The sequence below is a fragment of the Solanum lycopersicum genome, chromosome 1 (assembly GCF_036512215.1).
Source record: "Solanum lycopersicum chromosome 1, SLM_r2.1".
Lineage (NCBI taxonomy): Eukaryota > Viridiplantae > Streptophyta > Magnoliopsida > Solanales > Solanaceae > Solanum > Solanum lycopersicum.
This window is the reverse complement of record NC_090800.1, coordinates 15,360,263-15,432,351: the sequence shown is the minus strand read 5'-3', so window position 1 is coordinate 15,432,351 and position 72,089 is coordinate 15,360,263. Positions and strand designations below refer to the sequence as shown.

The window sequence follows — 72,089 nt, the reverse complement described above, 5'->3', positions numbered from 1 at the left end:
ACGACGGACCGTCATGGGCACGACGGACCGTCGAGGGTGTCTCGTTTCAAAACACTTAGAAATTCTGAAAAATGGGTACTGAAATCGACTCTCTGAACTTCATAATGGAATGGCAGGATGGACCGTCAAAGGCGTGATGGACCGTCACAGACTCTTCAGAGAATTGAGTCTCTGAACTCTATGACGGAGCAGCAGGACGGACCGTCGCAGGCATGACGGCCCGTCACAGGCTACGTAATCCCAGGCGGGATCGGATTTCTGTAATTATTTTAAAGGGCATTTTGGACTATTCCGGCTTATAATTATAAAGTTAGTGGTTTAATATTAATAATTCAATTACTTGGGGGTTAAAAGAGGTAACTTTGAGTTAATTAGTGGATTAAGTCCTCATCTCTTATACTTAATTATATGCTAATTAGGGTAAAAGAAAGAGGGTTGGAATAAGAAAAACAGAAAGAACAGAGAGAGGGAGAAACGTACGATCAAGAGAAATAAGAGAACAAAGCTTTGGGAAATTGCTTGCTTGATCAAATTCTTCGGTGGAGGTAGGTTATGGTTTTTACACTATTCGTTGTAAACTCTTAATAGCAAATGATATGTATTGGGTAGTGTTGTAAACCCTTCTATATGCTTAATTATGTGTTTGCATGTTGTGATTATATAATTGTGATGAGATAAGCATGATGAAGCTATTGAATTCTGAATCTTGAAAAAGAAACCCTAATCTACTTTGTTAATGATGATGCCTTAGTATAAAAGAAGGCTTGATGAACGAAAGTAGTGAGATTAGGGGATCGGGTACCACGTTCCAGTACCAGGATAGTATATGAGGATCGGAGTGTCACGTTCCGACACCAGGATAGAATATGGATCGGGTGCCACGTTTCGGTACCAGGATAGTATATGAGGATCGGAGTGTCACGTCCCGACACCAGGATAGAATATGTATCGGGTGCCACGTTCCGGTACCAGGATAGTATATGAGGATAGGAGTGTCACGTTCTGACACCAGGATAGAATATGGATCGGGTGCCACATTCCGGTACCAGGATAGTATATGAGGATCGGAGTGTCACGTTCCGACACCAGGATAGAATATGGATCGGGTGCCACGTTCTGGTACCAGGATAGTATATATATATGGATCGGGTGTCACATTCCGACACTAGGATTAGTAAAGAGAATGAATCTTGAAATATGTTAATATACTCAATTTAATGAACCTAATTCCTAAATGAGTATGATGGGGAGGCGTTAGTCCTCATTGATGAGCTTGGTGTTGTGACCAAGGGTTATGGTAATTGTAAATGCCGCATGTTGAGTATTGTAGTTGATTTTATGATGTTATCTGATATATACTGTTTTCTATTTTGAGTTGGCCGATGATACCTACTCAGTACTTGTATTTGTACTGACCCCTACTTGTATTTGTTTTCTTTGTAAATTGTGGAGTGCAGCAAACGTACCGTCGTCTTCAACTCAACCGCAACTCTAGCCAGTCTTCATTACTCCGGATATCAGGGTGAGCTAATGCTTCTAGCTTGGACTGGATCCTCCTCTTCATGTCTTGATGCCTTGAAGTTCTGGCATGGACTAGCTATTTATGTATTTTAGCTTCTTAGATACTCTTAGATTTAGTAATTTGAAGTAGATGTTCTTGTGATGATGACTTCCAGATTTTGGGGATAATGATAGTTGTTGAGTTTTTAGAAGTTATTGAATTGGGTTTTATTAATGAGTTTAAGTCTTCCGCATTACTTTCTGCTGATATTATATTGAAATGTTAAGGTTTAGATTGGTTGGTTCGCTCACATAGGAGGGTAAGTGTGGGTGCCAGTCACGACCTGATTTGGGTCGTGACAAACTTGGTATCAGAGCATTAGGTTCGTTTGTCTCATCACACAAGAACGAGTCTAGTAAAGTCTTAAGGAACGGTAGGGGGACGCCTTTACTTTTCTTTGAGAGGCTATAAGACTTTAGGAAAATTCCATTCTTTCTTTCTTTCTTTCGTGCTATTACTTGGATCCAATTGGTATCTAGGTGATACAAATTGGTATCTGACCATCTTCACTCTATTTCGCAGATGGTTAGAACTAGAGCAACAACCGCGCCAATATCTACATCGGCAAGACAAGATGCATCTGAGCCAGCCACTGAGACTGTAGCTCAAAGAGGAGTAGTGGCAGGAAGCCGCGGTAGAGGTCGCGGAAGGACGTCCTCTAGAGGAAGAGGACGAACGCCTGGCCCATTTGGTACTAGGGCGGTGACTCCTCCACCGACTGAGGATATAGTAAGAGAAGGGGAGGATAGGGAGAATGAACAAGTGCAGAATGAGGAATTGCCACCCCAACCTACCCCAGAAATGATCAATCAGGTTCTTGCTTATCTTAGCGGGTTATCTGATCAAGGCCAGACACCTCCAGTGTTTTCTGCACCAGCACCTCAGGCTCCGGAGGTACAACATGCGACTACTATGGCTCCCCGCATGGATGCCTCATTGGAAATATGCACGTTTCCTCGTCTGACTACAGGGCCGATAATGACAAATGATCAGCATGAACTTTTCAGTAAGTTCTTGATATTGAAACCTCCAGTCTTCAAGGGTGCTGAATCTGAGGATGCTTATGATTTTCTGGTTGACTGTCATGAGCTACTACACAAGATGGGTATAGTAGAACAGTTTGGTGTTGAGTTTATGACTTATCAGTTTCAAAGGAACGCCAAAATGTGGTGGCGGTCACATGTTGAGTGTCAACCAACAGAGGCCCTACCTATGACTTGGGCATCATTCTCTAGCTTGTGTATGGAGAAGTATATCCCCCGGACTTTGAGGGATAGGAAAAGAGATGAATTTTTGAGCCTTGAGCAAGGTAGGATGTCGGATACTGCATATGAGGCTAAGTTTCGTGCATTATCCCGGTATGCCACCCAACTATGTTTCAGTCCACAAGAGCGGATTCGCCGTTTTGTGAAGGGGTTGAGATCAGAGTTGCGGATTTCAGCCTTACAGGTAGCGGCTACAGCGAAATCTTTTCAAGAAGTGGTAGACTTCGTGATAGAGGTAGAGGGAGTGAAGCCAGATGACTTCACCATGGCAACTACATCAAAAAGGTTTTGAAAGGGAGGTGAGTTTAATGGTTCTTACTCTAGAGGACAGGGTTCAGGAGGTTACTCAGTTCGACCAATTCAGTCTTCACTACAGACTGTGGTTGGGGGTCCACCTCAGACCGGTCAACACTTCTCTGAGAGACCTATGCTTGAATCCAGAGAGTGTTATGGATGTGGGGAGACTGGACACATTAAGAGGTATTGTCCAAAACAGAGTTACAGACCTCCAAATGTTAGAGGTAGAGGTGGTTATGGAAGAGGTCGTCATTCTGGAGGACGCGGTGGTCGAGGTAATGGTGGTCACCAAAACGGTCGGGGTGATGGGCAAACTGGAGCCATTACATCACAACATGGTAGGGTCAACGAACAGACAGGTGAGAGGGCCCATTGTTATGCTTTCCCTGGGAGATCTGAAGCGGAGACATCTGATGCTGTCATCACAGGTAATCTTTCGATTTGTGATTGCATGGCTTCTGTATTGTTTGATCCTGGATCCACGTTTTCTTATGTATCTTCTTCATTTGCTACTGGTCTTAATTTACCTTGTGAATTACTTGACATGCCTATTCGTGTTTCTACTCCGGTGGGTGAGTCTGTAATAGTTGAAAGGATATATAGGTCTTGTTTGGTGAATTTTGTGGGAAACAATACTTATGTAGACTTGGTTATCTTAGAAATGGTTGATTTTGATGTAATTCTTGGTATGACTTGGCTTTCTCCGAATTTTGCGATCTTGGATTGTAATGCTAAAACAGTAATGTTAGCCAAGCCTGGGACAGATCCGTTAGTGTGGGAGGGCGACTACACTTCCAATCCGGTTCGTATCATCTCCTTTCTTCGTGCTAAGAAAATGGTTAGTAAGGTTTGTTTAGCGTTCTTGGCACATCTCAGGGATGATACTACCCAAGTACCTCCAATTGAGTCGGTTTCGATAGTTCGCGAGTTTTTAGATGTGTTTCCTACATACTTTCCTGGTATGCCACCGGATAGAGATATTGACTTCTGCATTGATCTTGAACCGGGTACTCGCCCCATTTCTATACCCTCTTATGGAATGGCTCCCGCAGAGTTAAGAGAGTTAAAGGCCCAACTTTAAGAATTGTTGAGCAAAGGCTTCATTAGACCAAGTGCATCTCCTTGGGGTGCTCCGGCGTTATTTGTGAAGAAGAAGGATGGGAGTTTTCGGATGTGCATAGACTACCGGCAGTTGAACAAGGTAACTATTAAGAACAAATATCCCATTCCTCGCATTGATGACTTGTTCGATCAGTTACAAGGTGCTTGTGTCTTCTCTAAGATTGACTTGAGATCCGGTTATCATCAATTGAAAATACGGGCAGCGGATGTGCCAAAGACTTCTTTTTGGACCAGGTATGGGCATTACGAATTTGTAGTGATGTCTTTTGGTCTTACGAATGCCCCTGCTGCTTTCATGAGCTTGATGAACGGGATTTTTAAGCCATTTCTGGATCTCTTTGTGATCGTAATCATTGATGATATATTGGTATACTCAAAGAGCAAGAAGGAACATGAAGAGCATTTGAGAATGGTATTGGAAATGTTGAGGGAGAAAAAGCTTTATGCCAAATTCTCCAAGTGTGAGTTTTGGCTAGATGCAGTGTCCTTCTTGGGGCATGTGGTTTCGAAGGATGGGGTGATGGTAGACCCTTCTAAGATTGAGACAGTGAAGAATTGGGTAAGACCTACTAATGTGTCAGAAATAAGGAGCTTTGTTGGTCTAGCTAGCTATTACCGTCGATTTGTCAAGGGATTCTCTTCCATTTCTTCCCAATTGACGAACTTGACTAAACAGAATGTTCCATTTGTATGGTCGGACGAGTGTGAAGAAAGCTTTCAGAAGCTCAAGACTTTGTTGAATACCGCACCAATCCTTACCTTGCCAGTGGAAGGTAAGAATTTCATTGTCTATTGTGATGCATCCTATTCGGGTTTGGGTGCAGTGCTAATGCAAGAGAAGAACGTAATTGCTTATGCTTCAAGGCAATTAAAGGTGCACGAACGTAATTATCCGACCCATGATTTGGAATTGGCTGCGGTAGTGTTTGCCTTAAATCAATGGTTACTATCTATATGGAGTTAAGTGTGAAGTATACACGGATCATCGTAGCCTACAGTATGTCTTTACTCAAGAAGATTTGAATTTGAGACAGAGGAGATGGATGGAACTACTGAAGGACTATGATATCACTATCTCGTATCATCCGGGAAAGGCTAATGTTGTGGCAGACGCCTTAAATAGAAAGGCAGGGAGCATGGGAAGTCTAGCTCACTTACAAGTTTCTAGACGCCCATTGGCTAGAGAGGTTCAGACTCTGGCTAACGACTTTATGAGGTTAGAAGTAAATGAGAAGGGAGGATTGTTGGCTTGTGTGGAGGCGAGATCTTCTTTTCTTGACAAGATCAAGGGAAAACAGTTTGATGATGAGAAGCTAAGCCGAATCAAAGATAAAGTATTGCGAGGAGAGGATAAGGAAGCACAAATCGATGAGGAAGGTGTTTTGAGAATCAAGGGAAGGGTATGTGTACCCCGCGTTGATGATTTGATCAACACTATTCTGACAGAGGCTCATAGTTCAAGGTACTCTATACATCCTAGTGCAACCAAGATGTACCGTGACCTAAAGCAACACTTTTGGTGGAGTAGAATGAAGCGCGACATTGTTTATTTTGTTGTCAAATGTCCAAATTGTCAGCAAGTAAAGTATGAACACCAGAGGCCCGGAGGAACACTTCAGAGAATGCCCATTCCTGAATGGAAGTGGAGAGAATTGCAATAGACTTCGTGGTTGGTCTTCCAAAGATAATGGGTAAGTATGACTCTATTTTGGTGGTTGTTGATAGGTTAACTAAGTCTGCTCACTTCATTTCGGTCAAGGTGACTTACAATGCAGAGAAGTTAGCCAAAATCTATATCTCAGAAATTGTTCGGCTGCATGGGGTTCCACTCTCCATCATATCAGATAGAGGTACGCAGTTTACTTCTAAGTTTTGGAAAACATTGCATGCGGAATTGGGTACTAGGTTGGACCTTAGTACTGCGTTCCATCCTCAGACCGATGGTCAGTCTGAGCGAACGATTCAAGTGTTGGAGGATATGCTTCGTGCATGTGTGATAGAATTTGGTGGTCATTGGGATAGCTTCTTACCCTTAGCAGAGTTCTCCTACAACAATAGCTATCGCTCAAGCATTGATATGGCCCCATTTGAGGCACTATATGGGAGAAGATGTAGGTCTCCCATTGGGTGGTTTGATGCATTTGAGGTAAGACCTTGGGGTACTGACCTTCTGAGAGAATCGTTAGATAAAGTGAAATCTATTCAAGAAAAGTTGTTAGCGGCGCAAAGTAGGCAAAAGGAATATGCAGATCGAAAGGTTAGAGACTTGGAGTTCATGGAGGGTGAACAAGTCTTGCTGAAGGTTTCACCCATGAAAGGGGTGATGCGTTTTGGTAAAAGGGGTAAATTAAGCCCAAGGTATATTGGTCCCTTTGAAGTACTTAAGCGAGTAGGGGAGGTGTCTTATGAGTTAGCCTTGCCTCCAGGGCTGTCCGGAGTGCATCCGGTGTTTCATGTGTCTATGTTGAAAAGATACCATGGGGATGGAAACTACATTATCCGTTGGGATTCAGTTTTGCTTGATGAGAATATGTCCTATGAGGAGGAACTTGTTGCTATTCTAGATAGAGAAGTTTGCAAGTTGAGGTCAAGGGAGATTGCATCCATCAAAGTTCAATAGAAGAATCGACCCGTTGAAGAAGCCACTTGGGAGAAAGAGGCTGACATGCAAGAAAGATACCCACACCTGTTTACAGATTCAGGTACTCCTTTTCGCCCTTGTTTTTCTTCTTGTGATCGTTTGGGGACGAACGATTGGTAAATTGGTATCTATTGTAACGACCTGTTAGTCGTTTTGAGCAGCAGATTTTATTTCTGGAAAAACTAGCTGGGACGACGGAACCCACGATAGACCGTCATGGGCAAGACGGACCGTCGAGGGTGTCTCGTTTCAAAACACTTAGAAATTCTGAAAAATGGGTACTGAAATTGACTCTCTGAACTTCGTAACGGAATGGCAGGACGGACCGTCATAGGCGTGACGGACCGTCACAGACTCTTCAGAGAATTGAGTCTCTGAACTTCTGTAATGGAGCAGCAGGACGGACCGTTGCAGGCACGACGGCCCGTCACAGGCTGCGTAATCCCAGGCGGGATCGGATTTCTGTGATTATTTTAAAGGGCGTTTTGGACTATTCCAGCTTATAATTATAAAGTTAGTGGTTTAATATTAATAACTCAATTACTTGGGGGTTAAAAGAGGTAACTTTGAGTTAATTAGTGGGTTAAGTCCTCATCTTTTATACTTAATTATATGCTAATTAGGGTAAAAGAAAGAGGGTTGGAATAAGAAAAAGAGAAAGAACAGAGAGAGGGAGAAACGTACGATCAAGAGAAAGAAGAGAACAAAGCTTTGGGAAATTGCTTGATTAATCAAATTCTTCGGTGGAGGTAGGTTATGGTTTTTACACTATTCGTAGTAAACTCTTAATAGCGAATGATATGTATTGGGTAGTGTTGTAAACCCTTCTATATGCTTAATTGTGTGTTTGCATGTTGTGATTATATAATTGTGATGAGATAAGCATGATGAAGCTATTGAATTCAAAATCTTGAAAAAGAAACCCTAATTTACTTTGTTAATGATGATGCCTTAGTATAAAAGAAGGCTTGATGAACGAAAGTAGTGAGATTAGGGGATCGGGTGCCACGTTCCGGTACCAGGATAGTATATGAGGATCGGAGTGTCACGTTCCGACACCAGGATAGAATATGGATCGGGTGCCACGTTCCGGTACTAGGATAGTATATGAGGATCGGAATGTCACGTTCCGACACCAGGATAGAATATGGATCGGGTCCCACGTTCTGGTACCAGGATAGTATATGAGGATCGGAGTGTCACGTTCCAACACCAGGATAGAATATGGATCGGGTGCCACGTTCCGGTACCAGGTTAGTATATGAGGATCGGAGTGTCACGTTCCGACACCAGGATAGAATATGGATCGGGTGTCTTGTTTCGGTATCAGGATAGTAGATATATATGGATCGGGTGTCACGTTCCGACACCAGGATTAGTAAAGAGAATGAATCTTGAAATATGTTAATATACTCAATTTAATGAACCTAATTCCCAAATGAGTATGATGGGGAGGCGTGAGTCCTCATTGATGAGCTTGGTGTTGTGACCAAGGGTTATGGTAATTGTAAATGCCGCATGTTGAGTATTGTAGTTGATTTTATGATGTTATCTGATATATACTGTTTTCTATTTTAAGTTGGCCGATGATACCCACTCAGTACTTGTGTTTGTACTGACCCCTACTTGTATTTGTTTTCTTTGTAAATTGTGGAGTGCAGCAAACGTACCGTCGTCTTCAACTCAACCGCAACTCTAGCCAGTCTTCATTACTCCGGATATCAGTGTGAGCTAATGCTTCTAGCTTGGACTGGATCCTCCTCTTCATGTCTTGATGCCTTGAAGTTCCGGCATGGACTAGCTGTTTATGTATTTTAGCTTCTTAGATACTCTTAGATTTAGTAATTTGAAGTAGATGTTCTTGTGATGATGACTTCCAGATTTTGGGGATAATGATAGTTGTTGAGTTTTTAGAAGTTATTGAATTGGGTTTTATTAATGAGTTTAAGTCTTCCGCATTACTTTCTGCTGATATTATATTGAAATGTTAAGGTTTAGATTGGTTGGTTCGCTCACATAGGAGGGTAAGTGTGGGTGCCAGTCGCGACCCGATTTGGGTCGTGACAAAGATGCACTCCAAATGTCTTACTACGTGAAACGTACGAGCATGTAAGAGAAATTCCAAAGCATAAACATAAGTTTGAACTGATAAAAAGGAAATATACTTACCTAATCTCAACTCAACTCAAAAGAATAAGATAACTCAACTCAATGATTCGATACTCAACCCAAAGATTAGATATTCAACTCAAAGATATGGTTCTCGATTATGGGCACTTAACTCTGGATACTAAACTCAATATAAAGAAACAATGCACATGCAATATATGAAAGCTTTTAAAATAGTAAAAGCAACTTAGTTTGTTACAAAAAATGTTATAACAAACTCAACTTTACTTATATAATAAAGTAATATAGCTAAGATTCTTAAGTGTCTTACCCGAGGCTTATTACCATTCCAAGCTTCAAGAGGTGTTGTGTTCCAAAAAACTTTTGTTCACAAGATATTCAAAATATATTCAACAGTTGCAACAACTTCTCCCCAAAAATAATCTGGCAGACCCTTTGCTTTTAGTGAACCTTGAGTCAATTCAACCACTGTCCTATTCTTCTGCTCGGCCACACCATTTTGTTTTGGTGTATATGGCGTTGTAAGTTCCCTGTGAATTCCATTCTCATCACATAACAAATTAGAATCATTAGAGAAGAATTCACCCGGTACAAAGTGATTTTATCTTGTTGCCACTTGATTCTCGGCAAATGCATTAAATTTATTAAAATTCTTAAAGGTTTTAGATTTGAATTTCAAAAAAATAAACCCAACTAAATTAAACTATTCATTCTCCGTCATCCTTGATCCCCCTTGGATTACTGAAACATAAAGATAAAAGAGATCTTATAGTTGTTCCTGAAAAAAGAAGTCGAGTTTGTCTATTTTTCATTAATTTTCTTCTCAAGTTTAGTCGAAGCTTTTTCAATCTACATGTCAAATCTTTTTCAATCTTCTGATCTTGATATAAGTTTAATCATATTGTATATTTTCTTTTTAGCCTATTTAATTTTTATATTGTGATACTGTCGTGAAGTTTAGATGTTTGCTTAAACATTATAGTCGAGTTTTAATTCATACTTTTTCTATTTCGAATCTTGAGGGACGTTTTGTTTTGGACAATGCATAGAAAATTTTGATTTTTTACGTTTATCTGGCCCAACGGGCTAAATGTTTTACTGTATATTGAGAATTCCTTGTATATTGGTCGACAATATTGGAGTTTAGGTCAATGACATTGTCGAGTTTGTTGGAACTGATACTTTTTTTCATATTATTTTTAGTATTACTATGTTTGTATTAATAGACTAGTAATCAATTTTTAATATTTAAAATAAGTTTTTGTATATAATATAGTAGGACTCCTAAAACTAGAGGCAGAATTGTGTAAAAATCTATTTCTAAACCTTCTAAAAACAAGAAAATAAAGACTGAAGAAGTTTCAAGAGGATCTTCAAAAAAAAGTTGTAGTTGAAAAGCCTAAGTCTAACTCGGATTCGGATATAATGGCTGAGATCGATAACTATGAGGACAGTAGTGCCCAGGCTACTGACGAAGTTGATGGGGAGAGTAGCAGATGATACTGGATATGAGGAAGATCCCCCGTCTTTGCCAATCTGTGTAAGAGACATCTGTTGTAAGCCCTATAATCTAACTATATGGAGGGATGAGTTAGGATCTTTTCCATCAAAAATTATGTGAAGCAAGAATGACTCTTTATCGTGATTTTAGAACTGTGTTAGTTCAACAAAAAATCTATAAAGACTTTAAAACTACTTGTTTTGGATATTTAAGACATTCCAGAGTAGTACAAGTTAAATGGATAATTGGTCCATTATATATTATTGTGTCTTGTAAAACATGATAAAAAAATTGCTTGAGATGTGATTTTGTGTGAATGATAAGCTTGTTTGTTTTGGCTTAAAAGAGTTTGCATTGATTATGGGCTGAATTTCTCAGCATAACCCCGTGAATCAAAAATTTAAAAAAAAGTACTTGAGGAAGGTGGAAAATTCTACTATAAAGTGACAAAGAATAAGAATATCAATGGTACAAAGTTGATGAGTTCGATTAAGGGTACAAGATTGAACCCAGAGTAGAAGTTGAAGTGCTCTTTAGTTTGGTTCATCCATTCGATTAAGGGTACAAGATGGTTATTTCAGGTTTTTAGACTTTCATTTTCTGTTTGTGTTGTTAGGCGTTTTAACTTTTTGTCAAAATTTAGACTTGATCAATGTTTTAGGTAAACGTGCAAAAAATTAATTTTTTTGATATAATGATATGTGTCATATTGAGATTAATTTAACTTGTTATCATAGATTTTGCATTATTAAATATGATCTATAAATTGATTAATATTTATGAATTTATATTCGTGTTTTTAGATTTTTAAATGCAATACATTAAAAAATATTTTACTATTGAATAACCATTCAGTTAATAATATTTTTGAACATATCGTCAATCAATAACTAAGCTAACATTGAACTTGAATCATATATTACATATGAACAATCAATTAGTAAATTTATTAGAAAATAAATAATCATACTAAAATATTTTGAAATTTATTACAAACAAGGGTTATGGTTAGTAGTAAGTACTCCTGCATCTTTACCCAAAAGATTTCAAATTCGATTCATGTTGTGTACATAATCATCTTTGTTAGGGAGTGCTTTATCACCCAATGTGGGATTTTCCTACGTGAATTCAGATTTAGTCGGACTCCAATTTGGGTATCGAACACCCGATGGAAAATAAAAAATAAATAAAAAAAAAAGTATGTAAAATTTATTGGCAAATTACCAACAAAAATTTTTTGTTACTAAAATTATCAACAAATTACTAATGTATGAAACGAAAAATGAAGAAAAATATTTACCAACTCCTTTTCAATTCGTTGTAAAGATAGTAATGATACACTATTCAAAAATTAGTTGATAAATTTACCAACGGAAATTTCAGGCTCATACTGTTTAAAATTTTATAACAACATCTTTGGGTGTTTACCAACTCATTTTTAGTTGGTAAGTTTACCAAAAATTAAAATCAGTTGATAATATTTACCGATGAGCTTTTTAGCAACAGATTAATATAAGTTGGCATTTGGTTGGTAACTAATTTGCCAATCGATTTGATCAACTTACAACGAATTTTTTTGTTGGGTAATTGAGGTTCCTTTTGTAGTGGATGAGTTACTCGTTGATGGATCATTTTCAAGCCACTTAAAAAAAAAGCATGCACCAATTACACAATTAAAGAATTATCAACCTGGATTCGTATCGGTATGTGAAGTCCTCAAAATAGCTAAATTATCAAAACGACGAACGTAAGATTTTTTTTGCTTTAGATGTTTGAGATGCTTGAGACATTATTAAAAAAGTTGTTTAAGTTTTTAAAATGGAATAAGATGGAGGATTTCATGAATCCTTCTTTTTTATACACTAAAAAAGTTTATGTTACCATTGAAAAAGTAGCATTTTGTATTCGTTTACCATTGTAAAATTTGGATTATTGAGCATAGTAACCGTTGATCAAAATATATAGATAATTAAAACGGTCGATACTTGTTCATGTGTTTGGTGTATATTATAACAACGACATCTACACTTCAAATGATCTATATTGCACCTACTAGAACATGACGCTTAAATATTGACCATAGCTACTATAATTTAAAAGGAAGAATGATTAACTAATAATAAACTATATTATTAAAATTTATTCAATTAAATAAGTTTAAACAAGTCATTTAAGGGTACACATACATTGGGGTGGAAATAAATAATGTATGAGAAAGAGTTATAGTTCAGTCAACATCTTCGACGTAATGTGTGAGAGAGCACAAGATGTTGAGAGAATGTTGGTTTTTCAATCAACATCTTCTTATTTAACATAAACAGGACTTTCATACATGCAAATATATGGGATATTGCCCGAAGGAGTTTTCCACCTTTCCACCTTGGAAACTCTTAATTTATCATCCAATCCCTAGCTCACTATTAGGTTTCCCACATCCAAGTGGAATAGCAGTGCATCACTTATGGAGTTAGTTTTCAGTAGTGTGAATGCTACGGGCAAGATAACAGGGTCATTTGTGTTGGAAAATAGCATACACAGCGGAAGCATTCCAGAATCATACATCTTGCATGAATATAAACAACAACCACAAATAGTCATCACATACAAAGTATGCTGAAAATTAACTCAGGATTACCTCTTGAAACGTGTGCAGATATCTTGAAGTAAATCCAACTCCAGCTATATAGTCTTTTACAGTGATCCCAATCAACAATTGAACATCTCAATACTTGGGTGGGCAAGTATTGTATAGAATACCCTCTCCAATATAGGTTAGAAGATCCCTATTTATAGAGATGTCTTCCTAGTCCAAAGAGGAGAAGAAGAGCAAATCCTTTTTCATCAAGAATTTGAAACACACGTTTCTTCCTTCAAAAGAAAAACACACGCTACTTTTGCATCTTCTACTAGAAAATAGGATTCTGAGTTCTAGTTAAATTGGGCACTGGAGGGACCACAAAATTTATTACTGAGGCTTCCTATTATGGAAATAATTCTAAATAATTAATTTGAATTATTCTTACCATAATAAATTACAAATTATTCCACTAAAAATTCGTAATTGAACTCCCACTATTATAATGCAATGGTATGTTAACTCTAACATGTGGGGTTTGAATTTGGTTTTCATTTTTTTCAGTAGATTGATTTGTTTTCTCTTTGCTCAATTCCTGTAAAACTAGTTTTACTTCTAGGAATATGGTTTGCTAAAAAATCCATTTTCAGAAACTTGGTATTGGTAGACACAATGACCTTCTTTTCTTTAGGATTATAAAACATACCACCTTTCGTTCCTTTAGGGTATACAATAAAAACACATACTTCTGTTTTAGGTTCCAATTTTTCTGCCTTCCCTTTTAGTACATGTGTTGGACATCCTCAAACCCGAATATGTCTCAAACTAGGTTTGTGCCCAGTTCACAGTTCAATGGGTGTCAAAGGAACAGATTTAGAAGGAACTAAGTTCAGAATGTAATTTGCAGTTTCTATGGCATATCCCCAAAATGAATGCGGCAAATCAGAGTAACTCATCATTGATCTTACCATTTCTAAAAGAGTTCTATTTCTATTTTCCGCTACACCATTTTGTTGTGGCGTTGTAGGTGTAGACATTTGGGATGTAATTCCTTGTTCTGATAAGTAACTAATAAAATCATTAGAGAGGTATTCGCCACCACGATCAGATTGCAATGACTTGATATAAATTCCATGTCGTTTCTCTGTTTCAGCCTTAAACTCTTTGAATTTCTCAAAGCATTCAGACTTACGGTGCAACAAATATATATATCCATATTTTGAGTAGTCATCAATGAAGGTCACGATGTACTCATACCCACCTCTTGCTTGAATGTTCATTGGGCCACACAAATCAGAATGAATTAACTCTAGTTTATCATTGACTCTATTTCCTTTTGAGGGAAAAGGTCTCTTAGTCATTTTTCCTTCTAAACAAGATTCACATGTTGGTAGTGCCTCCACTTTTAATGAACCTAAAGGTCCATCTCGAACCAACCTTGAAATCCTATCTAGATTTATATGACATAGACGCAAGTGCCATAGATAAGTCCCATTAAAATCAGAAGAACGTTTTCTTTTGCTTGAAAGGTTAACATTATTCAATTCTACAATTTGTTGCAGTTCTGGAGAGACATTAATAATAAAAAGACCATCAATCAATGTACCAGCAGAGACAAGATGTTTATTATAACTAAAACACAAGCGTTATCAGAAAAACTAACATCATAACCATCTCTCAAAACTTTAGAAACTGAAATCAAATTTCTTCTAACAGCAGGTGCATATAGAACGTCTTTTAAAATTAAAACTCTACCACTATCAAACGAAAAAGTAATATTTCCTAATGCTAAAACTGGAGCTGTAGAGCCATCTGCTTAAAAAACGCTAACTTCACCTCTAATCAGATTGCGCGTTTCTTGAAACCCCTGCATAGTAGTGCAGATATGATCAGTGGCTCCTGAATCTACACACCATGAAGTGGTAGAAACAGCCGCTAAAAATATTTCAACGACAAGTGAAAGTGAGTTACCTGGTTTATTTTTCTTCTTCGCTAAGAAAACTGGACAATGTGCCTTCCAATGACCTGACATCTTGCAATGAAAACACTTACCCTTAGACTTTTTCACTCCCCCAGTTAGAGGTGCAGTTGTCTTAGCTTTGTGAGACTTTTTCTTCTTCTGTCCACCTTGCGGTTTAGAAGTAGAACCTTTCTCAACATTAAGTGCCACTGATGGTGCATGTTTTTTGACAAGGGTCTCTGCTGCCTGTAGCTCATTCAACAATTATGCCAAAGATAGACTCATCTTATTCATATTATAATTTAGGCAAAATTGTTGAAAACTATCAGGCAGAGACTGCAATATCATCTCAACTTGGGAGTCATTGTCAATTTCAGCCCCCAAAACCTCTAGTTCATTCAAAAGACCTATCATCTTCAGAACATGGTCTCTTACATGAGTTCCTTCAACCATCTTAGTGTTCATGAGTGTTCTCATTGCAGTCTGCTTAGCTGATCGACCCTGGTCTCCAAACATTTGTTTGAGATTCTCCAGAATTTCAAAAGCAGAAAACATAGCTTGATGTTGATGTTGCAAAACATTTGACATTGAAGCCATAATGTAACATCGCGCCTTCTCATCAGCTTTGCGCCATTTCTGTTAAGCTAACTTATCCTCATCACTCGATTGATCATTTGGTTTCAATGGACATTCCTCATGAAGCATAAACTTATATTCTTCAGCAGTTAATACAATGTCAAGATTTCTCCTCCAGTCAACATAGTTAGAACCCTCTAGTTTGTTTTGACCCAAAATAGTACTAATGGGATTAAAAGGAGACATGTTGAATCTGAGATTAAAGAAATAGTTACAATAGATCAATAACATGTCATATAACATTGAATATTTACATTCAAACTCATGATATACATATACATTCATGCATCTTAAATAGCCAATCGTTGGGATTGGAGAACTATTCATACAATATACATATATAATGACCGATTATTTACTTTATAAACTTATACAGACCTAACTCAGTTGGAGAGTCTACTGTTACTTTAAGTTAAGTGAAAATCCTCTAGTTGCATTGATCCAATCATATATTACTCAGTTTAGGAGAGTTAATACAAACTATCAAACTAGCGATTAAATACGTAATGACTTGTATTAAATTCATTCGATGGGGAGGAAGGTCTAAGCCAACACATAAACTTAATACTTCATTAATATTTAATCTTGGTAAAAAATTTACTCATCACCATTTATTTTCTTCCAAATTTTATACAAAAAAAATTTTCAGGAAGAAAATATGCGCACACCAAATCTTCGTACATTCCATGTACCATCTCATATATATTCAATAATACACCTCTTGATTAAAACAATTATGGCTGCCAATAATATGAACAAGAAAACTACAGCCATACTATTTTGTTTTATTTGTACAAAATCAAAAGTTTCTTTCTATATTAAAACATGTGAGCCAAAAAAAATTTAATTTAATAATTTTTTTATATCAAAAACAGCCAGCCACATAATTTTATTTTTTTTATTATATCAAAACAGCCAGCCACATAAATTACGGAAGATGAATATACAATTGAACATAAGCGCTGCCACAAGACAACCAAAAAAAAATTGATCGGTGCAGCTATCAAAATTTCTTTTGAAATTATCCATCGAAGGAACACCGTGCGTGACAATATGAAAATATTATCAAATCTTACAAATCAATTTTCATAAGTAACTATTACCGTATGCATTTAACAAAAACAAATCAAATCAAGTTTTTATCTGTTCTGTCCTTTTCATGATAAAACAAAATTCACAATCACGAATCATACATATAATTTCACATATGCATATTTTAGGTTATGTATAAAGATGCAAGTATGGCTCTGATACCAGTTGTTGGAAAAAAAACATACACAGCGGAAGCACTCCAGAATCATACATCTTGCATGAATATAAACAACAACCACAAATAGTCATCACATACAAAGTATGCTGAAAATTAACTCAGGATTACCTCTTGAAGCGTGTGCAGATATCTTGAAGTAAATCCAACTCCAGCTCTATAGTCTTCTACAGTGATCCCAATCAACAATTGAACTCTCTCAATACTTGGGTGGGCAAGTACTGTATAGAATACCCTCCCAAATATAGATTAGAAGATCCCTATTTATAGAGATGTATTCCTAGTCCAAAGAGGAGAAGAAAAGCAAATCCTTTTTCTTCAAGAATTTGAAACACACGTTTCTTCCTTTAAAAGAAAAACACACGCTACTTTTGCATCTTCTACTAGAAAATAGGATTCTGAGTTCTAGTTAAATTGGCACTGGAGGGACCACAAAATTTATTACTGAGGCTTCCTATTATGGAAATAATTCTAAATAATTAATTTGAATTATTCTTACCATAATAAATTACAAATCATTCCACTAAAAATTCGTAATTGAACTCCTCTATTTATTTCGAAATTCACCACTAAACACTTATTTGATTCCCCATGTTAAGATTACCGATACTAATCAATAAATTAAATTACTGAAGAATTTAATTCAATGATTAACTTCTTTTAGAGCAATACTTAACATATTTCATGTGCCAGATTCATAAATCTACCGGCCGGGTTTACACATGAAAACTTGCAAGCTTCTCATAAAAGGTGTATCATCAATCTCTATACTGAGACATGGATTCCATCAACTAACTAATTATTTCACCAATATATATTATTATCATATAATCTACCAGGCATATTGACCCATCTCAGAATCTCACCTTTTAATAAATCAAAATGATAAATAATATATACAGATCATAATCGTTATATCAAGATTAAGAATATAAGTACATTAATAGTTTAGAGAATATGTTTTTAACAGTCAGTCTAAAACAACTATCTCTGCTTGGTCCCGTTCAATACATACCAAATGCACTAGCACGAGAAGTTAGAACTATGCCATTCTCATAATCAAGATAAATTACATTTAATCTCGTGCTACAATCTTTCTGATGATTTTGTCCAAATTTCCATCTATGATTGTGAACTATAAATTTTAACTTATAAGAACTGATGATTTAATCTTCTGTGTATAAGCTTAAACTCTACACACCAAATCATCTACTATATAAGTTAAGGACACATATATGACAATTGATCTATTTAATGTAACACTTTATTGAATTGAATAAATAAATAAACAATTGTCCAATATTAATACTATATCAAAACGCATGGTTAATAGTATATCCTAACAATTTGGTCATCTAACTTCACTGCGTACATTGAGACTAGCTTCGTGTAATCTCTAAGGCTCAATTCCTAAATCTCTATGGAATCTCACCAGCATAGAGGAATTGAACCTTGGTTATAACCATCTTATTGAGATTATGTCTCAGGATATTGCAGAAATAAATTAGTTAGCAATTTTTAGTATTTTTAAATTATGTGATTAGAGTCCTATTTGACTTATATTAGAAGTTAGTTCTTTTGTTTATTATTTAAATTTTACTGATATATTTTTCTATTTTTAGTTAGAAATTATATCTATAAATTTAGAATCCTTTAATAGGATTTTCCTTCATTGTAAATAAGATTTGTGAATTTCTAAATATCCCTCAAGACGAATAAGAAGTATTCTCTCTTCTTTTTACTTTATTCTCATTGTTTATATTATTTCATAACACGTTATCAACATGAGACTCTGCCATCTCGATCAAATAGTAAAAAATCTGAAAAATAATTCAAAAGTCTCGAATATATGCGTGCACTATCCCAAAGCCATACATTTGATGTGTTGTTTTGATGGAATCAACACCATTCCCTCTATTGTAAGAAATATAAATTAATAGAGAAAAGGTAACATTATTTAATTTCTTATATGTGAGTGCAGTAACCATACAAAACATCAAAAATACATGAGAAGTAATAATTGAATGATGCGATAATTAGTAAGGTTTACAATCTGTTGTTACTCATTGTTTTTTGCCTACAATTTTATAACTTGAGAATTGGGTTAGCAGTCATACGACATCATGTTAAATGTATTTTTGAAATTAAATAATTGTTGATTGGTTAATATTTATAAAGATTCAAGGGTAAGTTCTATTGTTTTTTGTCCCATTATGTTATTGATTGAGGGAAATACGATGTTTTTAAGTCTCATCGATTTATGGCCTAAGGTATTTTCATATAAATAAGATTATTGATTCATGTCTAATCGCATCAAGGGGGTAAGATATGAGGTTCGAGCCTTGGTGTACCGTGATATATTAGAGATGTTGAGTTCAAGTCTCATGATTTATGACCTAAAATTTCTTTATATGGATAAAACATTGAATTTGAACTTGATGCAACATATTGATAATATAATGATGACTAAAGAAAAACTAATGTATTTTTTATGAGAAGTCATGAAATTTACTGAATTTACTGTATTACTTAAAGTAAATTTGGTAGTAGTGCATAATGTTTATGAAAGAAGACAAGTGATTGAATAATGCAAATAAATATGAAATGAGGTACTAAAGCTATCATTATTTTATATGCTCACATGTTTGTATTCCATTCATGAAGAATGAGAATTTTTTATAAATGCTAAAAATATAGATCCATTCTCTAAAGTGAATGAGGTATAAGTCACCATGCTAGGCGTGGAAAAGATCGCAACCTTTGGTTGTAGATGTAGTATCTTTAAAAATGTCATTGGGCAGATATGTGTTATTTTTATTGGACAAGGATTGATGACACATTCTATAGTAAATCAAAAATTTCCTACTTTCAATACTTTTGTAATTTTGACATCATTGTCTTGGACATCATGGTTCTATAATGATGAGATGAATTATAGATAACTAAAATAGACGTCTATCAAAGAACCTAAAGATTCAATGATGGAATCGCGATTCACCTCTAAAAAGGGTAGAATAATTGAGAAGATTTAAATTTGAAAATTACTCTCGGAGTAATAAAATTGATATTTACTCATATAATAGTAAATTAGAAATCTACTAAAGCAAAAGACACATGGTATAGTAAACTTAGAGTTTAAAAGTATTAGTATTTTTATTAGTCGGCATGAATAATTTGTAATCTCAAAGATGTGCATACATGACAATAGACATACATTGAAGAATTAGAAGCTTCTTCAAGAATTAGTTAGGTTGCTTGTTCTCGTGATAAGTAGATTGGATCAAATAATGTTGGGACTAAATCCATAAATTCAGAAAAGTATAAAAGATGAATGTAGGCCCGTTCACCTATCATGTGATACGATAAAGCGATGCATCTATAAGATATTCACAGGTGCATTTGTTATCAAATTGCAGTTTAACATTTGCAAAATTGTTTGTGCAATATAATTGAGATAAGAACACAACTTTCAGATATGTAATCAAGACAATTCATTTTGATAATATTGATAAATATCCAAGTTGATGTGACATTCAATTTCTCAGACAGATAAATAGTCAATCATTGCATATGAGAGCAAAGTTATTGGGTTTTATTTGCCCTAAATTTCTTACCATAAATAGGTTTTCCTTGTAGGAAAAGGTTTTGGATTGACTAATCCTTTTTCTGGTAGGAAAAGGTTTAGGACTCTATAAATAGAGGCATGTTCTTCTAACTTAATCAGCATTCACAATGTAGTCTTAAGAGCTTTGAGTGTTTGCTTAGGGGGAGAATTTATGGGTCACAATTTGGATATGTTATCACTTGTGTGAACCTCCCGTGTATTTCGAGTGAATTTGTTATCTTCTTTGTGGACGTAGGTCAATTGACCGAATCACGTTAAATTTTTGTGTCTTTTGGTATATTTCTCGTTGTCTTCTTACTCGTAATCTTCTGAGGTTTGCTTTACTAGCTTCCGCGTTTACACCTGCTTATATCCGGTCCTAACAAGTGGTATCAGAGCCAGATTCAATGATGGAGTCAGGTTCAGTGGTTCGATAATTGATAATTGAACCAGGTTAGAAAGATGTGTTCATCTTGGCGGTGTAGTTCTAGCAATAACCTTTTTGACAGTAATGAAGATTTTGTTGGAGAAATTATTTCAGAGAGATTCTTTGTGTTGAGACATAAATTTTGCAAAGGAGATTATGGAGAGGAGAAGCAAGTTGTTGAAGATTAAGTCAAGAAAGTGGACAAATTTATTTTGTCAGAAATTCAGGCCAAGGGGAGATTTGTTGGGTTTTATTTGCCCTAAATTTCTTACCATAAATAGGTTTTCCTTTTAGGAAAAGGTTTTGGATTGACTAATCCTTAATCTAGTAGGAAAAGGTTTAGGACTCTATAAATAGAGGCATGTTCCTTCTAACTTAATCAGCATTCACAATGTAGTCTTAAGGGTTTTGAGAGTTTTGGTTAGAGGGGGAATTTGTGGATCACAAGCTTGATACGTTATCACTTGTGTGAACCTCCCATGTATTCCGAGTGAATTAAATGAGGTTGTTCCCCTCTGTATTTTGTACTCTCATATTTATAGTGGAATGCTCATCTCTTTTATAGACGTTGTTCGATTGACCAAACCACGTTAAATCTTTGTATCTTTTGGTATATTTCTCGTTGTCTTCTTACTCGTTGCCTTTTGAGATTTGCTTTGCTAGATTCCGCATTTACACCTGTTGATTTTCGGCCTTAACAAGTGGTATCAGAGCCAGATTCAATGACGGAGTCAGGTTCAGTGGCTCGATAATCGATGATTGAACCGGGTTAGAAAGATGTGTTCATCTTGGTGGTGTAGTTCTAGCAGCAACCTTTTTGACAGTAATGAAGATTTTGTTGGAGAAATTGTTTCAGAGAGATTCTTTGTGTTGAGACATAAATTTTGCAAAGGAGATTATGGAGAGGAGAACCAAGTTGTTGAAGATTAAGTCAAGAAGGTGGACAAATTTATTTTGTCAGAAATTCAGGCCAAGGGGGAGATTCGTTGGGTTTTATTTGCCCTAAATTTCTTACCATAAATAGGTTTTTCTTATAGGAAAAAGTTTTGGATTGACTAATCCTTTTTCTTGTAGGAAAAGGTTTAGGACTCTATAAATAGAGGCATGTTCCTTCTAACTTAATCAACATTCACAATGTAGTCTTAAGAGCTTTGAGAGTTTGGTTAGGGGGGGAATTTATGGGTCACAAGTTGGATATGTTATCACTTGTGTGAACCTCCCATGTATTCCGAGTGAATTAGTTGAGGTTGTTTCTCTCTGTATTTTGTACTCTCATATTTATAGTGGATTGCTCATCTCTTTTGTGGATGTAGGTCAATTGATCGAACCACGTTAAATCTTTGTGTCTTTTGGTATATTTCTCGTTGTCTTCTTACTCGTGGTCTTTTGTGGTTTGCTTTGCTAGCTTTCGCGTTTACACCTGCTGATTTTCAGTCCTAACAAGTGGTATTAGAGCCAAATTCAATGATGAAGTCAAGTTCAGTGGTTCGATAATCGATGATTGAACCAGGTTAGAAAGAGGTGTTCATCTTGGCGGGTGTAGTTCTAGCCGCAACCTTTTTTGACAGTAATGAAGATTTTGTTGGAGAAATTGTTTCAGAGAGTTTCTCTGTATTGAGACATAAATTTTGCAAAGGAGATTATGGAGAGGAGAAGCAAGTTGTTGAAGATTAAGTAAAGAAGGTGAAAAATTTACTTTGTTAGAAATTCAGGCCAAGGGGGAGATTTGTTGGGTTTTATTTTCCCTGATTTCTTACCATAAATAGGTTTTCCTTTTAGGAAAAGGTTTTGGATTGACTAATCCTTTTCTTGCAGGAAAAGGTTTAGGACTCTATAAATAGAGGCATGTTCCTTCTAACTTAATCAGCATTCACAATGTAGTCTTAAGGACTTTGAGAGTTTTGGTTAGAGGGAGAATTTGTGGGTCACAAGCTTGATACGTTATCACTTGTGTGAACCTCCCATGTATTCCGAGTGAATTGGTTGAGGTTGTTTCCCTCTGTATTTTGTACTCTCATGTTTATTGTGGATTGCTCATCTCCTTTGTAGACGTAGGTCGATTGACCGAACAACGTTAAATCTTTGTGTCTTTTGGTATATTTCTCGTTGTCTTCTTACTCGTTGTCTTTTGAGGTTTGCATTGCTAGCTTCCGCGTATACACCTGCTTATTTCCTGTCCTAACAAAAGTTTCATGATCTAAAATAGGGATAATGCACAACTACTCCCTCAGCCTATGCCCAAAATCTCAAAGACACACTTATACTATACTAAGATCCTATTATCCGCCCCCCCCCCCCCCTGAACTTATTTTATTAATAATTTTCTAACCCTTTTTGGCCTACGTGACACAATCTTGTGGGTCTGATGCTGGTTGACTTTTTTTCAAGTTAGTGCCACGTACGCCGAAAAGGAGTAGATAATTACTTATAAAATAAGTTCAGAGGGGTAATAGGACCTTAATATAGTAAAAATGTGTCTCTGAGATTTCGGGCATAGGTTGAGGAGGTACTTGAGCATTTTTCCGTGTAAAATATAATGTATTACATACTAAAATAGTTGTATGCATCCCACCAATATATTATGATCAAATTTTCTTTAATTGATTTATGGTCATGTACCAGATATTTTTCATATAATTATTTTGATATGTAATATATAATCAATGAATACACAATGATGCACAAAGATAGTTTCTCCAAAAGATTGAGATATATATTAGTTTATCTAACATAAAGAGGAGTTTAGAAGCAACACAAGAGTTGTAAATACTCCTATTTAATGCTTTTAAGGATAATAGTCCACGACATGCATAAAACATGATAGACTAATTAATTCTAAATAAAATAATCCTTGAAAAGGCGGGAGGATCAAAGAATCAAAATGATCATAATAAGGATACAATGTGCTCTTGAAGAGCTTATGACATAACACTTTTTGAAACCTCATGAGAGGGATAGCTACCTTAAAATAATGAAGTCGTGAGATCTCAATAAGTTATGTCGTGTGGTAAATCGATACGAAATGATATATCATTGACGATATCTTTGATACAATAGCACGCAATATTATAAAAGATTATGATGATATAGATTTTATGAATATTAAAGCATGTTGGTGTAGATAATTATCAAGTGAAAAGTGAAATGATGCATCTTGGTAAGCTTAAAGTTTATTTGACTGCAATCTAGGCACTAGAAGATGTCATACTTTAATATCAAATATTGTCACTTGACAAAATTGGTATGAAAATATTCGATGAATTCAAAATCTAAAAAATATACAAGTGTTTGGGAAACTTGTTTATAGTCCTCGTATATAGATTAATGCAATCAAGAATTTGTTTTATTGTTATGCAAGTTAATGGTTGAATTGAATCTCTTGAAGAGTTTTCGAAAGACAATAGATTATTTGCTTAAATAAGTTGAAGTGAGGAATTTGAAGAATTTTTTTATCTTGAAGGAGGATCCATAAAAGGATATAGAAAGAAACATATTTTGTCAAATCTTTTCTACAAACAAGAGCTCCCAAGAACGGTGACATCAACCTACATCAACTTTGTTTAAGTAATGCTATAGTTGATTTATTCACCAAGTCTCCACCAATTACAACTTTCAAGAAGATGGCGCACAAGCTTGGAAAACAAAGCTCTGGATTGATGTTCTCATTATGGGAAATTGATACGTGATATACTCATTTTTCCTCACAAAATTTTGTCCCATTGGATTGTCCTTGTAAGGTTTTTAATGAGGCATCCATAATGTGTACTATTAGATATGTGTACTCGTTTTTCTTCACTAGATTTTTTTCCCAATGAATTTTATCTAGTAAGGTTTTAACGAGGCACATAATCTACCGACATTCGAGGGAAGGGGGTGTTATAAACATATTTGTATTATAGTGAATGTCTAATTATGTGAATTACTTTTAAGTAGGGGCGGATTTGTATATATATAAGGTCTGTCCTGTCACACGGCTTCGTTGAAATTTTTTACTACATATATAAAATATTAAAAAACAGTATTGAAGGATTAGAATAACTAGAAGGGTATCCCTTACATAAGATTGCTCCTAGCGCAAATGGCAGGGGCGCTACATTACATGCGTTGCGACCCGGTTTTGACCCCTTGTTAGGTTAATTTTTGGCCTTTTTTCAGCTTTTGTTTTCTTCTATCTTAATATTTGCTTCCCCCCCCCCCCCCCCCAAAGTTTTATAATATTTTACTTTTTATAATTTTTTGTTTTAAATTTTTCAGCTTTTTTTTTCCTTCTCTCTAATTTTTGCTTTTTTTTCCAGTCTTATAATATTTTTCTTTTTATATTTTTTTGTTTTAATTCAAAATAATAGGAAGGTCCTTTCGTAAAAAATCTACCGATCTACTCTATTCATTCAAAATTTAATTACTTTTTAAATTTTTTCTTTTAAATACTATACAAAATCTTTGAGTCTTTTACGAATTAGAATTATAGTTAAATAAAAATAAGGTTACTCCTTAAATCCTTATATTTGTATATTTACTTCTAAGTTGTTTATTTTTCTTTCCTTTCATGTTCATACATTTTTGTTATTTGGCATCTTGAATCTCCATATCGTGTTAGTATTTTCTTTGCTATATTATTTATTTATTTATTATGTCTTAAATTTTTACTTTTACTTGTTCATAATAATTATTTTATTTTTTTCTCGTTGCAATCCTCTACTATTTCATCCTCAATAACTAATTGTGCAGATTACATCATATGCACGAAGAGCTATTATTCTAAAACAAACTACAAACGTCAATAAATATAATTTAATCAAAAAAAATTATTTTTAAGAAAAATATATTTTCACAAAGTTCACTTTCAATGGGCCTCAAATTTTTGTAGATCTAAAGCAAAAACATCATTGATTTTCTTCTTGATCCATTCTTATTCCTTAAATAGTGGCACTGGTTTGAAAAAATTCTGTTTACGCCACTGCTTTTAGGATATGGTTAGGAATCCTAGTTGAAGACAAAATTAAATTTCTCCTCTAAAAATTTATTTACGCTTCAAAGCAACAAACAATATGCTTGGTTTCTCATAATTAACTTTCATCCATTCTGAAATCTCTTCACTCTTGAGAATTGTTCTTGCACAAGCTTCTTCTCCTATTTTACTTCCAAAATGATTGATTATAACTCCTTCTAAAGAACTTCTTAAACTCATCATTAAAGTCTTTGCATCAGCCTCATCGACAAGATTTGATTTGATATTTATCAACTCCATTCTCTCAATGCTAAAAAGTCCATTCTTTCTCACTACTTTAGTCATGTCTTGAGGAGAGGGATAATACAATGCAAATTGAATGAGTCAACTAGAGATTCATCTAGCTTTCCCTATGACAAAAGGAAAGAAACAATATCAATTACAAATGTATTGTTGAACGTTGTTTCAATTTATGTAAACATATTTTCTTTTTAATCTATTTAAAAGGTGTTTGTCATATTTTATATCTTAAATACCAACTAAAGTGATTATCATAATACACATGCTCAAACTAAACCCAAAGGAAAAACATTGTCATATAAAATGAAATCCAGATTACCTCATTAGCCAAATCCATAAGACTAGAACCAAAAAATTTCAGCAGACGTATATAACCTGAAAATGCTGTGATAAGCACCATCATGCCTCCTTGAACAATCTCCTCAGCTCTAACATTAAAGAATATTTCCATGTCCTTTTCAAATTGAGCAAAATAAGCATTCACTACTTCAACATTTGATGCACCAACATAGTGAATCAAACCCTTGTTCCATGCTGGGGATTTCTCATCTACCAATTCTTTTGGAATCTTGGATAACCAATTTATACCAGAAGAAGAATGTACAAAATGTATAGATCGCGATGGAAATAACCTACCATAAAAAGATCCTGGAACTCCATATGCATAGTAGGATCGATCAAAGGGTAGTGAACGGAAGAGGATATTGAAATTATTAGTGACATGATTGTTGAAGAATATTTGAAATTCAGGAATATTATTAGTGAAATTTATGTCTTGGTCTTGATATAATAAATACTTGTCCTTTAGAGCTTCAACAATATACTGCATTGCGCTAAAAGTATTTGGTCCAACAGAACATCCCAACTCTGTAATATGGAATGTGTTTGAAGAAGATAATATAGTCTTGATGTCAAGCTTTTGAATAATTGCATCTATCACCATCTCCTTTGCACCATCTATCATTTCTTTCTGCATAGTCACATTTATAGAAAAGTTCAGTTACTTTAATATATGACGATAAAAATATATATGTATGTTTGTGTTATTATAACATGTAAAGTTATGTTACTTATTTTACTATTATGGTGGGTAAACTACAACCAATATAGTGTGATATAAGATTGTGTTTTACTATACTATATGGCTCATTAATATCAAATGTTTACTACCATGCCAAAAGTTTTAGCTAATAATTAATATGGATTCAACTTTATTTATTAACTAAGATCAAGTAGACATCACATTCTACCATAACTCCTGTTAGGAAAACACAGATAAACACAAAAATATATATGATAAAAGTAAAGGAAATAAAATGGGAAAAAAACGACACCAATACTTCTATTTTTCTTGTATAGTCTATGGAATCACTTTGCTCTCAAAATAGTTTTTCTCTCTAGCTTAGTGTGTTCTACAAATGAGCAAGAATGCTCTATTTATAGAAGGATAAAATCATGCTTATGTCACTTATGACATAGGTAAATATAGCAAAGTAAAAAATGGTTGCAAATCTTATCAATTTGTCAACAACCAAATCTTTTATTTTCAACTTCAATTATTATTCCTTTTTAACATTTGCTTATAGAAACTGAATAGCTAAAGTTGACCAAAAAATGGGATGGATTCAACAAATCTCCCCCTCCAGTCTCATTTACAGGAAGAAGATATCTTCATCTTCTTTAGAGAGAGCTCATACCCACAAGTTCTTTGCATAACTCGAACTTGTCTTTCGATATCGTCTTGGTCAGCATATCTGCAGGATTTTCACTTGTGTGAATCTTTTTGACGTGAAATGATTCACTCTCCACTTCCTTACGAATCCAATGATATCTGACGTCGATGTGTTTTGTTCTTGCATGGTACATAGAGTTCTTTCTCAAGTCTGTTGCACTCTGGCTTTCTAGACAATATACTCCATCTGATTCAAATCAAGCTCTTGAAGAAATCGCTTTAGCCATATCATCTCCTTTCCAGCTTCAGTAGCAGCAATATACTCAGCTTCAGTTGTAGATAGTGCAACACACTTCTGCAACTTTGACTGCCATGGTATAGCTCCCACTGAAAAAATAAACAAATATCCAGTATTGGATTTTTCGTTATCAAGGCCACCTGCCATATCAGAATCTGTATAGCCTTTCAAGATTGGATTTGATGCTCCAAAACACATTCATCTGAGCTTCCTCTAAGATACCTGAGTATTTACTTCACAGCTTTTCAATGCTCTTTTCCCAGATTTTTGAGAAATTTGATGACAACACCAACTCTGTGAGCAATATCAGGTCTAGTGCACACCATTTCATACATAAGACTTCCAACGACAGAGGAATATGGAACTTTGGTCGTGCTCTCTTTTTCCTCCCTAGCTATAGGATACATTTTCTTGCTCAACTTCATATGACCAGCAAGAGGTGTAGTAATAAGCTTAGCATTCTTCATGTTGAAAATATCCAGTACACGTTCAATGTACTTTTTCTGGGACAAATAAATCTTCCTATCATTCCTGAGATGAGTAATTCTCATGCCCAAAATTTGTTTGGCATGACCGAAGTCTTTCATAGAAAAAGAGTTAAATAAATCCTTATTCAGCTCGTCAATCTTGGAAGTATTCTTGCCCACAATCAACCTATCATCCACATTTAGCAAGAGGATGATAAAATCATTGTCCGAAAATTTTTGTACAAAGACCCAATGAGTTGAAAAAGTCTTCTTATAGTGCTCCCCCATAACAGATTCAAACTTCTTGTACCACTGTCTGAAAGCTTGTTTTAGGTCATAAAGACTCTTTTTGAGTTTGCACACAAAATTTTCTTTACCTTCTAGTTTGAAGCCCTCAGGTTGTTCCATATAAATCTCTTCATCTAGGTCACCATGAAGGAAAATCGTCTTCATATCCATCTGCTCAATCTCTAAATTAATACTAGCAGCGAAACCTAAAACTGTGTGAATCGAAGATATTTTCACAACAGGATAAAATATTTCATCAAAGTCAATAACCTTTGTTTGACCAAATCCCTTAACAATGAATCTAGCTTTGTACCTGGGCTTCAAGTTGTGTTCTTCAACTTTAACTTTGAATACCCACTTGTTCTTCAAAGCTCTCATGTACTTAGGCAATTTTACCAACTTATAAGTGTGGTTCTCATGCAGCGACTTCATCTCATTTTGCATGGCTTCAATCCATTGATTCTTGTGTTTATCTTCCATGACCTTCTCATAACATTCAGGTTCTCCCCCGTCAGTGAATAACACATTCTCATTGGGTGAATAACGGGAGGAAGAAAACCGCTGTCTTGCGGACCTTCGAGGTGAAGTATTCGATTCGTCCACAACTTCATGAGCAACAGGATCATCAATAACAATATAATTTTTATTATCAACATCAACATCTTGATTAGATACATGATTCTGGGCACCACCATGATTATCAAGCCCAACAACATCATGCACACTTGTGTGAGGAACTTCATCATGATGAACTATACCATCAAAACTTGAAGATTCTACCTTCTCCGCTTTGTCAATATATTCAATTGTTTGATTCTCCATGAAAATAATATCACGGCTTCTCACAAAAAAAATTTCAATTGGATCATATAGCCTGTAACCAAATTCATCTAGGCCATATCCAATGAAGATACATTGCCTTGTATTGGCATCTAACTTTGACCTTTCATATTTCGACACATGTACAAAAGCTTTGCAACCAAATACTTTCAAATGTTCATAGGAAACATCCTTTTCGTACCAAACACTATTTGGTACATTACTTCGCAAAGCAACAACAGGAGATAGATTAATAACATGTGCAGCGGTCAATAAAGCCTTATCCCAAAATGAGTTCGACAACTTTGCTTCAAAAAGCAAACATCTAACTCTTTCCATCAAGGTCGTGTTCATCCTCTCAGCCAAACCATTAAGCTGATAAGTCTTGGGAGGAATTTTCTGGTGTCTAATACCTTGATGCTTGCAGTATTCGTCAAATTGTCCACAATATTCACCACCATTATCACTATGAATACATTTAAGTTTCCTTCCAGTTTCTCTTTCAACTAAAGCCTGAAACTGCTTGAAGACACCTAACACTTGGTCTTTAGTCTTCAACATATAGACCCAAAGTTTTCTAGAGCAATCATCAATGAAAGTGACAAAGTAGAGTGCTCCACCCAATGTCTTTGTCTTCATTGGACCACATAAATCAAAGTTTACCAACTCAAGCAACTTTGTCTTTCTCGAAGTGGGGTAGGACTTAAAAGAAACTCTATTTTGTTTACCAGTCAAGCAGTGCTCACACTATTATAATTTAGAAATTTGACAAAAATTTCTTCTTGGCTACAACATTAAGTCCTTTCTTGCTAATGTGGCTAAGTCTCTTGTGCCATAACGTTGAGGAGTTATTGCTCTCAACCGCATTCACCATATCAACACAAACAGATGTCGTAGTCCAGTGTAGATCACGACGTTTGTTACCACGATCCACAACTAAGGAACCCTTAATGAGCTTTCATATTCCATCACTGTTGGTACTAATAAATCCTTCATCATTTAAAACACCAATAGAAATTAGGTGCAGACGAACATCAGGAGCATGTGTCACATTGTTCAAAACTAGTTTATTCCAACACTAGTTTCCAAACAAATTGTATCAATACCAACCACCTTAGAAACAGTCTCATTACCCATACTCAAGGTTCCAAAATCACCAGGAGTATAAGAGGAGAAAAAATCCTTCCTTGATGTTACATGAGATGCGGGACCAGTTTCCACAATCCAGCTTGACTCATTACAAGCAATATTTATCATATCCCCATCAAGGACGGTAACAAGATCTTCGGTGGTAACGGTGGCTAGGCCATTTTATTGCCATCTTTCTTAGTTTCCTGTATGTTTTTGTAATCCCTTTTCAACTTCGTGCAGAAGTTCTTTGTGTGCCCTTTCATGCCATAATGATAGCACTCAATATCCTTAAGTCTGCCTCTGAATTTGTTCCTATTTTGTTCTCTATACTGAGACCCACGATTTTGTTTCTCCCCCTGGGGCCAGTTATCAGGGCATCCGGTGAAGAAGAACCTTGAGTTTTTCTTCTTATCTCTTCATTCAAAACACTACTCTTGGCGGAATCCATAAAGATCATAGCATCCGAAACAGAATTTGACGATGAAGTTCTAAATGTTTCCCAAGAGTTTGGTAGGGAACCAAGTAGAAGCAAGCCTTGAATTTCTTCATCAAATTTGATGCCCGTAGTAGATAATTGATTCATGATCCCCTGAAAATTATTTAGATGGTCTGTCATCGGAGAACCATCATGATATTTTAAACTCAACATCTGTTTTACTAAGAACATTTTTTATTGCCAGTCTTACGAGCATACAAACATTCAAGATGCTCCCATAGGGTTCGAGCATGTGTCTCCCCAGAAATATGATTCAACACATTATCATCAACCCATTGCCTAATGAATCCACAAACCTGTCTGTGCAACAGATTCCACTCTTCATCTATTTTAGTATCAGACTTTACAGTGGTAAATACTAGTTTGTAAATATTCTTGACATAAAGAAGATCTTCCATTTTCCCCTTCCAAATGGCATAATTAACACCATTCAAAGTAACCATTCTACTTGTGTTGACTTCCATTGTTTTCCCCAAAAATATTATTATCGCAAATCAAAGTAAATCTTTTCTGATGTGGAAGTTCAGACTGTGCTGCAACCATAGAGCATACTCAGATAAAATTTTGGCTTTGATACCAGTTTGTTGAAAAAAGTGGATAAATACAAAAATATATATGATAAAAGTAATGGAAATAAAATAGGAAAATAACGACACCAAGAAATTTACGTGGAAACCCTTCTCAATAAAGGATAAAACCACGGGACAATAGGAGCAACTGATATCACTTTAGTAAGGAATTTTACACAGTGTAGTCACGAATAAATACTAAAAGTGAATACTACACACTCAAAAAGAACAGCGCTCTTTTGGTTTCCACCTTACTTAAATATAGCTCACACTCTATTTTTCTTCACAGGCTATTTTTTTTTGTATAGTCTATGGAATACCTCGCTTTGCTCTCAAAGTAGTTTTTCTCTCTATCTTGGTGTGTTCTACAAATGAGCAAGAATGTTCTATTTATAGAAGGATAAAATCATGCTTATGTCAGTAATGACATAGGTAAATATAGCAAAGTCAAAAATGATTACAAATCTTATCAATTTGCCAACCACCAAATCTTTTATTTTCAACTACAATTACTATTCGTTTTTAACATTTGCTTATAGCAATTGAATAACTAAAATTGACCAAAAAATGGGATGAATTCAACAACTCCATGGGATTGGGGGTTGGGGTGGGGGGGATCCCAGCCAACCCGAGGGCCTTGCCATAAGCCAGATGTTGGTGTTACCAAAATATCCCCTTCTCAATTCTTGCCTCATGCACCATGATGCTCTTGGAAATCGAACAATGTTCTTGACTATTCTATTTATTAGGATCAAACATTTACAATTATGCATGTCAAAAAATATAGCTAATATCAAAGATATAATTTTATTTTATTTATTAGGATCAAACATTTACAATTATGCATGTCAAAAAATATAGCTAATATCAAAGATATAATTTTATTTCTTAACGAAGCCTATCAAGCTAAAGAAGATTCATGGTTGATCATGACTGCAATATTATAGGTCACCCAGCCCCCTCGTGGACCTTGCCACAAACAGGAATTAAATTGGCATAATCCGACATTGTTCATGATAAATTCTTAGTTCAGAGTTTAACATTCACACGCAAAAGAATTTTTGTACAAAAATATATGTGCTTGATATAAGCTGGATAACACACGCCTCCTCACGTGCGGACTTGATTTTTTTACAAGAACATGTGCTTATGTATAGTATATACTAGAGTTCAATACCTGCAATTGGGAGTTTTTGGAGTAGCTGTAAACACCATCACCAGCATTCATGGGGAAAGATGTCATTTTTGCTCAATGTGTTCTCTTCACTCATAATGTGTTCTTATTTTTGTGGATTTTGCACTGTTTAAATCCATGGCCCATGCTTTGTCGTACAAGGATTTGTTAAAATCAGGGGCGGCTGTAATAAATTGGTGGCCTGAATTCAAATTCGTATAAGCCTTAAATTCGAATATATATATTTATTATTGCCAATTAGTTAATTTTTTTGAGACATAGTATTTATAATTTCTCAAACTTCTATTTTTCTTTACTTTTTTTATGAAAAGTTTTTATTTCTACGAATAATACTTTATATATTTTTTTAAAAATATACATATAACCTATTAATTTTTAAAATGATGTGGTCATCCAATTTTTGGGGCCTTAGATAATTGCTTCTTTTACGAAGCTGTAGAGCCGCTCTCGGTGAAAAAATATTTTTGAAACTTCACTCCAATTTAATTAGTTGAAGTATTTAGGATCGTAATTATATCTATACATTTCAAAATCATGGGTATATTTCATTTGCGAAGCATAATTATTTATAAATTAAATTTTATCTCTTTCGATAATGTTAATAAAAATAAAATAAGTAGATGCTTAAAAAATATAGAGTTTGTATAAGAAAAACTAATCTTGGTTTGACTAAAGACATTTAGTTAGTGGTTAATATCTAATTAAGTGATTCTATAGAATCTCAGTCTTATTATTTAAGTGGTTAATATCACTGGTATTATCATTAGTTATTATATAATGATTTATTTATCGTATAGTAATTAAGCTTATACAAACGAATCCATTTAGGAGCAACAAAATCCAAGCGACCTATTTATTGATACTCCACAGTTCACATAATGTCAATAAAATAAATAAAAATAAACCTTAACATAAATTGTGGTGTATAGTGGTGAAATCGTTTTATTCTTAATCAGAATTATAGAATTTTAATTTTAATTATAAAAAAATATTTGATAGAAATATCACCTTCAAATAAATTCTGCAATACACGATCTAAAATTTTTAATTAAAACTTTAAAATAAACATCAGACATCAAACGAGAAAAAAATTACAAATAAATTAAAAGTCCTAGTCATCGTGTCAGATTCATGATAGGTGTCAAACAAGTTGTAAAAGACAAGAAAACAAATAATTCATGAATAGCCATTTAAAAAATTATGTCCATACAATTCCTTAAGAGAAAAGATATAATATATAAACATAGAATATATTTTAATTTGACACTATATATTTGTTATGAAGACGAGTAAAAAAATAATATAAGATATAAAGATTTAATATGGATCAATCGGCCTACATTCACTGAGATGAACAATTTATTATACAAGTATGAAAATACAATATATAGATAGAAATAACTTCAACTCATTCGAAATACAAGGAGGTTCACACATTTAATAATGCATCAACGGTGTCCAACAAATTTCCCTCCTAACCAACACTTTCGAAGTCCTTAGGACGACAACTAAATATTAATTAAGTTAGAAGGAACGAACCTTTATTTATACAATCCTAAACATTTTCATACGGAAAAAGTACTAACCAACTGCAAAGATTTTATGTTTTTCTTTAAAAGAAATTATTTATGATTTAAAAATCGAGGACAAATACCTAACAAAAACATACATAAAAGTTAGTTTATGTACAAATAAAAAATAAAATATATAAATATTAATTATAGTCAAATTAAAAGATGCGATAATATATTTTAATAAAAGAAATTTGGCTATTTGATGCACATTTTTAGTTTTTTCAAAAAAGTAAACATGCTTATATAGAGTTTTAGCTTTATATGGCCGACAGTTTGGAATTTGTGTGGACAAAATTTGTAAAAGATTAATATTACTTGGACTTTCTTTAGATATTTATTTTGCTATCATGAATATATTTGGAACAAACTGATGAATCAAATGTGGCTTCATTTAGTTCACATATTAGTTATGTGTATGAATTATGATGCAAGAGTATTTATGCGATATGAATAATGGTAATGAATAATTTATTATGAGATGAATAATGATGCATGGATTATTAGAGAATGAATTAATATTGGGCACATTTGGGATGTTAGTAATGCATAGAGTTTGATTGGATGAATTCATAACTTATGATTTATAAATTAAAAGTCATAAGTTAATTTTTTTTAGGTACAAGGTATTTTTATCTTCAATGTTGATTACTTATGAAATTATATTGAAAAAAAGTATTTTTCCTTGTCATGACTTCAACCAAAAAAATTTGCTCATAACATAACAATATCAATTTTACACCACTAAATTGGATAACAATTCTAGTATCTTGTTATTTCAAAGAAGCAAATCAAGTGACAAATTTTATCACAAAACAAGCATTGGAGTGAGCACCCATTGATCATATTTTTGTTGTTTGCATTGTTATATGGAGTGTTTTGATCTTATTATAAGATGTTTTTATGTAAAATGACACTAGGAAAATTGAAGTTGAACGTAGTCAAAAAAGATCAATCGTAACATATTAACGTAGAAGGCAAGGGCGAATCCACGTAAAGACTATTTTTTCCTCTTGGTTTCTTGCCTTACTTCTAGGTTTCTATTTTTGCACCTCATATCTTCCCCTCTTCTAGGCTTCTATTTCCACCACCTAATTCTAGGCTTTCTGTTTTCTTTCCCTACTTCTAAGCTTCTAATTCCCTCTTTAATATTTTGTCTGTCTCTAATTATTTGTTAATTTTTTTTTTAGTTGTACTCACTTTGTTGCTTGTCCATTTTGCCAAATCAAGAAACGACAATTTTTTTTACCTATTATACATTTCATTAATGGTATATTTATATAAAGGACGCCCTGAAACCGGTGACGTGGCGCCACCACAAGCCTTTATTCTCCTTCTAATTTTAAAATTCCTAAAATACCCTCCATAATTCTCCTTCAATTCCCAAAAAAACCTCCCCCTCCAAACAGTCGTATCCCTAACTAAACAACATCTCCATTGCCTTACCAACGTGCCTCTTCCATACCGTCACCATATTATTGTATAATACTCCTAAATCAATACTCACATCTTACATTGTTGTAACTCTGCCTACACAGAACCTTCAATTCCCACCGTTGCTTCCTACTGCTACACTCATTCCCCCCCTTATGCTAATATGCATGCACTATCACTGCCTGATTCTGAATACAACAAGGATTTCAATCAAACCCCAGTCAGATCAGCTAAACATTGTTACATTTTTCATTCTTGCTTTACATTCGCCATAGCATTTCTCGGTATAGTAGTTCGCCCTCTTTCGCTTTATATGTTCAACGCACCGTTTTTTCAATAATCGATCTCCCGTACATTTCTAATTTGTCTCCAACAAGGTCTACTTATATGGATGCAAATGTACTGCCTGCTTCTAAGGACTCAAAGGATTTAAAAAGCAAACCCCCGCCCAATACAGGTATGCATTCATGCATATTCCACTCACCCGTTATGCCTGTGATATTGTTACGCTGTACAATGGTGCCTACTTGTGTGTCTCATATTTTCTTTCCCTATTTTATCTAGTTTGTCACCCACCATGACGCCCGCTATTGACGCAAATAAACTATCTGGTCTGGACCCAATGGAACATACAAAAAGACCCTGGCCACCCCAGGTATACATACATAAGTTTAACCGTTGCATCATTAATTGGACGTTTCACCCTCACACCCTTCTCTTGAATTTCATTATCCCTTAAATCATAAACAACTTTCTCAAATCTATATATACATAGGCATATAACGAATGTTGAAGAAACTATATCCAGTCCTTCAATTCTAACCACTCATACAGTATTGTCAGGTAACTCCCATATTATAACTTCTGCTTCTTTATTTCTGGTTACAGTTAATATTTTCTCCTTCTTACTTCTTAAAAAGAACTACCTCCACATCCTATTGAATGGGCATACACGCACCTATCAAAATTGAGAATCAATTACTTGCGGCGATAACACTCTCACACAAGGGCCTTCATTCAGGATTCTTTATAATATTATTTTATTACCAAAAATAACCTTCTTCTCGCATGAAAAGTTGTGATTTTTTTTTATGTAACGTTACGATTTTAATGAAAAGTTATGACTTTTTTGAAACATCGTGACTTTAATGAAAAGTCGCAACTTTTATGATAAGTTGCGACTTTTATGAAAAGTTACAACTTTTATGAAAAGTTGCTACTTTGATGAAGAGTTGCGATTTTTATGAAAGGCCGTGATCTTTCCAAAGAATTACAACTTTTCCAAATAGTTGTAACCTTTCTGATAAGGCGCAATAAATATTTTTTTTACACTTCCCTTTGTTGTCTATAAATAGAAAAATTTCCTCTCGTTTTTTAACTACGAAGATTCTGAACCTCCTCTTCTTCTTCTCCTCCTCCTTCACAATTATATATTTGTGTATTTTGGACCTGTTGAATAGCTCACTAACAGCATTGCTTATGATACATATCCTGGTATGTATTTTTACAATAATTAATTTATTCATAATTTATTATGGATAAATGATAAGATGTAATAATTTTTTCATTTTCCTTTACATTATTAACGTCTTTTACTACGTAATCTTTCATGTAAGATAATATAGTATTTTAGTGATAATGCTATATATATTTAAGTAATATTTTGTAAATACTTTGATTCTTAATTTCCGTGCGAAGCGTGGAGAATTTTACTAGTTACTTTGAAAATGGTAGAACTTTTTGAAACTTAAGTTTTTAATTCATTTACTTCACAATTAATAGGGGTAAAATAGTAATCTCACCATATCAATAATTATTTTCTTAATAGATGTGTTAATTCAAAAGTGGACAAGTAATTAGGGACAAAGAGGAATAGTTTTCAAAATAATATGGGCAACTAAATTTAAAATTAGGAAATTATTATTATTTATTGCTCACAATCTATTTTTATTTACAGGCTATTTTTTTCTTGTATAGTCTATGAAATATCTCACTTTGCTCTCAAATTGATTTTTTCTGTTAATATGGTGTGTTCCAGAAATGAGCTAATGGGCTCCTTTTATAGAAGTTTACAACTAATGATGTTACTAAAAACATCATAAAAATTTTTGAACATTCAAACTTTGTAACTATGTAATCTTACTAAGATTTAGTCGATATATAATTATACCAAATGAAGACTTTAATAAAAATGAGTCTGGAACCCCACGCATACAACTCACTCTGTGACCCGTCCGCGTGGAGCAAAATTCTTTTTGGACGGAAGGGAATTTTATTATATTGCTGACCAACAAAGGAAGATGAAAAAACCTCTGCTTTCAGTAATACTAGACACCAATACTGGTATTCCCTTCGTTTAAAAAAGGATGACCTAGTTTGACTAGAAACGGAGTTTAAGAAAAGAAAGAAAGTTTTTTAATCTTGTGGTCCTAAATTAAAGTTATGTCAAATATACAAAAATTCCCTTTAATATTATGATCTTAAACATGTCACATGGAAAGTTAAAGTTAAAGTGTTGACAAAAAAAGAAAGGGGACATTTTTTTTTGAAAGAAACTAAAAACTAAATAGGGTCATTCTTTTTTAAATGGAGGGAATATTTCATTGTTCATCTGTTTTATAAAGAAAAACCATAATATAAATGTTTATGTAGTCATCCAATTTCTTTTCAGATACAAAAAATAAAGTACAATATAGCCGCAAAAAATAGTTTTAATTTCTTTTTTTACCTTTTTCTCTTTTTCCATTCACATTTTTTATTTTTATTCTCATATTTTTACACTAAAAATGGAAGCAAAAAATTAAACAAAAATAAAATACTCAAATAATTATAAGCAAATAAACCAATAACAATGATATCAAACCACACGTTGAATCAAAGAAATAAAAATGAATCATGTGTGAAAGATTAAATATATCCTGAATTTTGCTGGAAGGATCATATCTATCTATGTATAAAAGGAGAAGAAAAAATGACACATGTCAACACTGAAATTTTTTAAAATTTTAAATATCAATAATTAAATAAATAATATCAACACATGTCAATAATTTGAATTAGAACGACACATATCAACATCACAAATTTTAAAATTTAACTAATTTTAATTAATCAATAATTAATTAAACAAAAATAGACACATGTCATTATTTACAATTAGACCCATTTATTAGATCCAATTAATACTACAATAATTACACAAAATTTTAAATAAACAATAATAAATTTGTTATAAAATCAAGCTCATAAGAATATAATAATAAAGAGAAGAAGACAAGAGAAGTAGATAGAAAAAGAGAAATTTTCTTCTTATTCAAGTCTATACAATGGTGAATGATATCTCTATTTATAGTGTTGAGATATCATAGTGAAAGGTCACCTTAAATTATACATAGTTGTCATCAAGGTTCATATCACCTTGGAATCTAATCACATTGGAAACACTAATACATGAATCCAATTAATTGTTGGATAACTCTAATGGATCATCCACATAACACAACACATTTATAACACTCCCCCTTGGATGTCCATATATAATGTGTCTCGTTAAAATCTTACTAGGAAAAACCCTATGGGAAAAAATTTTAGTGAAGGAAAAAGAATACACATATCTTTTGATACGCACTATTTGTTGCCTCATTAAAAACCTTGCCAGGAAAACCCAGTGGGAAAAAACCTCAGCCAAGGGAAAAAGAATGCAACGCGTATTATACTCCCCCTAATTAAAACATCAATTAATTTCTTGTGATGATGTCGCCAATCTTCGTGCATTGTGGTTGGTATATTCTTTTTCAAAGAAAAATCACACATTTATTGAATATGGTGTGTCATTTATCCTAACTAGACGCACTTTCGACTTGCTTGATGAAGGACTTTTATTTCTGCATAGCAACATTTGTTTCATTGATCGCCAGGATATTATTGTGCCTCCACATGCAAACACATAGCGTGCTTGAGATAGATCTTTTATGCGGATCTGATAAATATTCTGCATCTGCGTAATCAATCAATTTTATCTTGGATTCCTCAGGATAGAATAAACCCATAACTATGGTCCTTCGAGGATATTCAATCATCTGTTAAACACCATTTCAATGTCCTTTTATAGGAGAGAAACTGAATCTTGCCAGTAAATTTACTACAAAACAAATATCTGGTCAAATATTGTTAGTAAGATGCACTAGTGCCCTTGATTGCACCAAGATAGAGTTTCATCACCAAGAAACTCTTCATCCTTCTTTTATGATCAAACTGAATTATCATTTATGTCAAGTGATCTTATAATCATTGGAGTACTCAAACACGCAAACATCCTTCAAATGGCATATAAGTATGATCGTCCGATCGAGCCGTGGGATTTTTGGACTCAGGGCGATCTTTCTAATGGGCCCAACACTCCTTGGGTGTTAGGATATCTTAGGCCAATCCGCTACTTTGACTAGGAGTGAGTTTCATTTATAATGGAAAGGGTGATCCTAGCAAACCATGTGGGCTGGGACAGTTGACGACAATTGGTTATCAAGTAGACAATGGTGCCCCGAGGAAGATTTGGTTAACGAACAACTGCGAGCTCGCGTAATCGTCATTTAAGTGATAAATAAAAAATTATCGTTTGACGGAGTTGATACGCCATAAAAATGCAACAGTTGATATAATACAATAAAGGAACAAATAGACAGTCATTTCACATAGCCAAATAAATTTAGTTTTAAGGTTAAAATCCTTCAAATCCCCAGCGGAGTCATCATTCTGTTTTATTTAAAGAAAAATATTTTTATAGTTTAGGACTTGTTAGAGTCGTCACTTAATTGTTTAAGAAAAATCAAGAAAAAACTCAGTTTTCAGAAGATATAAACAAGAAACCTAATGAAAACTTAAAAAGGGAGTTCGGGAATTCATATTTATATTTTAGAAAGGTATTTACAACACTTAAAATAATCGCTAAATTGCAATTATCCAGTAACTAACTTATTTGGCCAAAAAGCTTAACTAGATTCAAGTTTATTTGACATCTTCGAAAAGGGTGGAGAGAGATCAACTATTATCTGAGTGAATTATTTTGACTCGCAAAATTATTTATTATCATCTTTTAAGTCTATTTAAAGTCGTTCGACGTAGTTGATTCGTTAACCTAATAGCGCCTTGCGAGGATTTGAAATTTTCCAACCTTAAATTTCACTGCAAATAATAACAAAACATGCAAGCGATAAAGGAAAGAGGAGAGAGAGAGAGGGGAAGTTGGGTCCAAATTAAATTTTTGTCCGCCTAGACCGGTATTTGGACCCATTCCATTTTGGGTCATTGGCCCATTTCCACCTATCCTAAAAATTCTAATAATACAAAGAAGGGAAAATTATATGGAATGACAAACATTCCTAAGTAATTATATAATAGGTGTATAGTTTAATTTTATTTACTTTCTATAATTATAGTTTTTTTTTGCTATAATTAATGGGGTCCACCACCTATTATTTAACCAATAATATATTTTTTTTTTAATTTTGTATATAATTTTACACAAAACAATATTATCTCTCCTATTCATATTCCACCTTTTTCTCCTACAATTAATACTTCTATCTAACTTGAATTCAAATTGTCCAAAATTCAATTACTCCCTCCCGAAGTTGAATTCAATTTTCGTAGGTACTCCTAAATTTTAGTCGTTTTCCTTTTTTTTTTCCTTATTCAACAATTGTATATGTATTGTGTTTCTTATGTTTTTTCATATTTTTTTGATGAAATAATCAATTGTTTGTTCTTATTAGATCTCAAATTAGTCACAGAATGAATAAATCATCTTCATCTATGAGAATTATCAGAGGTATTCTATTGCATGTCAATTTACAATCGTTTTTAATGGGTTTAACTCAAGATTTTGGGGTTGATGTAGGGTCTATGGTAAAATCAAAACAAGTTCAACATGAACAAACAATGGAAGAATTGAGATCAAAGAAAAAATATGACCCTACGGCAGTTCAAGAAGTTATTAACAATGCTAAAGCTAGAGGCATTAAAATTGTACAAAGAGGAAGATAGAGGAAAGCAGTAAACATTGATTCAGAGAAAAATGCATGTGAAGTTGACGGATTTGAAGAACATCATAATTATGAGGTAGTGACTTAAAACACAAATTCAGTTACAATTTGTTACTTAGATGTCAATATACAAAAAATTATTGTTTAAGTAAATTTTGTATTTACGTAATTGTATATAGTATATTGCATGTTTAGTACACACATGTTTAGTTATATATTCGTATATGTGTGTGAATTTGATTACTTTATACATACTTTAAGTTATGTATAATGAATAATATATTCAGTCTTAATAGTGATAGTAACAGATTGTATATTAAAGGCTCATTATTATTTTTGTTTTTGTATATATATACAAAAAGTAATTGGACTTAGTTATACAGATGGAAAAATTTCATATATGATTATAATTTGTATATTTTATTAGTTATATATACAAATTATTGAAGTTAGTATATATTAAGTTTATATACATATTCAAAACTTGATCTGTCCATGACTGTTTTCAAAATTGACTGTTTCTGTATATATATATATATATATATATATATACTAAGTTTTAATAGTGGAGTAGCGGATTGTATATTAAAGGCTCATTATTATTTTTGTTTTTGTATACATATATACACAAAGTAATTGGATTTAGCTATACAGATGGAAAAATTTCATATATGATTGTAATTTGTATATTTTAATAGTTATATACAAATAATTGAAGTTAGTCTATATTAAGTTTATATATTATTGGAGTATATACAAAGTCATTTAGACAGTTGTATATATTGCCATGTTTAACTACTATATTTATGCACACATATTAACCAGAATGCATAACCAAAATAGCCAATGAAGCCATTATCTGCACAATTATCAAAAAATATATATTTCAAATCATTCAAAGACATCATATATACAATTAATACAACAGTATTATACAATCAAATTACTGAATTAAGTTTACACTGATATTTTTTTTAATATACAAATACTACATCAAAAAAAGTATATAATTGTATCAAAAGCAAAACACTTACTTTATGGCTATATACAATTATCACCAACTATTACTTGTATTCGCTTACACTAATCTTCTTTATAATATACAAATACTACATCAACAAAAAGAATATAATTGTATAGTACAAAATGTCTGCTTAAAATAATCATATTTTGAAACCAGTTTTCAAAAAAAAAAAATTATGACACCACAATAACGAATGCACATAAATCAAAATTTGTAAATCCAATAGAACATTGTATGATTATTGCAATAATAAACATGAATTTTCATCCAATGAACACTTACCTGAATTCGATTACAAAGAAAAAATAAAAAAAAATTGATGAACTGTTATTTCATAAACAGCAAAAACAAGTTTATCTTTTGTTTCAATTGCTGTATAATTCTTATTTTTTTGAAAAAAAATATGAATTTAAACGTTTACCTTAAAAAGAGACGTTTATCTTAAATTATGCTATTATCTATATTTATTGTTAGTATTTAACGCTTCGGTTACAAACCACTTTTTAAAATAAAATTATATAAATAAAAAACAAAAGAAACCTTATATACAAAATTAAAGATACCTAAAATAACTAAACTATACACATAGAATGTAATTAGGTAAACTATATTCATATAATGTTATTTAATCAAATAAGTTTGTCATATATGAAATTTTCCTTTTCTTCTTGGGGGTAAAAAAATAAATGGGCCGGGTCGGGATAAGGATAAGGTGGGCTGAGGCGTTGGTAATTGGGTTTGTACCTATCGTATTTGCTGCTGGAAAATTGGTTTCCCTTGTGGCAAAGGCAAATGGACTGGAGGGTTTATTGAATTGGATGACTTGGCCGAAATAAAGGCCCAAAAACTTTGGTCTTTAAAATGAGTTGAAGAGATTTGGTTACAATTGCAACAAAATAAAATGGATTAAAGATGTAACCAAAAGAATTGAATTTTGAAGATTCGACTAGGATAAAAATAGGGCGAATTAATATTAGTTAATTAACGAGCTTCTTAATATTAACAAAATAAAATAATTAACTTAATTAAACTAATTATTTCAAAAATATAAACCTAACTTACTAAACTAAAAAAAATATTTTTGAGATCATTTTTGAATATATAAAAAATATACTAATTATATAAAGCGTATAAACCATCAAAAATTTAACTGTAAATTTTATAAAATAAATAATTTCAAGTCTTTCGACATTGAAGAAACTCGCTAGTTAATTCCTATCGGGGAGGGTCAAAATTGGGTGTCAACAATGTATTATCTTAATAACACAATTTCCTTTATAGTGATGACAAAGGGACTGGATCTAGAACTACCTCGAGTTTTGACTACAAACATAAATATCGATCTCTCAAGGAATAGATTTGAAGGTAACATCCCAAGCATTATTAAAGATATCTTTGGGCTTTGTATGTTGAACTTATCTCAAAATTGCTTGGAAGGTCACGTACCAGCATCATTGCACCATTTATCTGTACTAGAATCATTGGATCTCTCATCCAACAAAATTAGTGTAGAAATTTCACAACAACTTGCATCCCTCAAATCACTTGAAGTCTTAAATCTCTCTCACAATCATCTTGTTGGATGCATCTCCAAAGGAAAACAATTAATAAATTTCAGAATAGTTCATACCAAGGAAATGATGAGCTACGCGGATAGCCACTCTCAAAAGATTGTGGCGGTGATGAAGGGATACCACAAGCAACAACTCCATTTGGGCTAGATGACGAAGAAGAGGAAGAAGGAGATTCATCAATTAAAAGTTGGCAGGCGGTTCTCATGTGTTACGGTTGTGAACTTGTTATTAGATTGTCCATAATATATATAATGTTGTCAACTCAATATCCAGCATGGTTTTCGAGGATGGATGTAGAATTGGAACACAAAATTCTTACGAAAATTAAAAAGGACAAGAAACGACATTAGTATGTGATCTTCAGGTATTCAACTTAATCTCTATCCATCAGAAAATTATATTTTATATAATCCATAAAATTTCATCCTTAAAGATTTTAGCTTTAATACTTCATTTTTAGAAAATTGCAGGATTCAAGACTATTGCATTGGTGGGATGTGAATAAAAGTTTTTACTTTCATAGTTAGTGATGTTTCATAAAGTGTTTGTGTTTTGTTTCATCAAGTGTTCATACTTTCTTTTGTTATGACTCAACAAATTCAATTGCAAGGAAAAACCAAAGGATTTCATAGAATGCAAAGGGATCAATAGTAAGCACATTAAAAATACTAAAACAATTCCAAATTCTCGTGTACATTGAAATAGAAAAGTATTCCTCGGTGTTGATCAATATAGAATAACTGCGACCACAATAGAGTTGGTGTAGCAGTTGAAAAGTTGGAGAAACAACCTTGGATACTAAAGTTTAAATCCTAGCAGAGGTGAGTCATCACGATGCAGGCTCATCGACAATTTCACAAATAAAAGCTATTACAGTAATCAAATCTACTAAATAAACCTTGTGTAGTCCAGGATCTAACATTGTTTTTTCCCAGCTCAGTTCCCCAAACATAAATGCTTGAAAGTTGCACATAACGTCCATAATGTTTCTGTTGCGAATCAACCAATAGTTGTGCTACTTCATTTCCCAACTCTACAAGCACCAAAGACGGTAGCATCTTGTTTATGAAGTCGTATGCTTCCTGTAGTGGATCAACCACACAACCACAATGTTTCATCTTAGCTGCAAGTCTGAATTCATGTGACATTGCTTCAAACAATCAGAACTGAAATCGACAAGCTTGGCACACGCACAAGCTGATAGAACTGCCACGAAGGCAATCTCATTTTGTTGCAACCCCGAATTCATCATACCATTCCATATGCAAATCTGCTCCATTGCATCAAATACATGTGTTACAACAAATGGTTTCTAGTCCTAATTCTCAATAGCAGAGCTCAAATCAAATTGATGATGATTTCTTCTTCTTTTCACATAATAAGTTTCTTGCTTATGGAACATGTTTAAGTACTAGTTATCTGAACAAACTCTAGCTCTTTTTGAAATAAAATACGCATAACTTATTCCTACAGAACTTATGTTATCTAAACTTTTGCCTTGTAAATTACATACTACAGAACTTATGCCGGACTAAGGCAATATTTCTCTTGCGAAACTAGGTCATAGTTAAGTGAATGATGGACTATGTGGATTTCTCCTCTCAAAAGATTGTGGTGGTGATGATGGGGTACCACAAACGACGATCCAGTTGATCTAGATGAAGAAGGAGGAGATTCACCAATGATCAGTTGGCAGGCGAAGGCTGTTCTCATGGGTTACAGTTGTGGCCTGATTATTGGATTGTCCGTAATTCACATAATGTTGTCAATTCAATATCCAGCATGATTTTCGAGGATGGATGTAGAATTGGAACACGAAATTCCTACGAGAATGAAAAGGCACAAGAAAAGATATTAGTTTTCATTTATCAATAGTTTAATACATACCAAGTAATTTCACTAACAAGCTAAACGTGTACCAATTGGTGACAAAACAGAGTCTTGGATGAGGAAAACCAATTTGAGTAGGTACACTATAGAAGACATTGTCTTCACAGTAAATTTCTATGACCATCTTAGTGCACAAGCAAAGTGACGTCCTACTCGTAAAATACATTCTGGTTTGAACAACAGCATGAAAATCTAATTTTAAAATTTATTTTTATTTTATTTTAAGAAAAAAAATAGTTGTTGGATCTATTATTTAATGAGAAAATTTATTACTCACTCATTTACGTGTAAAACTTATCATAGATTACCCAAAAAAAAGTTTTTGGATAAACTTGTGTTTTTCTCTTTTTCCCATTCACATTTTTTTTTCCTTTTTATTCTCATATTTTTACACCAAAAATGAAAGGAGAAAAATTGAATAAGAACAGAAACTCACATAATCATAAGCAAATAGATCTATAAGGGAGATATCACAAAATCAAATTACACGTTGAATCAAAGAAGTAAAAAAAATCATGAGTAAGAAAGATTAAATATACTATGAATTTTGCTAGAAGGATCATATTTACATCTACATGAATTCTTATTTTTAAAAAAAAATTGACATTGATGTTTTCATTACCATTAGATGGAAAGGGTTCATGTGAACAACTTTTATAATGGCAGGGGCCTATGTGAGTCACTTATATAATAAAGGGTATATTACCTCTAAATTGCAAAGTTGTGAGGTATATTAGACTTTTTTTCCCAAAAAAAAAGTAACATTTGTGCATATGATCAAACCAAATTGGAAAATGTTTTGGTCAAGGTCTATGCACCAACAAATACTCTTATAAACTTTTCTTTTTCATTGGAACATCACCAGACACTCTGCATAGAGAATTGCCTTTTGCTATATGCTATATAAACCTAATCAAAATTAATGAATAGAGACACAAAGCAATAATTGAAGAACTTAGTAATTTTGATATATATTTTGAGGCACGAAAATGGGCATCAGAAAACCTACATTGCTTCTGCTATACACGTTTCTCTGTCAACTTGTTTTCTCTTCATCTTTGCCTAATTTGTGAACCAATGGCCAGGCCCTTGCTCTTCATCAATTCAACAACATGTTTACTATAAATCTCGATGCTTCTTCTAGTGATTGCTATCCTAAAACATTTAAATTCAATAGGAGCACATATTGTAGTTCATGGGATGAAGTCAAGTGTGACGAGACAACATGACGAGTGATTAAGCTTGGTCTCAGTAGCAGCCAACTTCGATGCACAGTTCATTCCAACAATTGCCTCTGTTAAATTTGACAAGATTCAAAGATGAATTTATGTGAAGATTTGATAGTTAGGAAGATAATTCTTCATTGGTACACAAGACAAGATAACACCTTTTGTAGGTGAAATATATGTAAAATCATAAAATGGTTTCACAAGGTAAATCTTGACATTTTGACACATTGTAATGTCATGGATTACATCAATAGGAAGAATTCACTCCTATAAATAGGTAACTTCTAATTCATTTGTAATACACCTCTCGTTTGCCTTCTCATATCCTAATATATTTGTTCTTCTTTCTCTCTTGTAATATTTCACTTGTACTCTTTTGGAGTAAAATAAATATTGGTTGTTGTGTCCGAGGAGTAGGCCAAAGAAAACAAAATTTTGCCAAACCTCATTAATTTATTGTGTTCCTTTTATTGTTGTCTCATTTAGTATTTATTAGCTACCTTAAGATATAGCATTAGTGATTCCATCACTCTCTATATATTTGTCTTCTGCAACAATTAGTATCAGATCCAAGGTATTATCTGAGTATGTTATGTGGTTGAAGCATGGTCTGAACTTCCATATTAGAAAAAGATTTACTTTGGTCTTTGCATTGTTAGCTGTGAACAATATTTGTAGCGAAAAAGGAGATAAGAAAAATGATGAGTCTGCATTGAATGTCAATAATATGTTATCATTGGCATTTTCCCTTATGACATGAATTGTGTCAAATGCGAAATTTGCAGTTGAAATTTTTAACTGGTCATGACATTTTGGAATGTGGCAAGGCGAGGTCATTGATGTTCTTTTTTAACAAGAACTAGATATTGCCATAGAAGAAAAGAAACCAGATGATGTAGGAGAAGAAGATTGGAAGATTATCAATCGTGTTTCTTGCGATACCATTCGATCATACCTTGCAAGGGGACAAAAGTATCCATACACGAAGGAAACATCTCCAAAAAAATTATGAAATTCATTGGAGGAGAAATTCTTGAAGAAAATAGTCAAAATTACCTTTACATGAAAAGAAGGTTGCTACACTTCACTTATATTTCTGGTTGCACAATCAATGATCATATCACCATCCTTTATAAGTTGGAGACATATTTGTGGAATATAGACGTGACTTTTACGGATGGAGATATGACCTTAATGTTGTTAAGTTCACTTCCTGATGAGTTCGAGCATCTTGAAATTACTCTACTGCATGGGAATGATGAAGTATCATTCAAACAAGTTTGTTCTGCCTAATATAGTTGAGAAAAAACAAGGGAGGAGAATCAAAAGCTTTGATTTTGAGAGGTCGTTCTCAAAATCATATGAGAAAGAAGAAAGGGAGATCCAAGTCAAGATCCAGACTTAGCAAAGATGAATGTGCCTTTTGCCGAGAAAAATGGCACCGGAAGAAAGAATACCCAAAGTTGAATAGCAAAGTCAAACCAAATAATGGGAAAACCATCATAAAATCAAATGTGGCTGATTGTAATGGCTATGATTACTCACTAGTTACAACAGATCCATCCAAATGGCGCACTTCTGAACTTCTGGGGCTAGCGCGATGCGCCTCTCAGTACGCCAAGTGCTAGGGTCTTCACACTTAGTCAACTTCTTGCGCATCTTTTAACCTTCTTTTTTCGTTCCAACTCCATTTCTTTCGAGAGTTCCTTAAACTTCTAATCACATGTTTTAGTACACAATCATCGCAAGTATCACAAAATCAAGCTAATAAAGTAAAGATCATTTTTCAATTCAAGCATCGTTATGGGCAGTTATTGACAACTTAGGCATATTAACATGCCTGAGATCGACAGTCTTTGATGTATCTAAAGTTTTGGTTGCCTTGTGAATAATGACATGAATTTGCTTATTTTGAGCTCATAAATGTTGGGAAAGATAAGGCACTAACAAAGAATGTCTGACAGGATAACAACGGAAGAATACCCAAGTCTATACTTTCCCTTCTCGATTTGAACCAAGAGAAGACAAACAACCACAAGCAATATGATAGTAAGGCAGCAAGTAATTCAACCAAACAAATATAACAAGACAATAATAAATCAATCACACAAGACACCAAGATTCACGTGGAAAACCCTTCGATATGAAGAGTAAAAAAACCACAAGACCAAAAGCTCCACTATAATCACCAAGAGTTACAATATTGTTCTCTAAAATTGTCCACAAAACAAGTGTCAAACAACGAGCAACAACAAAATAAGATTGCACCAAATCTAGAGAATTAAAGGAGCAAAATCACCAATTTCGCAGCTACTATTCACGACAGCAAAACTGAAGCTACAGGCCACCAAATCCAACTCTGTCAGTTCCTAATCAAAGATTGAGATGAATATAATATGCTGTCCAAAAATCAGCTCAATCGGACAGGAAACGAAGCGGGAATCGCAATTTGAAGTTGGCTCTTAGGGCTGAATTTTGACTGCGAAAAAACTGCTCTTTTTCTCTCTTTTTGGCTGCTAAAAAACTCTCTGTGTATATGAAAATAAGACCTACATAGGCTTATATTTGCCTCATAATAATGGGCCTATGGGCAAAAATGGGTTGGTCCAAATTGGGCTTTTATTTATCCACATAGGAAGGGAAAAAAGACTCATAACCCAACAATTCTCCCCCTCACGACTATGTGGAGGAGACCGCCATCCCGGCGACCATGCAACAATCTTCAAACTTCCCTCTTGGCAAAGCTTTAGTCATCATATCGGAACCATTGTCATTTGTATGAATCTTTTCAAGCTCAAGCAACTTAGAATTCAACACATCTCGAATCCAATGGTATCTCACATCAATGTGTTTAGACCGACCATGGAACGTAGAATTCTTGCCAAGATGTATAGCACTTTGACTGTCACAATAAAGTACATACCTCTCTTGAGCACAACCAAGTTCCCCCAAGAATCTCTTCATCCAAAGCAATTCTTTACAAGCTTCAACGACAGCAATAAGCTCAGCTTCTGTAGTAGATAGAGCAACACATTTTTGCAACCTAGATTGCCAAGACACAGTTCCCCCTGCAAAAGTAACCAAGTACCCTGAAGTAGACTTGCGAGTATCAACATCCCCAGCCATGTCTGAATCAGTATAACCACAAAGAATAGGCTTCCCTGTACCAAAACACAAACTCAGACTAGAAGTGCCACAGAGATATCTCATAACCCACTTCACAGCATTCCAATGTTCTCTTCCCAGATTAGAAAGAAAACGGCTAACAACTCCAACAGCGTGAGCAATATCCGTTCTTGTACAAACCATCGCATACATCAAACTACCAACAGCTGAAGCATAAGGAACTTTCTTCATATCTTCCTTCTCATCATCACTAGAAGGACACTGTTTCGTGCTCAATTTGAAGTGCATAACTAAAGGTGTACTGACAACCTTAGCTTTGTCCATACTGAATCTGCGAAGTACTTTCTGAATGTACTTCTCTTGTGATAATACCAATTTCTTGCCCTTTCTATCACGGACAATCTGCATGCCAAGAATCTGCCTTGCTGGTCCTAAGTCTTTCATAGCAAAAGACTTACTCAACTCTTGCTTCAACTTCTGAATCCTGCAAGTATTATGACCAACAACAAGCATGTCATCAACATAAAGCGACACAATAATAAAGTCACCATCAGAGAACTTTTGCACAAAAACACAATGGTCTGAAGAAGTCTTCTTGAAGCCCTGCTGACTCATAAAAGAATTAAACTTCCTGTACCACTGCCTGGGAGCTTGTTTCAAACCATATAAGCTCTTCTTCAATTTGCAAACATAATTCTCTTTACCCTTGACTTCAAAACCTTCCGGTTGCTTCATATAAATTTCTTCATCTAAGTCACCATGGAGGAAAGTAGTTTTAACATCCATTTGCTCAACCTCTAAATCTAGACTTGCAGCCAAGCCTAGAACCACACGAATGGATGACATCTTCACAACTGGAGAGAATATCTCATTAAAATCAACTCCCTTTTTCTGATTAAATCCCTTGACAACTAATCTAGCTTTATACCGTGGAACTGGATTACCATCTTCATGTTTCACCCGAAAAATCCACCTGTTTTTCAAAGCTTTTCTGTCTTTAGGTAACTTAACCAAATCAAAGGTATGATTATCATGCAAGGATTTAATCTCATCTTCCATAACATCAAACCACCTTTCTTTTTTCTTCACTTTCTATGGACTCATTAAGACTCTCAGGTTCTCCCCCGTCAGTCAAGAGTACATACTAATTGGGAGAATAACGAGATGAAGGAATTCTCTCTCTACTAGATCGTCTGAGAGAACTCTCTGGAGCATCTATAATTGGTTGTTGGACAACCACATCATCTTGCACTGGAGCATCAACAACATCATGCCGGTCATTCTGAACATGATCACCATCTTCATTATCAACTTGATTTTCGTTACTATGAAGATTTTCTTCCGGTGCAATAGTCAAAGCAACTGGATCAACATCAACTAAGCTCTCACTACTCTGAAAATCAGCCTTGTCAGCTTTCTCAAAATCTTCAATTGTTTGGTCTTCAAAGAACACAACATCACGGCTTTTAACAAGTTTCTTCTCAACAGGATCATAGAAACGATAGCCAAATTCATCTTGACCATAACCACTGAAGATACACTGCCTAGTTTTAACATCCAACTTTGACCTTTCATCTTTAGGAACATGTACAAAGGCTTTACACTCAAAGACTCTAAGATGATCATAAGAAACATTCTTACCAGTCCAAACTCTGTCAAGGACATCACTATCTAAAGCAACAATAGGAGATAAATTGATAACATAAGCAGCAGTATTAAGTGCTTCTGCCCAAAAGGAATCTGACAGCTTAGCATCTGAAAGCATACATCTAACCCTCTCAACTAGAGTTTTGTTCATCCTCTCTGCTAAACCATTTAACTGAGGAGTCTTTGGAGGATTTTTCTGATGCCTAATACCCTGCTCTCTGCAATATCTATCAAAAGGACCAATATACTCACCACCATTATCTGAGCGGATGCATTTCAATGTCTTCCCTGTTTGTCTTTCAACCAAGGCCTGGAAACCCTTGAACACATCAAGTACTTGATCCTTGGACTTCAAAGGAAATACCCAGAGTTTGCGAGAATGATCGATCATCAATAAAAGTCACAAAGTAAAGTGCACCACCATGAGATCTTACCTTAAAAGGACCACACAAATCAGAATGTACCAACTCCAGTAAATCGAGCTTTCTTGAAGGAGGATGACTCTGAAAAGAAACTCTTTTCTGTTTGCTAGCTAAGCAATGAAAACATTTCTTCAACTTTGCTTGTTTCACTCCAGAAAGCAAATTTTTCTTAGCCAAACTATCAATCCCCTTCTCGCTCATATGACTCAGCTTTCTATGCCATAACTCTGATGAAGTATCATTCTCCACCAAATTTACTGAGTCTCTGGACATGGAGCCCTGAAATACATATAAGTTAGACAACTTGTCACCACGGGCCACAACCATCAAACCTCTAGTAAGCTTCCACTGGCCAACACCAAGTGTATTAACATAACCCTCATCATCAAGATATCCCACAGAAATCAAATGCAAGCGAACATCTGGAGCATGCTTGACATTATTGAGAACTAGTTTGGAACCATTGTTACTTTCCAAACAAACTGTCCCAATGCCAATAACTTCAACTTCATGATTATTTCCCATTTTCAACGTTCCAAAATTACCTGGAGTATAAGAAGAAAATAATTCCTTCTTTGGCGTGACATGAGAAGTAGCACCAGAATCCACAAACCAGCTAGACTCATCACGAACAAGATTAATGGCATTTGCATCACAAGAAACAAGAAGATCATCATTAGCAACAACAGCAACACGATTTTTATTATCGTCTTCTCTCTTTTGTTGTCTCATATCTCTCTTGTGCTTGTAACAATATTTCATGATATGCCCATTCTTTTGGCAATAGTCACATGTAATATTCTTGTATTTAGACTTTGACTTGCTTCTACTTTTACCTCTATCATTCTGACCTCTGGACTTGTTTCTCCCCCTATCTTCAGTAACCAAAACATCGGAGTGTGAAGCTAAAGAAGATGAGGCTTGAGATCTTCTTCTCATTTCTTCATTCAAGACACCACTCTTAGTATATTCCATGGTTACAACACCACTGGGAGCAGAATTAGTCAAAGAAACTCGAAGAGTTTCCCAAGAGTCTGGCAGAGTATTAAGAAGACAAAGTCCCTGTATTTCATCATCAAACTTTACACCCATTCCGGATAGCTGGTCAAGAACACCCTGAAAATTATTAATATGATCAGAAATAGGAGTGCCCTCTTTATACCTGATATTCATTAATTGTTTCAATAGGAACATTTTGTTGTTGCCAGTCTTCGAAGCATAAAGTGTCTCGAGCTTGTCCCACAAACTTTTGGCATGTGTCTCATTCACAATATGATTTCTAACATTATTTTCAACCCATTGTCTAATATAGCCACAAACCTGCAGATGCTCAAATTTCCATTCTTCATCATTCAAAGACTGAGGCTTATTAGAAGCAAACACAGGTAAATGCATCTTCTTAACAAATAGAAGATCTTTCATCTTGCCTTTCCAAATATGATAGTTACTACCATTTAAACACACCATTTTGCTCATATTTGCCTCCATAATTCAAAACGATAATCAACAATAACCAATGCTCTGATACCACTTTGTTAAGAAAGACAAGGCACTAACAAAGAATGCCTGACAGGATAACAGCGGAAGAATACCCAAGTCTATACTTTCCCTTCTCGATTTGAACCAAGAGAAGACAAACAACCACAAGCAATATGATAGTAAGGCAGCAAGAAATTCAACCAAACAAATATAACAAGACAATAATAAACCAATCACACAAGACACCAAGATTTACGTGGAAAACCCTTCGATATGAAGAGTAAAAAAACCACGGGACCAAAAGCTCCACTATAATCACCAAGAGTTACAATATTGTTCTCCAAAATTGTCCACAAAACAAGTTCCAAACAACGAGCAACAACAAAATAAGATTGCACCAAATCTAGAGAATTAAAGGAGCAAAATCACCAATTTCGCAGCTACTATTCACGATAGAAAAACTGAAGCTGCAGGCCACCAAATCCAACTCTGTCAGTTCCTAATCAAAGACTGAGATGAAGATAATATGCTGTCCAAAAATCAGCTCAATCGGACAAGAAACGAAGTGGGAATCGCAATTTGAAGTTGGCTCTTAGGGCTGAATTTTGACTGTGAAAAAACTGCTCTTTTTCTCTCTTTTTGGCTGCTAAAAAACTCTCTGTGTATATGGAAACAAGACCTAAATAGGCCTATATTTGCCTCATAATAATGGGTCTATGGGCAAAAATGGGTTGGTCCAAATTGGGCTTTTATTTATCCACATAGAAAGGGAAAAAAAGACTCATAACCCAACAATAAAGTTATGAAGTTATTATCTTTTCTTTTTCTTCATTACATAAAGTAATTTCAATGTGAAAGATTTATCTCAAATGCTAATTGAAGGCAGTCAAGAAATTAAAGTAGCTCAAAGTTATTATAAAATAAATTCCCTATCACAGAGGAGCATATAATATGATAGCATATAAGTTTGTCAAAAGCAAAGTACAGAAGGAGATAAACGTTTGATGTCACTCCGGGGCAGGTGGTATCAGCTAAACTGTTAAAACTTCGGGTCATATAACCTTAACTCATTAGTATGTGTTATCTTTCTGTAAAGGCATGATGCTGCTTATTTAATTTAGCTACATTTGACAGTTGAACAGTGATTTATAAGCAATTTATATATATTTTGTTAAGTGATGAATGAAATTTTAGGTAATAGGATGAAGTTGCAGATACTTTGGGATAGAGATATATATAATATACATAGTTGGAACTACTATGAGTACTTGAACCACCACCATCACCAACCAAAATTTATCAAATACTTACTAAACTTTGATCATTATGCAAACAAATATGAGATTTTTTACAATTATCGAATCATGCATTAGCAGTCAGCTCCCTATCTCTATGTTCAAATAGCGCAGAATTTTCAGACTCTAAAATTTGATTGCTATGCAAACCAATAGGACAACAAATATGAGATTTTTCCGATTATCATGCTTTAGCAGTCATCTCTCTATCTGTATGTCCAAATAGCCCACAATTTCAGACTCCCAATTTTGATGTTGTTACTTCGTCATACTATATTGTTATTGTTATTTGTAACAAACTCATATTGTTAAAATTAACATAATTGTTTCTTGCATTTGCCAAGATGAAATTCTATTATTGTTATATTTAAGAGCTAATCAAACTTTTATGAATTTTTTACTAAGAAATGTTGTTGATGTGGTCTCCATACACCAATTAATATTCTTGGACTCTTCCCCCCCCCCCCCCCCCAGGGCAGCCAGCTATTATATGAACAAATTGAAGTTATGAAAAAAAAATGGCGAGAAAAGTGGCACCCGATGTAGCATATATGTATAATTTATATTACACAAATTCCTTTATAGTGACAACAAAAAGACTGGAGCTTGAACTTCCTCGAATTTTGACTACAAACATAATCATAAATCTCTCTAACAATAGATTTGAAGGTCATATCCCAAGCATTATTGGAGATCTCGTTGGGCTCCGTATGTTGAACTTATCTCATAATCGCTTAGAAGGTCACATACTAGCATCACTGCACCAATTATATGTATTTGAATCATTCGATCTCTCATCCAACAAAATCAGTGGATAAACTCCACAACAACTTGCATCCCTCACATTTCTTGTAATCTTAAATCTCTCTCACAATCATCTTGTTGGATGCATCCCCAAAAAAAAACAAATTGATACATTTGAGAATAGTTCATACCAAGGAAATGATGGGTTACGTGGATTGCCACTCTCAAAAGATTGTGGCGGTGATGAATGGATACGACAAGCAACAACTAGATATGGGAATTGGCAGGAAATTGTCATGGGTTGCGGTTGTGGACTTGTTATTGGACTGTCGATAATATACATAATGTTTTCAAACTCAATATCCGGCATGGTTTTCGAGGACTGATGTAGAATTGGAACACAAAATTAAGAGAATGAAAAGGTATAAGAAAAGAAATTAGTATAGTCTGTAACCTCCAGGTATTCAACTTGATCTTTTTCCTTCAGAAGATTACATTTTATATATCCATAAACTTTCTACCTCCTTCATCCTTAACGCTTTTAACTTCAATTTTTCAGTTTTGAAATAAGTAGTCCATTGCATTGCAGGGATGCGAATAAAAGCTCTTACTTTCATAGTATGTGATGTTTCATAAAGTATTTTTGTTTTGTTTCTTCAAGTGTCTGTTACATTTTATATTTTCCAGCTTTCTTCTGTTGTGACTCAACAAATTCAGCATATTCAGTTGCGAGGAATAAACATAGAATTTAATGCTAGGGAAGAAATCATATTCGACATATTCAGCAAATTCGACAAGCTTGGAACACAAAATCTCATTTGGTTTCAGCCCCTTTTACTCCCATGTTAGTGCTAGGGAAGAAATCATAGCATTTCCCTGTGCAAAACCTTCCAGGTGATGTCAGTGTTACCCATCATACCAAATAAAGACATTAGCTTTCTTCTGTTGCCAAATACTTCCCTTGTACATCATTGCCAGATGATGTCAGTGTGGCAAACTTCACTGTTAACTAACGAAAAGCATGATGAAATCCTATTAATTCTCTTGTATCAAAATCAGATTATGTGGATATCCGTAGTTGTCCTTCTATGATGCATTCAGGGAGTAGATACCAAGTCTTTAACCACAACAGTTTGTCCAACAAAAGTATTAACAAAGGGATTTGTCTGATATATTCTTCGATAGCATTGTATTGTCTCAAAAGTTGTGCACAATGAGTGGTCAAACTGATTCTGGAGATTATCGAGCAGAGTAATTCATATCTTGGCATATTGTGTGCTCAAGAGAATTTGTGGTCCTACATAGCATCCTACGTGTATTATGTCATGTAAGACGTTTACGTCCAAAGTTGGAGAGCACATATGTCAGCTGAGGCCAAGTTAGAGTGCATGTTTATGTATTAAGCCCTTCCTAAAGAGAGTTGTGTTAAAAAGACTATAATCCCAAATCATATCGTGGCACCGCCTTTGTATATATATGGTATGAAGTGTAATTTTGAGTTTCTGCACTAAAATATCAGACATTTTCCGATTCTAAGTTTATCTTTGCGAATAGTTAATCAATGGGAATAATTCTGATATATTATACAAAGTACTATTCCGGAATGTTTACTGTCATAGTTCAACTTTCTGGTGATCCAAGGATAAGAAAAATAAATTGTATACGAAATTTAGGCGTTACGTTTTAAATTACAACAGGAGTATCATTTTGGATTCAGATACCTGAACGTGACGTAGAGAATGTTGGTTCAGTTCTTAGTAACGATCTTGAGACAGGAAATAAATAATGTGGGAATAATCGGTGACTCACATTGATTGTGAGGATGAAGTACTTACTAACTAAGCATAAGAAGATGACTAAAACTTTAAAAGCTATAGAGGTGTCTCTGTTGCCTTTGCCAGCATCGAAGACAATCGTGGTGTCATTTCATTGGTTCCTCTGTTTTGTAGAGTAGTGTGAGTGTTTAGCAGTCAAACTTAAACTTGAGCCTTATGTTGTAGATGGACAATCATTTGAATAAAGTTGGCTTGTTTTACGCACAATGAGAATAGGTGTTTTCGTGATCCATTTACAAAAATTACCTATTTGCATTCCCTTATTTAAAAGTAGAAGGAAAAGGGAAAAGGTTGTTTATGAAGCGAGATTCCCTCACAGTCGGAACTATTGTCATGGATACGACTAAAATGTGCGCAACCATTTCAAAAGAATCACGATGGACAAAGCAGAGTTACAATCCATAGAGATATGAGATCTTTTATGTTTTACAAGTAAATGGTATGACCTGTATGGCTGTCCAAATCGCAATTTCTGATGAATGGTGAGTTTATTCGACCGACTTTATTGATGAGCATAAGATTATTAGGTATGATTTGAACAATTAAATTTAGCGGTAAGACTATAATGATATTCAACTTTACCGTATCATTGATTTTTTATATATTTCAAGGACAAAATTTATGTGTGAATACAAGTGACATCGGCTAGCAAGAAATACTTACTTCTAGTAGTTTTTCGCGGTGTATCCTTAAGAAATGGTAGTCTCTTTCCCTTAAGGTTCAATCAATATATGTCTTCTTTAGGATGAATATTAGTATGCCAATAATAGTGTAAGGTTGCAAATAAATAATATTTCTATTGTCCCAATTTACCTAGTTAGAATTTCTACAAACAAAAACTATCATATAAATTGAATTGAGGGAATAGTTATTTGTGAAATAGATAGTTAGTAATTATTCACATTAAAAGTTCTATTAAAATTATAGTTACATGCATATGATCTTTTTGCCTTTTTCAAAATTATTACTACTTTAATTTGTAAATTTGAAAAAAAATATTATCATAATATATAAGTAGAATCATATAATCAAATATAACTTATACTTAAAATCAAATATCTTTTAGGTATAGGCAATTTTCAAGCAGTTTATGTATTAATCTCATATGGTAATAGAAAATGAGTTCAAGATGGACCAAATAATAAAATACCATTTTGTATTCATTTAGAAAGTGACTGGACATTATGTAATTGCATTGTCCTCTTGTGTATCCTGCAAATTTTAACTTTTCAATTGTTGATAAAAAAAAAAGGTAAAAGACAGAATGATTAGAAAAAAATAGATATTTTTTTAATAAGAAATGTAAGTATATGTCAAAGGCTTACATTTTATAGGCCTAATTGTTGAAATCCTGTGAGTTTAGCTTCAAATACTTACTAATATAAATTTGAATGTGGTATTCCAGATCGGTATATCTAATTAAAAATTAAAAAATAATAATTGAAGAAGCACAAAAGGAGAAGGTGAAAACATTATAAATCATTACTAAAATAAATATAAGAGAATTCAAGAAGATGAAAATTTGAAAAGTAAAAACTTACTTATAATGTCATATCTGAAGAATCCCCGGTAACTATGACAATTTGTATACTCCTCTATAAAAAATGATAATAATTAAGAAAGAAATAAGATATTAGAGATAATTGAATCAACCAAAATTCTAATTGGTAAAAATCCACAATTTCCCTTATTATGGAGATAATGCATTAAGGTTTTGCATTGAAATCAACTCCAAACTCATATTTGTGATAGCAATTTCACATTTAATAGTATCTGATATATTACAAAGTCCCTTGAGTAAATAAACTTTTACGCATTTCAAAATTTACGGTTACACTTCTAAAATGCATGCATTATCAAAAGTTATAAAATAAAGCGCAAATCAAAGGTTGCAAATGTTTGGGCTGATTTTGCATATTTTTTTGTTATTTGGATTAAGTTGTCTTTTTGATATGATTAAAATATTTGATTAATTAAATAGTAGTATATGATATGTGATAGAATATGATAGAATCGATAATTCATGTTTTGATGATAGACAAGAAGCGCAAATAATCAGTAGCAAATGTACGCAGCAAAAGAAGCCAAGCTCGAGTCCAAGATCGAGTAAAATGAGTCAGCCAAGTAATCAAGAAAATAGAGTTATTTGTCAAAGCTAAAAATAATATATTAAAGGTATAAGTTGATACAAATAAGGAAAACCTTAAATATATTATTAAGGAAGGAAGTTGTATATAATAAGGATTGTACTTTAAAAGGGAATCCTTGTTTAACAATAACTTCCTTACCTTATCGGATAAGGACTAAAGGCAAAAGGAACTCTATAAGAAGAAGAAGATGCTGATGAAGAATACTACGACTTTATATAGAGAGAAAAGAGAGAATTATTCATGAAATTGAAGTCTTCAAGATTGATAGGCTTACTACGTTTAAAATATTCTTGAGTGAGAAGGTTTTTAACGTGTAGAACTGTTTTCTTGTGTTGTTCTTGATTGTAATTTACAGTTTATTGTACAAAGAGTGGGTTTGGCTCTTTGTAGGGTTGAGTGTTAGTAAGAGTTGTAACAAAAGGTGGGTTTGGCCTTTTGGAGAGATCAATTGGAGTCAATCGAGAGAGGTAGTAGAGATAAGGCTTTTTGATTATTGAGTTGTAATCACAAAATCTTATAGTGGAATTAATAAAACGAGGTTTTTCCTTCCTTGAGTGAGGAAGGTTTTTAATTTAATAAGTGTTTGTGTTCTTTACTTAAAAGCAACTTACAAGAACCTGGTTCTTGTTCTGGGGTAAGGTTTCATCAATTGGTATCAGAGCAGGTCTTTCTCGATAAAAGATTCACACCTTGAAAAGACTCAATGGTAGCACCACCAACCCCACAAGAGGGAGCTTCACAAACACGACCCCCACTGTTCAATGGCAAATATTATGGATGGTGGAAAAATTGTATGATGGACAATCTTATTGGCGAAAACCCTGATCTATGGAGAGTAATTCTAGATGGCCCAACCATACGTACGAAAACCGCAACTGATGGAATCACCAAAATCCCAAAGGAAAGAAAAGAATGGAATGCTGAAGACAAGCTTGCAATCCAAAATAATGCCAAAGCCAAGAGAATTTTGATCTGTGGCATAGGACCAGACGAATACAATCGAAGCTCATCCTGTCAAGATGCCAAAGCCATATGCGAAACACTACAAACCGCTCATGAAGGAACAATGCAAGTCAAGAAGTCCAAAATTGATAACTTGAACATGCAATATGAGCTATTCAAGATGGCAGAAGGGGAGACTATTCAAGACATGCACACCAGGTTCACCTCCATCATCAATGAGATGTACTCCTTGGGAGAGATAGTTCCTAATGGAAAGGCAGTAAGGAAACTCTTGAGTGTCCTTCCTGAAACTTGGGAAAGGAAAGTCGAGGTTATCACTGAAGCCCGCGACCTAGACTCACTGGCCATGGATGAGTTGATTGGTAATCTCATTACATACGAACTCAAGAAAAACCAAGAAAAGGAAATTGGAGAAAAAAGGAAGGAAAGAAACCTGGTTCTAAAGGCTACTACATCAGATGATTTTGAAGATGAAAATATTGCCCTCATAACCAAAAGGTTCACCAGAATGCTAAAGAGAGGGCATGCCTTTCAAAAGAAAACTTCTCAAAAACCATCTGAAAACACTAAAGACCAGGTTTGTCATAAGTGTGGGAGCCCAGATCACTTCATCAAATTTTGTCTACTTTGGGCTTTAGAGCAGAAAAAAAACAAACTTTGAGAAGGGCAAAGACATCAAGAATGATAAGTACATTCCCACAAACAGAAGAATGACCAATCAAGAAGCGGATATTTCAACAAGAAGAGTCTTTGCCGCTATGGGAAACTTATCTGAAGAAGAATTTGAGGATGGAGGGTTCAAAAATCAGTCACTACTTGCAATAGAACAATCAAATAAATATGATTTTCTTGCACTCATTGCTGAAACATATTTTGAAGATGATGAAGAAGATGTCAATCAAAGCAAGGTAAGTTTTCATCAAATCAAAGTAAATATTGAATCATATTCTAAAAAGGAACTAGAGTCCTTATTGAGTACTCTTATAGATGCATATCAGTCTGTCAATTATGAAAGAGAACAAGTAATGGAAAACTATGCATCTTTAAGAGAAGTCAATGACAATCTTGAGAAACACAATCACTTTCTTCAAAATAAATTAAAAGAACAGATTAAAATCTCATAGTTAAGTCACAAGGGCAAAAACTCTGCTAGTGAACTTCAATTAGCTCTAGAAGAAAAAATAAAATTGTTAACCATAAAATATCAAGCTTTAACAGAAAGGAATAGGTTGTTACAAGAAAATCTTGATCATACCAAACTGGATCTGGAAAAAAATCTTAGATGGACCAGGTCCTCTGAAATTTTAACTCAGATTCAAGAAAAGCAAACCACTAGTCGAAGTGGGATAGGTTTTAAAAAACAGAATAATCTTGTGTCATAAACTATTCACATGTCTAAAAGTTTATGCACTCATTGTGGAAAATCAGGTCATTTAAAGAATCAATGTAAAGCTTTATTTGAGGCTTTTCAGAAAAATGTTAAGTTCACCAAAAAGGAAAAGACTGATACGGCTAAGAACCTGGTTCGAAATAAAAATGCTCCAAATAAAAGGTTTTCTTATTTGCCTTTATGGGCTAGAAAAATCTTATTCATCATTTTACTCACATAAAGGGGCACAAGCTAATCTGGGTTCCCAAGACTAATCTTTGACTAGTGTTTCAGGTGAAGGTGAGAGGGAAAAGGCCAACTTGGTACATGAATAGTGCATGCTCCAAAATGGTGCTAAAAATGGTAGAAAATTTCCTCTCGTTCTTTGATTTTCAAAGAGGCAGTTTATTCCTTGAAAAGGATGAGAAAAATGAAAAAAAAAGTTGAAGAAAGTGACATGATATCAAACATCTTTGATGATGTAAATTTAGGGAACATTGCATATGAACCTGGTTCACAGCTAACAATCATTGATGCACCTGCAACATGAATTACTACTTATCTATGGTTCTGGAGATTGGGGGAATATTAGAGCAGTCGAGACAGTAAGAGTATGACACATCTTTGGGGGAACTTTGTTGTGTGAACATGGTCCTTGTTGTTCATTGGAAGGTATTAAAAATTGACAAGGGTTGGTTCTCTGTGAATCAGCTTGAGATTCATTTGATCTGGGAGAATATGATGATGCGACATTCTTGTGAAGGCCTTGAATATGAAGAACTTGAGAAAAATCAGTCAAAGCATGGTGTTATCGAAACAAGTTGATGCATTATCATGATTTCCTTTAATAATTGGCTAGTAAAAGAATAATCTTACGCTTGAATAATTATACAATGAATATCTGCTAACTCAACCTCGTACTGTAACAGGTACACACTCAATTCACATCTCAAACAATGGTTAGAAAGTTTGCGGATGTTATCTCTACTCTTTGCTAACACCATTAAGTAAATCACGGAGAAGCACAAGAAAAGGGGGGGGGGGGAACCCGGTTTCTCCGTAATACTCAGGTATGTACCATCCTTTTTCAAATGCATTAATTTCCTGAGTTTGGGTCAAACATAAGCACTAATGAACTTGGTCGATCATCAAAAATTCAACTTTCATAAAGATCACCAAGAACCCTCTTTGACAATAAGCATCGTTCAATCCCAAGCTGCTCTAATGATTAAAATCTCAGTATTGAATTCACTCATGCTTTAATTTAGGGGGAACCTTGATTTACCACCCACATCTAAACCAGGTTCACAAACTCCAAATTGATATTTCATCCATTCCAAGTGTATAACTTGTCTATCTCTCAGGGGAAACAATTCTCACAGAAATAAATTGTTGCTTGCTTTCATTATTGATAAACACATCTCTTTGTGCACCAAAATGTGATGAATCTCTTACTGGTAGTTGGTACTCCTTCAAAGTTGTCATCAAGAAAAAGGCTATCAAAAAAAAAAGGAAGAAAATCATGGAGGAATGAAAATGTTACGGAGTAGAATTAAAAAAAAGGTGATGATGTATCTCATGTTTCTCTTGATGAAATTTCACATTCTAAGAAAACTGATCAGAATAAAGAAGCTGGTGCACAATGGGCATACTGAAAAAAATTTATCAATGGCAGTAAACATCCCTTTCTTCCTCACTGTATTAATCTTTGTCCCAATCCTTATCCTCAAATTTTATACTCTTTTGACTCTTTGATGTTCTTATGTCTGTCTCATACTCATGATATTATATGTTTTTGATTAAGGGCATAAACTGGTACATATTTGTTTATTTCGTTTCTCATTGAAGATCTTAATTGTGTATGAGTGTAAGATGACTAATATCCTCAGATTAATTAACCATTTTGTTAGCAGAAATGTACTTGAAAGTGTTGCCCAAGTGGCTATGAGTTAAAAATGATATTGCACTCATTGAATGTTAATCGAGTTATTTGGTTATTGATTTTCAATGATGCCAAAAGGGGAAAATTATATAATGTGGATAGACATATGCATAGTTTGTCATCATCGAAAAGGGGAAAATTCTTGGGGAATGAGAAAACATGAAGTTTATAGTTTTGATGGATGACAAAGAATTGAAGTTTTTGGAAATCTGTTAACTAGAGTGTTTGATGCATTTGAAGTACCATTGGGAGAAGGCAAGATTTTAACTCGTGCAGATATGTTCACTCAAACCATTCTTGCTGATTGTGACATTCCCATGGAGTCGAAGCAGGTTGAAACTGCGTCTCCACGTACATCTGGTCATGTTGCTCAGTTACTCAGGGAACTTAAAGTAGCTGAAGAAAAGAATGTCACTCTTGAGTCAAAAAAACAGAAGTTAAGTGCTGAACTTGGCACTTCAAATGCTGAAATTCACAGGTTGAAGGATCAGTTAGTGCAGCAGCAACTTGCTAACAATGCAAGAGTTGACAGAGTTCTGGATATGCTGGCTTCTGCTTCAACTAAGCCTGGTCAACCTTCACATTGAAAAAGCATCTTGTTTGAACCTGGTTCACTTAGTTGTTTAAACTTATTATGCTCAACTGGCTGGGCTTCTATTGTTGCTATGGATGTTGATTGGGTTTGTTTAGCCGCTGTTGGATTCGTTTTTATTTGTTAAAAGGGGGAAGAGTATTTGCGCATGCATCACACAGAAAGATTTGTTTGTCTTCATCAAAAAGAGGGAATATGATAGAATATGATAGAATCGATAATTCATGTTTTGATGATAGACAAGAAGCGCAAATAATCAGTAGCAAATGTACGCAGCAAAAGAAGCCAAGCTCGAGTCCAAGATCGAGTAAAATGAGTCAGCCAAGTAATCAAGAAAATAGAGTTATTTGTCAAAGCCAAAAATAATATATTAAAGGTATAAGTTGATACAAATAAGGAAAACCTTAAATATATTATTAAGGAAGGAAGTTGTATATAATAAGGATTGTACTTTAAAATGGAATCCTTGTTTAACAATAACTTCCTTGCCTTATCTGATAAGGACTAAAGGCAAAAGGAACTCTATAAGAAGAAGAAGATGCTGATGAAGAATACTACGACTTTATATAGAGAGAAAAGAGAGAATTATTCATGAAACTGAAGTCTTCAAGATTGATAGGCTTACTACGTTTAAAACATTCTTGAGTGAGAAGGTTTTTAACGTGTAGAATTGTTTTCTTGTGTTGTTCTTGATTGTAATTTACAGTTTATTGTACAAAGGGTGGGTTTGGCTCTTTGTAGGGTTGAGTGTTAGTAAGAGTTGTAACAAAAGGTGGGTTTGGCCTTTTGGAGAGATCGATTGGAGTCAATCGAGAGAGGTAGTAGAGATAAGGCTTTTTTATTATTGAGTTGTAATCACAAAATCTTATAGTGAAATTAATAAAACGAGGTTTTTCCTTCCTTGAGTGAGGAAGGTTTTTAATTTAATAAGTGTTTGTGTTCTTTACTTAAAAGCAACTTACAAGAAACTGGTTCTTGTTCTGGGGTAAGGTTTCATCAATTAGAGTTCCTTTTGCCTTTAGTCCTTATCAGATAAGGTAAGGAAGTTATTGTTAAACAAGGATTCCGTTTTAAAGTACAATCCTTATTATATACAACTTCCTTCCTTAATAATATATTTAAGGTTTTCCTTATTTGTATCAACTTATACCTTTAATATATTATTTTTGGCTTTGATAAATAACTCTATTTTTTTGATTACTTGGCTGACTCATTTTACTCGATCTTGGACTCGAGCTTGGCTTCTTTTGCTGCGTACATTTGCTACTTATTATTTGCGCTTCTTGTCTATCATCAAAACATGAATTATCGATTCTATCATATTCTATCATATTCCCTCTTTTTGATGAAGACAAACAAATCTTTCTGTGTGATGCATGCGCAAATACTCTTCCCCCTTTTGACAAATAAAAAAGAATCCAACAGCGGTTAAACAAACCCAATCAACATCCATAGCAACAATATAAGCGCAGCCAGTTGAGCATAATAAGTATAAACAACTAAGAGAACCAGGTTCAAACAAGATGCTTTTTCAATGTGAAGGTTGACCAGGCTTAGTTGAAGCAGAAGCCAGCATATCCAGAACTCTGTCAACTCTTGCATTGTTAGCAAGTTGCTGCTGCACTAACTGATCCTTCAACCTGTGAATTTTAGCATTTGAAGAGCCAAGTTCAGCACGTAACTTCTGGTTTTCTGACTCAAGAGTGACATACTTTTCTTCAGCTACTTTAAGTTCCTTGAGTAACTGAGCAACATTACCAGATGTACGTGGAGACGCAGTTGCAACCTGCTCCGACTCCATGGGAATGCCACAATTAGCAAGAATGGTTTGAGTGAACATATCTGCACGAGTTAAAATCCTGCCTTCTCCCAATGGTACTTCAAATGCATCAAACACTCTAGTTAACAGATTTCCAAAAACTTCAATTCTTTGTCATCCATCAAAACTACAAACTTCATGTTTTCTCATTCCCCAAGAATATGATTATATGAATATGGATTAGTGTTTAATTAAAAATTTAGTTACTTTTTAATTTGTTGCAAGGGCTGAATGTTAATTCAATTTTGAAGATGGGAGCTTCCCACTTATAATAATATATGATACCTTTAAGTCAAGGACTTGCATCAATTAACACTCTTATCCTAACTAAACAAGGTTTTTGAATATTCAACTTAACTGTTTTGTGAAGGCCCATATATCACCATCTACTCTTAGGATCCGTTTGATAGGCCGTATTACGTAGAATAATCTATACATTAAAATTAGTCCATCTAATATATTGTTTGGTTATTTTATTTAATTTAAAATTCATGAATTGCTTATTCATTATATGTGGTATTATCTTATCCCTAGAAAATGGAGGGATAACTAATCCTAAGGTTTGTTAAACCTTGGATAAGACCCCTAAATGACTAAACTAACCCCTTTTTTTCTAAATTTCTTTTGTAATTTAAATTCCTTTTTATTTATATTGGAATGATTATAAATGTTCTTTTTTAATTCTCTAAATTCGTTGGGTGTAATTTAATGATTTCACTAATATTGTTCTCCATTTTTTCTTGATTTTTTTTATATTCAAGATAATTTGTCGATTACCCACTTGAACTATTTGTTTTAAAATTAAAATTAAAATAGATTTAGGTATAAACAATTTAAGAAGTCTTAAATCTATGTTAAATTTTATTATATGGATTTGATTTAACTAATTAACTGGAATAAATAATTCTGTAAAAAAAATTATCCGATCCGGTGGTTATCTATGTTGACTTAATTATATGAAATAAACACTCATAATAACACGAGAGTATAATAGGAAATAATTTTTTTTGTAGAATTATAAATTAAACACAAAATTAAGTGAAAAGTAGTGAACCAAAGACTTTGACAAAAAATAATCCTCGCACTACTAATCCCTGCATTAATAATCCTCACGTTACTAATCTATGCATGATTATTCCCTGCCTTGTCAATGTTTGTACCAAACGATCCCTTATAGACTATTCTTTCTTCCTTTTTCTCTAAAAATTTAAATTGATCAAAGGAAAAAAAGTCTGATACACCCCTCAACTTTTTTTATTTAGATCTTATATACCACTCGTTATAAAAGTAGCTCATATATGCTCATATTGTTAAACAACTACCTCATCTCTACTTTTTTCCCCTAAAGAAAGTAAAAAATTAATCAATTAATTATTTAATTTCTTTGTAAAAAAAATATTTGTGTAGTGGTATATATGATCCTTCTCACGCATTTTTTTAATTCAACGACTAACCAAAATTATTATTTTATTGGTAATATTTATTTTCAAATTAAGTTTCTTGTAATTTTATTTTTGTCCTTCACTTCGTCCATATATGACTTTAATGTTGTCATATAATTTTGTTTTGTCTCACGGACACTAGGCGTGAGGTATCAATGCACAATATAAATATATAAATAGTACAAGACATTCACTAATTTACAAATGTTGCTAGATGATAATAAGTAAATTTATACCTTTGTACTTAAATGGATCACCGTCGATAATATTATCGCTCTTTTTTATGTGTCATCTAAGTAAAAGGAAAATGAGTAGAGGAGAATCCAAGGACTTCTTTACATACTTATCAAGATAAGAAAAAGTATCATTTATCCAAACCTAAAATTGATAAAATAGCAAATAAATAAACAGAGATTATGAAATACTATATAAATATATAAGTGTTAAAATTATAAATCAAGTACATAATAGATAATAATTATCAGAAATGCCGGGGGGAATCCTTTCATTATACACTTCATTCTTCTTCTTCAAAATAATTTTGCTCTTCAAATACATCACTGTTAGGGTCAAAACACTCTTTCCCCATGGATAACTCTAGAAGAAATCTAAATCATCCATCATCTTAATGTGGTTTGAATCCATAATCTTAGATCGATCAGGGGCAAGCAACATCGAGTGGACGAACAAAACTAAAGATCACTTAAACTTCTCCTCCTTGTCCAATATGGTACCCTTAATCAAACTCACCAATTTTGTAGCAGTATTATTCTTGTTTTTGGTCACTTTATAGTAAAATTTCTCACATTTCTGAAGTACTTTTGTCAATTTTGCATCACCGGGGTATGCAGAGCAACTCAGCGCCGAAATCAATGAACATTCTCTTAAGCCAAAATAAGCAGGCTTATCATTCACACAAAACTACATCTCATGCAATTTTTTTTATCATTTTCACGTGTAGCAGCAGCATATAATAGACCATATGTCCATTAAACTCGAAATATTCTAGAATATGACTCAAGTATCCAAAACAAGTACCTTTAAAATCGTTATTATTATTTTCTTGAACTAAAGTTTTCTAAAAAACATGACAAAGACTCATTCTTGCTCTCACATATTATTTTGCTGGAAACGATCCTAACTCATCCATCCACGTCGTTAGATTATAGGACTTACCAAAACAGAAGATCATAATCCTCATCTCCAGTATGTCGGGTATCTTTACTACTCTCCTTATCTCCACTGTCAAATTTTTCTTAACTAGATTCAACACCTTCACTAGCTTGGGCACAACTGTCCTCATAGTTGTCAATCACAACTATTGTATCAGAATCCAAGTTAGACTTAGGTGTTTTTACTACAACATTTTTCTTTTTTGAAGATGTAAAAAAACTTTTGCATCCTTTCTTTTCTTATTTTTAGAAGCCTTAGAAACAAATTGTTAAATGATGTCACCTTTAGTTTTAGTCATACAGTACAATATACAAAAACATAATTTTCATATCAAAATATCTACCTCTAGTCTATTAACATTAATAGAGTAATGCTAAAAAAATATGCAAAACAAGTACCAATTCCAAAAAAACTCGTCAAATGTCATTGATATAAACACCATTTAACTTGATCAAAATACAGTAAAAACTTTTAAATCGATAGGCCAGATGAACATAAAAATAAAAAAAAGCTGACAAAGTTAAAAGATCAAAAAAACTGACAAAGTTAAAAAATCATAAATTTCTACGAATTATCCAAAGCAAAACATAAATAATGATTTTGAATAAAGAGCATGAACTAAAATGGGTGAGATTTTCAGAACTTTAAGCAAACATCTAAATTTCTCTACACTTTCACCATAAAAAAGTTCAAATAATCAAGTACGATTAAACATACTTCAGATGAAGAAGATTAAAAAAAGATCTAACTGAAATTGGGAAGAAGATCGAAAAAATTCAAATGAATTTGGAAAGAATATTGATGAAAAATAGACAAACTTCACTTTGTTTTTCAGGAACGATTATAGTATCTCTTTTTTCTTTATGTTTTTAATGATGGAAGATGGAAGACTTGTGTTGGATAATGATTAGTTTTATGAAGGTTGATGATTTTGGTAAAGCGATTTATGGAAGACGAAGAGTTTATCTGTCCAGAAAATATTTACCCTATTTTATTAAATATTTTCTATATTCTTTGTGGTTGTAATACAATTTTTTGGAGGGATGAATTTATTTAATGTTGAAGTGTTAAGTACGAAAATGATATTTTATTTTCTTGTTTTTTCTATCCCCAAGTTCTTAATGTAATGAAAAGGTCTATGACCCCACTTTTTCTGACACTAACCCCACAAATTAAATCAAAAGAAATTAAGTGGCTATTGTGCAAATTAAGTTTTGGGAACGTCCCCTATGCCATTTAATCTCAGGTAACTAAGAGTTTCTTAATAACGTTTTCCTCTCTTGATTTTCAAAAAGGTCTATGACCCCACAATCCAACCCCACTTTTTCTGACACTAACCCTACAAATTAAATCAAAAGAAATTAAGTGGCTATTGTGCAAATTAAGTTTTGGGAACGTCCCCTATGCCATTTAATCTCAGGTAACTAAGAGTTTCTTAATAACGTTTTCCTCTCTTGATTTTCAATGCTGACATGTTTCAAGGATTGTGAAACGTTATATTCTTGCCTTGAGATCATGTACAAATACTTAGGTCATGTTATGAATGAAAACTTCTCCTCTTGAAGTCCTCCATCAATCAAAATATTATTACTTCTAATCCTACCCACCGTGATGAGAACTTTTAGCGATCGGCTTATTCCTCCTCCGAAATTGGGCTAGGTGTTCCACTCTTCTACATATTGAGAATGAGTATATGTGCTTGCCCGTAACCAGGAAGCTTTGGACCACAACAAAACAATATGATCCTATCTTTGTTTTGATGTTCACATATGATCATAAATATAATGAGAATCTACTCCATGCTTTTTTTGAGAATTGGTGTCATCCACCAACATAGTTTCTGCTTTCATTGGAGAGTTATCCCTATATATATATATATATGAGATTTGAGAACCATTAGAGGCCTTCCTATTCATGAGACTTTTTATGATGAAGTTTCTCTCTCGAATAAGAATTGTCCCATGTAGACGACCAAGAAAATCCTTTCCTCTTCAGAAATTGTTCATACTTGCTTTCCGATTTCTAGCGGTTACAAAATGTGTCATCAATCAATGGTATATAAATTTGTTCTTACAAACAAGAAGGTTGATTGTACTTGTACTAGCATCTTCAAAATTGCAATCTTAATAGCTCATGATGAAAAAATAATTTTCAGTTTC

At 33.8% G+C, this 72,089-nt stretch overlaps 1 protein-coding gene and 1 long non-coding RNA gene across 2 annotated transcripts; one reads left to right on the top strand and one right to left on the bottom strand.

Moving 5' to 3' along the window:
* Window positions 1–25,776: 25,776 nt before the first annotated feature.
* Window positions 25,777–33,365, bottom strand: LOC101264850 (loganic acid O-methyltransferase). The gene is made up of 3 exons (XM_019214279.3): window positions 33,152–33,365; window positions 26,554–27,204; window positions 25,777–26,344 (listed from the first exon to the last, which is right to left on the bottom strand). Exons 1-3 carry the CDS (start codon window positions 33,215–33,217, stop codon window positions 26,276–26,278), a joined length of 786 nt encoding a protein of 261 aa, XP_019069824.1. The 5' UTR covers window positions 33,218–33,365; the 3' UTR covers window positions 25,777–26,275.
* Window positions 33,366–35,798: 2,433 nt separating this feature from the next.
* LOC104646923 (uncharacterized) lies at window positions 35,799–37,741 on the top strand. The gene is made up of 3 exons (XR_741094.4): window positions 35,799–36,458; window positions 36,552–36,631; window positions 36,739–37,741. It is a non-coding gene; the product is annotated as an uncharacterized lncRNA (long non-coding RNA).
* The last annotated feature ends 34,348 nt before the right edge of the window (window positions 37,742–72,089 follow it).

Bases quoted from the DNA above. Each gene is read 5' to 3' on its own strand.
- LOC101264850 (XM_019214279.3), bottom strand. From the start codon at position 33,217: ATGACATCTTTCCCCATGAATGCTGGTGATGGTGTTTACAGCTACTCC. The intron at 27,205-33,151 runs GTATTGAACTCT...GTGACTATGCAG, and splicing joins CCAAAAACTCCCAATTGCAG to AAAGAAATGATAGATGGTGC. The intron at 26,345-26,553 runs GTAATCTGGATT...CTTTTGTCATAG, and splicing joins TTATGGATTTGGCTAATGAG to GGAAAGCTAGATGAATCTCT.